We start from the raw sequence: 72,089 nt of genomic DNA on the forward strand, positions 1-72,089 counted from the left end.
ATAAGTTTCTGTATAAAGGTAAAAACAAAAAAAGTCGCCTTAGGCAAAACTCGAACTTGCGACCTATCGGAACACCGATCCGATCGCTATTGACAGTATTGACCAACAGAGCTTGACGTATCTGCTTGATGACCACTGTATCTACCTACCTATCATACACAAGCAGTCTGTACTAAAATAGTTTCATTAATGTAAATTAAAATCTATTCAGAAATCAGGGAAATTTAAAAATATTTATCAGTACGGTATTTACTCACTATTATTTTTAGTCGCTTTAGGCGACATGTTTCGGATTCTTTGGGAATCCTTCCTCAGGCACGAGTGTCCGCGGCGGTTGTACGTCGTGCACTGCCCGCGCCGCCCGCCTCGTCGCTCGTTGCGCACGCGCTGATGGAAATTTAGTGAATACTCTAATAAGTGTAATATATCTTAAAGTTTAATGAACCATATGTGACGTTTTCAACTAAAAGGTACCACATTGTCGCTTACCATAAGGACGAAATTTGCTAGTATCTTAATACGAATAACCTGTCAGAGCGTCCTTATAGCAAGCGACAAAGTGGTTTTGTAACCTTTTGCTTGAAAACGACACATATTTTCTAGATCACTACCAGTGTCCGCGGGTTTAAATGAGATATTGAGTGATGAACGCCTCAACCTTCTCTTTATTCGGGTCACCCTTGAACCAAATATATTGCGAGCAATTTTCAGAATCGTTTACTACGCTGCGGGATGCCAATGATACGCTTCTCAAACTTTCCGTGCGTTCTGCCCTTTACATAAGGCCAGGATTACACTTGTAAGTTTTACTTACGTAAGTAGGGACACAGCAGCTATACTACAGAATGAGAGATAAATATCGTTATCTCATTCTAACAAATAGCTATGTCCCTACTTACGGAAGTAAAACTTACAAGTGTAATCCAGGGGCCCTATTCGAGATGCACAACTGTCAGTTTCGGCTTCAACATCAGTTCAACAGTGGAATGAATCATTTGTTCATCAACCGTGAAAAGTATCATTTGGTACAACCAAAACTCATTCATTGAAAAAATTATTCAACAAAAATCAACTTTGTTTTCTTACTACTATACGGTTTAAAATGGCTCTGAACTCGTCGTGGTTCGATTTGGTTTCGTTGTCACCTAACTGTGGATTGCTAATGTCAAATTTACCTATTTGACAACACACGATTTCTTCCATTCAACTGAAGTTCAACACGTAACGTCACTTAACGCATGTCGAATACCGCTCCTGGCCTAAGTAGTTAACGTCAACATAGTTACGATGGCGTAGTAGCACGGCCGCATTTTTACCGCTGTCACGTTTTAACAAGTACGTAAGTGCGAAAGTGACAGGCATAGTGACAGGCGATAAAAATGGAACCATGCTGACACCGCTGGAAATTGCTTTAAGGGCAGGATTACACTTGTAAGTTTTACTTACGTAAGTAGGGACTTATCTCATTCTAGCAAATAGCTTTGTCCCTACTTACGTAAGTAAAACTTACAAGTGTAATCCTGGCCTAATATCTATTTATGACGCTGATTAACTTTTGAGTCCGTTATCGTCTGTTTAATATTAGAATGCAAATTAAAAAACTAAATCGAATTACCTACTGTTCGTATTTCAGTTTGCTTGAAATACGAGTCTTGTGACAGTATTTTTGTCAACAACAACATTAAGATGCTTGATCATGAACAAAACGTTTACGTATTCAGAAAGCTCACCCCCGCTAAAGACGAGATAAATTAACAAACGTCGTCGTCCTGAATTCTCTACGGTGTTCAGTCCTTGATTGTCCGGGATTAGAGATTAACATAACAGGAAAGTTCCATGTTCTGCTGCTTTAGATAAGATAAGATACGGTAAGGAACGATGTAAATGTTTGTTTGAATAGCGGATTGAGCTCTGAAGTTCCGCGCCAGCCTCATAAACAACGGGTGCCTTGTCTCGCCCCACCATTTCTTGTGTGCGCTGCGCCTATACTCCGAGACACGCTTTGCATAAAGGGGCCCACTGATTACCAGTCCGCCGGAGGATATCGGCCTGTCAGTTGTTCAGAATTGTCAAAATTTTGTTTTAACTGACAGGCTGATATCGTCCGGCGGACTGATAATCAGTGGGCCCTTTAAGGATGGCTTCTATTCCAGCGACGTGCGGCACGGCACAATCAGCATTATTAACAAATGTGATTAGTCTGTTTGTATGTAAATTCTATAAGAGAATCTTCAGATGAATATATATATTCTGCGCTACGCTGCGGCTGTTATTGCAAAAATACAATTGTTTGTTGATCTTTACCAATTTGTTCATGTTCCAAAAAGTTTTCACCAAGTCATTTTGCGAAAACGGCGAAAGCAAGTTTCGACTGAAAAGTCCCAGACGTCCCAGTTAAAACTAGTTTTCACCGAGGCCTTACAAAAACTACATTAGTCTGATCCGATTCGCCCTGTGCTCCGATTCGCCTCGGTCTACCTTACTAGTCGCTGACTCTAAAACTTAACTGATCATACCCACATAGTTTTCATTAAACCTTTTGTACATACGCAAACAGGGCCATTTTATTTAGTTTATTCGTGTTTTTTGTTATTTCTATTCAGAATCACGCACAAGCTTTTAATAGTAGAAAACAACAGTCTCAAAGTTTCCCATACCGTTTTTATTCTTTCTATTTCGTTACCGGAATGGAAATATAAATCTTGAGACACTTTTCTTACAAGCTTTTATTTAGTTTTACCTGTCCCGTTGTCTGTGCGTCCGTGCGAGATTTGATTACAATCTCGCAGGTTACTTTCCGGTTTCCGATTGAGCGGAAATTTTGCGACTTACATATTTAAATTTTGAAATATGTAAGTCGGGTGAACTGTAGTACCATCGTGCTGATCTGATGATGGAGACAGGAGGTGACCATAAGAACTCTGTGTTTGGAGTTTTTAGAATTATCTCGATGAGTATTTGTTGCCTGTGGAAAGAAAAGATCAGTCAGCGTTAAAAGCTTGTATAAAGCTTATTCTTACATTAAAGCTTATTCTCCTATTAGGATCGAGAGAGCTCGTGATTTTAAGTAGAAAAAATATAAAAGTCTAGTGTATAACAGAACTTAAAATAGCCCAATCGCAAAAGCATTAGTAACAATACTCGTCTCGCGGTATACGAACCGTGAAGCCTGCTGACGATAATCTGAAGGAACTCGTCAATAGGAACGATCACGCCTGAATATTAACATGGCCGTAAGTTTCAGGGAAACTCAGACAAAACCTAGGTGCGCCGCGAGCGTGAAATTGCTTTACAGAATTGTCGACGAGAATTTGTGAATTTTACAATTGTAACTGTTATCAAAGCGTGTGTATTCGAGTGATCGAACATTCTTCTTCTTCACGTGCCATCTCCGTCGGAGAACATTGAACATTGTATGTGGGTTATTTAGGCTCGGTTTGAGTTAAGAACAATGGAAAACGTATACTTATTTACATTTAGCATATAAATTATATTGGTTACTCATGTAGTAAAAGTGGAACTTAATTATATTTTTTGTGCTAGTGGATAAATCCTTGTCCCACAAAGTTCTAGCTAGTTACACTGTAGTAATTTTCTAGCTCAACCGCCCCCTCTTTAGGATAGCTAACAACTATACGCTAACTACCTAATTAATTAGAGACATAGTTACTGAAAATGTGTCTCATAAAAAGGCTGAATGTTAGTTAACGAATGTTAGCTTGAGAAATCGGATTTGAAATAAGATTCACCAAAAAAATAAAGTCAGGCAGGTTATTTTTTTTAATATTATAATACTTTCTCGTTCTCGAAAAGTGATGATTATTTTAATAACAAAACTTCCGTGAGACACAGACATATTAAATATATTAATGACGGGTCACTCACGTGTTTTAAGTCGAAAACGCTCGACATGTTTCACTCCGTACCGAGCAGCGTCATCAGGAGCTTGCGTCGACGGTGACGGACCGGCGCAGACTGCGGGCCGCAGCCCTCCGCGCGTCCTCGGCGGTGGTGGTGGTGGTGGTGGTGATGATTATAGTGATATATTTATAGGTTATTATTATTTGGAGCCTTACGTGTCCCACTGCTGGGCAAAGGGTTCCCCCCAATTTCTCCACAGATCTCTGTCCAGTGCTGTGTCTGGCCACTCCTTCAAAAAGGAGTCTAGTTCATCCCGCCATCGCCGGCGGGGTCTGCCATGTCCCCGATTTGAGTTTTCGGGCTCCCACTCTGTGGCGATTTTGCCCCACAGCTCATTCGGCATTCGACATTCACAAAAACGTTTTGATATTAAATATTAAGTTTGGATTGAATATGCTTAGTTCATATTTAATAATAACGATACCCAACGGCTTCCAAGTGCGGTTCATGCTTCTAGTGTGCACTCACGACTGCTTTTAGAACTTTGTGCAAGGCGCATCATAAAATCTCATCGTATAAAGTACATAACATACGAGCAAACCTTTCCCAGGTAGCAAAGTGACGTCAGTGACGTCATAATGACGTCATTTATACGTCATAATGACGTAACGGACGTCATAATGACGTATAAATGCTACCTGGGTTTAAGCCACAGCTCTGCTCGAGAGTGCATCTAGGCGTTAAGCTACCGAATACGTACTTTAGGGTAGAATCTTTAATAGCTTGCGTTACTAAATAATATATGAGTTTATCGAGAACTTTCAAGGGATTGCCAGAATCTAAACTAGAAACCTAAAACCGGCCAAGTGCGAATCGCGCACGAAGGGTTCCGTACTATTACGGAAAAAAACAGCAAAAAAATCACGTTTGTTGTATGGGAGCCCCATTTAAATATTTATGTTATTCTGTGTTTAGTATTTGTTGTTATAGCGGAAACAGAAATACATCATCTGTGAAAATTTCAACTGTCTAGCTATCACGGTTCATGAGATACAGCCTGGTGACAGACAGACGGACAGACGGACGGACAGACGGACAGCGGAGTCTTAGTAATAGGGTCCTGTTTTTACCCTTTGGGTACGGAACCCTAAAAAGTAAATACAAGATGTGTCTTATACCAGCTTTTTAAAGTAACTGTCTGTGTGTAATGTTTGCAGTACATTGATGCTCAGTTTTTCGAAAAATAACTACGGGGTCATAATTAAGTGTAACTTGAAAAACTTCTTAATTCATGATTACACGGGTAAATTCTATGCCTTGTTTGATTTATTGCCCGTATTGGATTTACGCACTGTATTTATGTTCAATATTTAATGTCTGACTAACTTGTTTCATTGTATAAAGGTGGTGGTACATTTCGATGCTAGAGCGGAAAGTATGTCATCACTTCACGAGTACCGAGATATCTATCTATATCTAGATATCAAGACTCGGGACGAGTAAAGAATGACATTTCCGCACATGTATCGAAAGACGTTTTTTAATACAGTTGCGAAAAAATATGAAAAACAACAAGTAAGGAATTCGAAACTTTTATATTATTAATTCTGCGACATCATTGTCATTGACATTATGAAGAGGTGTTTTTTAGCTGGGTGTTATTATTATTGAACCCACTTCAATGAAAGTTTTTTTTTTAAATGTATGTTCTATAAGACAGAAACAATTGTAAATATAAAACATTGTACTATTATTACCCAAATATCGTTAATTACGATTATTTGTGTATCGTACATTTATAAAAACAATATCGGATGTTGCCTTTGGAAACTTAAAGCAGAAAGAAAAAACGCCTCTTCTTTGACAGGCGTTCCGTTCCATTCAGACAACTTATTAAGAACGGTTTTTCAATATTCAATATAAAAAAATAGACGTGTTATAATGATGAAGAGGTAAGTAATAAAATATAAAACATGTATATTTTTCGTATTCTTACATTAATAGTAGGTTTTTATGTTGATTACGACGTTTAAAGGAAACTAATATTAACACTCATCAATAAGTAGTCATGAATTGGAACAAGAATAAATTAAAAAAAAATGGAAAGGTAGGTCGCGAAAACCAACTTTCCGCACGCTAAACAGCTACGTAAAGTAGCACTTTTTGAGCAACTGTATTAAAAAAATATTTTTAACGCAGTCTGTTAAATTCAAACACACACAGGGGGCCGATTTTTGAATTTCGAGCGCTCGATTTCGTGATTTTCCTTTCAATATAGTTGGTCAAGCAAATCTTGTCAGTAGAAAAAGGCGGAAAATTTAAAAAATGTAGGCGCGAAGGGATATCGTCCCATAGATAATTTGAATATCTCTACTACTGGGCATTTAAATTCTATTAATATAATTGAAAGCAAGTGGTCAATACCACTAGATTCCTAATATCAAATGCTCGTATTTGAAAATTAGGGCAAACTCGCATTATTTGGTGACACGCCTAATTCGGTGATACAAGTTTTGAAGCATGACACCGAGGCAAGCTAGTGAAGCCTTATAAATGGGCCTCACGGCAAAGCCGCCGAAGCCGTGAAGCCGTGAGGTCCCATTTAAAAGGCCCTAATTCACTAGTTTTCCTGGGTGTCATGCTTCAAAACTTGTATCACCGAAATAGGCGTGTCACCAAATAATTCGAGTTTACCCTACCAATTCGCCGTTTTCCACAGATTTTCGAGTGACGAAATCGAGCGCTCGAAATTTAAAAATCGCCCCCCAGCGCTGGTACAAATGTTAAAGTTTCGGACATACGAGTACAGTTCGTAGCACTTTGACTGGATAAAATTATGTTGCCGTTTGTTCTGGCTAACTACAGTTTTATAGTTTATACTGTGGAATAAATTAATGAGAATTATTTCTGTACTGCATAGGTGCATAATTATTCTGCTTTTTAGGGTTGCGTACCCAAAGGGTAAGAACGAGACCATTACTAAGACTCCTCTCTCCGACTGTCTGTCTGTCTGTCACCAGGCTGTATTTCATGAACCGTGATTAGCTAGACAGTTGAAATTTTCACAGATGATGTATTTCTGTTACAACAAACGTGTTTTATTTTGCCGTTTTTTGCGTAATGGCACGGAACCCTTCTTGCGCGAGTCTGACTCGCACTTGACCGGTTTTTCAAGTACAACATTTTCTGACCGATTTTACAAGTGTAGTGTAGTTATGATAAAAGTAAGTTAGTATATAGTATATATATTTAGATATTATAGGTCAATGTGGTGAAGTTGCACTTATTAAATTTATTGCTGGAAAAACCATCATAGGGCAAAAACTCTTGTATTTGTAAGTATACGTACGCTATTTAAACTAAGCTATGGTATTTAATTGTAATTGTGTACTCATTTTTATTGTTTTCTTTTTTTTTCTCATTATTTGTTTGTTGTCTTGGTTTTCTCTCATTGTTTGTTTTAAGTTTAGTTATGAGCTAGGTAGGTCCCTACCGAAAATCAGCGCTGCGGCCAGCCGTGACATTACGTTGAGTGGGGGTCCTTTTTTCGTCCGCTCCTTTTATACACTCTCTACCTACCATCATGTGACGTTAATAAATGTATTCTATTCTATATGACCTTGTGCTCGCACTTAGAAATAAAATATGTGACAAACGCCGATCCTTATTTAGGTTTGACAATATTGACGTTGACTATTATGATGAGATTGAGCATGCAGCAAAAACATGATTCGCCTAATTATCACGTTGTCCTCTGACTATACTATACTGGTAAATACGTTTACGTACCGATTCGTAAGTAATACCACAGTTTAGGTAATAGTATTATCATACAGAACGGCCACGCACCGCCCCGCCCCGACTCGAATTACCTCGCCCCGCGACAGCAGATTGACGACCTTTTGCCGGTACTGATCAACTTACTCACACAATGACGCATGCCGCGTATACAGACGTGCCGTTCACACATAGAAACGCAAGTGATTTTTGATGTATAGCGTGTCCGCCCTGTGGTAATACCTGTACGACAAATACTTAGTAATTAAACAACGATACCTCTTGCTTCTCAAAATTTGAGGTCAACGACGTTTCAATCAAGAGGTTTTAAATAAAAGTTCATCACGAATATATCCAGTAAGGCATAATCTAAATGTTAGGCGCCATTGATTTATGACGTAAGACTATTTTTGCCAGTTTATGACTCCTTCATATGCATGAAAAAATAAGAATAGGCTGACCCCCTCCCACCTATATTATGTAAGAATCTAAAGCAAAAAAAGAATTGGCGTTTGGTTTATTTAGTGTTTATTTTTCATAAAAATCATTGTTGGGACGTTTATTTGGAACCTACAAAACTACTGGAGCCCGTTTAAGCTAACTCTGCACCGTGTTTGATAGGATAGTGTGGAAGCATAATTTTAAACATCATAATTTCATAGAAATTTTAAAAATTTCGCATTATTGTAATCTTACGTACTCAATCAAAAAATAAGATATGTTCGACCCCTCTCCCCTAAATCGTCTTACGTAATAAATTAATGGCGCCTTAGTTTTTTACGAAATGCCCGTCGTCATAGTGTTACCCCGCTGATCTACGGCGAACGTCGAAATCAACATTTTGCTATCTGCCCCTCTACCGCTCGAACTCTCAAGGTTTTTCAAATCGTGGTTGGCCCGCTGATTTCGTTGACCACGATTCTATAAAAATTGGTCCGGAAATACCATGTTTACGCTAGTTGCTCGTTTGAGAACATATTTGGCATTGTAATTGGTTTTCCCGCTATGCGTTGCGTTAATTACTTACGTTTTTTCTGCAAATGTTCCACGTAAATAGATGTTGTATATCGTACAATCCAAGTTACGACAGTGCGAAAAATACGTCTGTACGTACCTACATAATAATAATAAGAATAATGAGATGAGATGTTAATTATAAGATATTGGTTCCTTGGAGCTTGGGACGGATGTTGGTGTGGGATGCTACCTGCGTAGACACACTGGCACCGTCCCACCTCCAACGGACTAATGTAAAAGCGGGCGGAGCGGCGGAAAGCGCCGAAATTTTAAAACGTAATAAATATAAGAGCCTCGGTAGAGAGTATCATTTCGTTCCATTTGGAGTTGAAACTCTAGGTCCATGGGGTCCCAGCGCACATAAGTTGTTTGCAGAAATCGCGAAGCGTCTGGTTGACGTAACTGGTGACCGAAGAGCTGGCGGCTTTCTCGCACAACGTATCAGCATTGCGATACAGCGGGGAAATGCCGCCAGCATCCTTGGTACAATGCCCCAAGGGCCTATTTTAGATTTAAGCTAGTTATTAATTTCGTTTACGTAGTAGCACTGTATATATCTTGTATGTAAATAAATTTGTGATTTATTATAAGATGTAATGTTTTAAAAAGATGTGTCCCGCCGAGTTTGTTGCCGGTCCCAGGGGGGATTTAAATCTTGTCTAGTGGTGTAAGGGTTAAAGCCAGCGTTATCTTATATTTGTCTTATCTTTATGTAAAACTATTTTGGATTTTAACCCTCCGGCAACGCAGTCGCATTCAGAGCCTAGGTTATATAGGAAATTGTAGTCCTCCTACGAGTATTTATATTACTTTTGTTGTTTTTTGAATCTAAATAAGTAGGTATTATTTCTTTTTTTAATGCTTTAGAGTTCTGACAGGAATTGGCGCCACATTCGAAATATTATACTATTAATAATTTCTCTTTGAAGTGGAGAAACTTTATTTTGGAACTTTACTTATTTGCTAAAAAATAAAAAAAAATAAAAAAAAAATTATACAAAGACAATAGAGAGCAGAAGTTTTAATAATAATAATAATAAAATGCTTTATTGTGCACACTACATGAAAAAAAGATACAGACATTGAGAAAAGATATAAATTGGTAGGTAACAACAGGCGGACTTATCGCTAAACAGCGATCTCTTCCAGCCAACCTTTAGATAGAGAGATGGCGAACGAAACGGTAGTTATCGGGTGGTGCAAAATAAAGAAAACAATAAAAATATAATATAATACATATACTACACATATATAGTTAAATTAGACTACATGTATTATTGTATACAAATATATATATATATATATAAATATATAGTATACATATATATATAAATGACAAAGGAAGCCATAATAACGACAAATAAATTAAAGGACAACAGGATCATTATGAAATAGACAAGTAATGATCTTTTAATAGGTTTTTAAAAATGGGGAGTGATTTAGCACGTCTAATATTAATGGGCTGATTATTCCAGAGCCGGACAGCACGAAAACTGAAAGAGTTGATGTAAAATTTTGAACAACAGGGAGGGGGAACAAGTAGCAGATTTTGAGAGCATCTAAGTGAGGAAAGATATTTAAACCGGGCTTTAAGATAGGAAGGAGTATTGGGGTGAAATAGAGTGGCATACAGAAGAGAAAGAATATGTGTGTTGCGTCGGAATCGGATGGGCAGCCACTTAAGCTGCGAACGAAAGCTTGAAATATGGTCGAATTTGCGCAACCCGAAAATGAACCTAATGCAGACGTTTTGAAGTCGTTCGAGTTTGTTTAATTGCTCTTCAGTAAGGTCTAAATAGCAGATATCAGCATAGTCCAAAATGGGTAGGAGGAGAGACTGAGCAAGCGCAATTTTGGTGGGGAGGGGCAGGAAGTTACGCGTATTCACGCCTCAGTTTTGTGTGTACCTAAAACGAGTACCAGATATATCACTGATTGTTATTTGATTATCCTGGCAGAATCGCCATATTATACTATTAAGAGATATTTAAGGTATCTCGAAGGAAGGACGGGCAGCGTCGGGGCGATTGGTAGTATAGAAACACCACGAGCGTAGGTATATAAGTATGTATGAATGCTTTATTAGGTAACCAGCCTATTTTATAGATAATGAAGTTATCGATGAGACAAGCAATATGCGTCTATGTTACGGTAAACGGTACGGTTTTTCGTCTAAGATGGTAATCTGTCGGCCTTTGTGTGTCATTGTGTGTGAGCGCCGCACGCGCCGTGGCACGCGCCAACACACAATCGCACACAAAGGCCAACAGCTCGCACAAAAAAGACCATGGCTTTTGTTTAACAGATTATCGTCTTAGACGAAAAAGTCATTTGAGAAGATGAAGACTATACCGTTAAACACAGAAAGTGGCTAATTGCCGTACTACATGATTTTTAATGTTATTTAAAAATGTCCTTTTAAAATAAGAGCGTAATGGATGACTCACGTTAGACCGGGCCGTGTCCGGGCCGGAGCTTCCGGCGCTTCGTTTTCTATGGAAAGCACCACGGGATCACCTGTCATGTCATAGAAAAGTAAGCGCCGGAAGCTCCGGCCCGGACACGGCTCGGTCTAACGTGAGTCATACTTAATTTGCTACTATCACTGTCACATTTCGCAAGAAAAAAACGGTAAAGACCATGCTCCCCAAATGTTAGTTTTGATCAAATTTTGTCGATTTTTATTTATTTTAAAAACGCGTTGCCTTACAATATTAAAATTCGAAAGCGGTAGAATTACTATTGAAGTTAGGATTGTATTTTTTTTGTTTATACTGTCACATAATAAATAACCGAGTAAAGTTGGATTAATAGTTCTAGTTAGAGGTTACTTTGGGAATTAATTGTATCGAGCGAAGTGTCATAATTCGTATAATGGAAGCTTATAAATTAGATAATAATATAATCAAGAACTACATATATTCTTTCCACGTCTACGAATATCAACGTCTCTTAGAAAAATATGATCATATAAGGAGATTTTTCGCCTTCTGGCTCAGGGAACCGCCTTAAGTGATTAACCAATAAGTAGCACAAATGACTATTGCAATACATATTGTCGTTTCATAACTGATAACTGATAACAAAACAGTCTACATTCAACTTTTGTATACGTACATCTAAATATAATTGCCAATATTATAAAAACAGTAATAAGCGGGCAAATAAAAAATCAATTCGGATCATTTTATTAAATTATTATGTTGCTTCAGGAACAAGGTTACATATGGACGCGGACTGCAGCAGCGTTACTGCTGCTGCCTTGACGCGTGCGATATCACTGTCAAACTCCTTGATAAGATGAGTAAAAGATCAAACTTTCTCATCGCTATAGCAATGCAGCAAATGAGTGACACACTTTCCGTTGCTGATACGTTGCGCCAGCAACGCTGCCGACTGCATTGCGGCAGGAAAAGTCAATTATCCCGGATATCGACTTAAATCTTGACAGTTCCTGCAGCAATACTGCACAGCAATGTAAATAGTCGGTAATGACCTGTTATGATATAGTAGCAATACGAATGTAACCTTAAAAGTATCAAATTAATTGTGAATCTGGGTCATAAGTTTGATTATAAGATAAATAAATCAAATAAATTATTTGTGAAGTCAATCTACATGTTGCATAACGATATTTGACCGATAACCACGTTGCACGTAAATATAACACTTTCGAGAAATAAGTTACGAGCCGGAAATGACGAAACGAATATACAATTATTTAACTACACCAAATGCCGATGTCGGTTTCGGTCCGAAACTTTCGAAGAGCAAATACCAGTGACTGCTGCATTATTGCAGCGCGGCATTAAATTTCGATAGATGGCAGTAAATTTACTGTGACTACAAAATTTACTATGACATTAACCCTCATACACTCTATTCTCTTTGATCTTACGTTGTGCTGACTATAATCATAGAGTAGAGCGGTACTGTCATAGTAAATTTTGTAACCCCAGTAAATTCACTGCCATCTGTCGACACACTTTAAAACTAATAATGAAGATTTATAAAAATACGATAGAATGTATTTAAATATAGATAAATGATTTTTTTTATTTGCATTAATTATTTTTATGATTTTGACCCATGTTCTTTCACTGATATGCGTTAAAATTGTTAAATAACAAACGAAACCGTCAACGCCATCTATACGACTGTAGGCCAAAACTAGTAGCGCCCTCTGAACGAGAATCAAATTTTCTTGATTTTCGAGGCACGTTTTTTCCTTAGACTGTATCCATCTATTACGGAGTTATATCTATCTTTGCTATAATAAAGATCAGTTTTTACCCAAGTTATGCGTTATTTGTCAGTTTCTACATGTATTTAAAAGAACAGTGCAAACTTCCCATTTTATTTAAAGAAAAATACCTATTTTGATTTTAAGTTATGGAAGTGGAGCTAAATAGTTCGCGTTTTCCTTAATGGGCGCGTTGTAAATGTTGTACTCGTAAATCTCGTAATATGGTTGTAATGATAAAAACATTGTCGTGATGGGCAATTTGACTGATTGCGAGATGATTGTCGCCGGTATGGCAGTTTGCACGGCGCCGCGGTCAAACGCGCAGGTGAAAAAAATCCGCGCAAGCGCGAAGCCGGCGGGAAACAGCGGGAACCGCGAATTTTTTATGACGATTATTTGTATAATGTAAAACATGTGAAACAATTTAAAAAAAATATTGTGATGGTTATTTACTTTGTTAAATAGCGTGCAATAAATTTTAAAATTAAGGTTAATTTACACATAGGTGTTTCAATATACTGAGGTAAGTTTAGTATCTTCGAACCTTTTTTGTCATACAGATAAAGATCTTTTAAAAACTTGTATAGGTACCTACATATTTATTTACGGTTGACAAATATCTAATTTTGCTCTTGTTATAATAATGGATATGTAAAATAAGTTTTAAAAGCTGATTATTAAATTATATAATTTTAATACAGGTAAACGCTGATTTATATAAATATGTTTTAATAATACTATAGAAAAACATATTATGATCAATACTACACATTATAGAAAAATACCGATGCAAAAGTACACCCAATACCCTATTTACTATATTAGTCAAAATATGAGCGTCTCACCGGGAAATCGCATTAATTATTATTTAATTTCAGAATTAAATGTTCATTAAATGCATATTATTATTGTTTATAACTAACTTTAAATGTAAATTTAATAAAAAATCTAAGTTTGTCTCATTCTCCAATTTCTCCACCATACATAACAGCCGTATAGCTGACACTAGGATGGGATTAATGGGAACTGCAGGTGCAGTAATATTGCGGCATTACTGCTGCGGCCTTAATGCAGCGGCTGTTGATTTCCTTAATAAAATGAGTAACGGATTAAACGTCCTAATCGAGGCAGTAATGCGGCTGTGAACGTCACTTTATTAAGGAAATTGACAGTGCCAGCGCCCGCTTCCACGCAGCAGTAATGCCGTAACGGTAATGCGGCTGCAGTTGCGACCCCAATGTGACCTACACAGTATAAGAAAACTAGTTTAAATTTGGAATATTATTACGCAAGAATGTAAACAAATGAATGAGTTTTCAATGGCTGTTACGTCTGTAAAGGTGACTGTCCATTTTCAACCGCAGCTGCGTTACTGCTCCGACACTACTGCAGCGGCCTGAACGCGTCGGTGTTATTGTCAATTTCCATAGTAAAATGAATGACGATATCGACTGCACGTAATATGGTGATTTTAACGTTTTCCCAACCGCAGCTGCACTACTGCTCCGACACGTCGGTGTTATTGTCAATTTCTATAGTAAAATAAATGACAAGGCCGACTGCACGTAGCATGGCCATTTTTGCGTATTTAGTGTATTATTGCAACTGCGGCTGCAGACCGCACGTCAAATCTGTCACCTGCACTGAAATGTCTTTGGGTCACAGATATGAGTAGTTCTAAGCAAAGAGGATATAACCACTACGTTCTAAGGAGTTATTATACCCACGGATAAACAACCCCGATGGTACCGTCGCCATATATCGCAGATATATCGGGGCGGCCAAGGAGCTCACAAATATTTGAACACGCCTTTATTGTCAAGGCGCTAGAGTGCATGTTCAGATATATTTAGCACCTCGGTCGCTCCGACATATCCGATGGCGACTGTAGTACTACTGTAAACTTTTTTGCTAATCTATATTGAGCCATACGAGTATCACAAAGCCAGTTAGGAAACTAGAATGATAGGTCCGAAAAAGAGAGTGTCAAATTCGGAAGTTAACTATAGTCTGGCAAACCCTTCGAGCAACACCGGCTTCCGACACGTCGGAAGGGAGGAGCCCAAGCGATATCTTACCGTACAAATCGTTCTGCCATTTTTTGCGGGGGAAAACGTGCACACAGTCGCACTTCTCACTCACTACTTGCAAAATCCAATCTCTAATTAGGATTGTTCATTTTTTTTTAATGTTCTATTTCGAAAACCATTTCGAGATATTAGGTTTTTAAACAGTTTCCGACATTTGCTGCGATATAATTATCGAGGATTGAAGATATTTCAACAAATATACTGATGACCTTAGTTTGACCTTCTCGCGAGGCTGAATATAATAATGTCATCGTATAGTAAAAGTTATCGAACCATAGTAAATAAATCCGTCACTCACGTAATTGTCAAAGATGTCATTGTCATCAATTGTCATAATAAAAAAATTCAGTTAAACCGCTAGTTTCTTACGATTTGATTTATAATTTTTAATACCTAAACAGTAGATTTTGATTGCTTAATATATCAAAAACCTTGTTTCTACTTGTGGGAATGATTTACAAAAATTATAGTCCGCGAAGACCTACGTGAAAGACGGTGTTGTCGTGAAGTAAATGTGGAATGGAATACTTCAAGTGTTACACACAATATTGCTGTGAGGATCACGTCGATGTAAGTATAAAATTAATATTATTTTACTACGAATATTTAAAAGTCCATTTTGGTGGTCGGGTCACTATTACCTATTTATTTTCTGTGATGATGTGGCCAGAATATCTAAAGACAAACCGTTTAACACAGCTTGTCCGCTACTAGCTCCGTTTTACTGATTTGAAGTTAAATTCAACAAACAGACATACATATATGTAACTTATAACCATCTTGCAAGCAATAAATCATATACATACAAAAATACATAGTTATATTCAAAATACAACATGAAACTGAAAAGATAATTTCTAATTTCCAGGTACCTACAAGTTGCAGTTCAAGGCTCAAGCTGCTGATATCACGATCATGGCGGACAAAACTAAAGTTAATAAAGAGTTGTGAAAAATAAAACATGTCTTATTTTTTACTTTTTTATTAATTTACGAAAAACCTGTTTCCCAAAAAAGTGTATACACATTCTGCACGTAAGGTTGACATTGAGGGCTTTGTTTAGTAGCATTCAGTTGAAGTTGATTTAGGTTCTACTCTTGTTGATCCAGAAAATAATTGTATAGTTTATTATTAAATCTATGCTCACGCCCAGGCACTATTCTTGCTATAACTTTACATTCTCCGCCTTCTCTAGAAATTTGTACATTATATACATCCAATAAAACTAAGGTATATAACTTAAGGCAGATTTATTTATTTATTTTTATTACAAGGGGCAAAGATGTTATTTAATACCTCATGGTAACATATTGATATCCAAACATACGAAACGATACAAAATTGAACCACGAGAGAAGCGAATGGTTTAAAATTTAGAATATTGACAGTTGCGGAGGTCTCAAGGCATGAGGGTTAAACAAACTGTGTTACAGTGCAACACGTAATTCTTCACACCAACACGAGGAAACCATTTATTATTCAAATTAATTTATTAAAAGTTCTTTCTATCGGCCAAGGTGAGGGAAATATCTTTCTTCATAAAGGATTTCTTGTCTCGCCCGTCAAGTTTTATATGGATGGTGCGGTCATATCATAGAGTGCCGTCGCCCATTCACACCTGCAACTGGACAATATGAAGTGTAAATTACAAATTATTTTATTCATCATACTTCACTGTTTGGTACCTAAAGAAAGTAAAATTGGCTTAATATGGATACTTAGAAAGATAAATCTGTAATATTTTGCTAACACCGAACGACTGCCTGCCCACCATTGGATAATTTTATTCTTACGTGTCGCATCGTCATCTCCAGAACCCACGAATCACTTTGCAGAAATCAATAAAAGGCCTGCTAAAAGAGCCTACCTGGCATGGTTTTGAGGGGACGTTTATTACAGACTTCTAAATCCAGCCGCACGTTTCTGACGGCCGAGTACCTATACGTGATGCAGGTGGATCAAGTGCGCACTCCCCCCGTATATATCACGAACTCCATGAGTCCCGTTTCCGTCGGATTGCTGTGTGCGGTGGTTACGCATTTAGGCAAGAGGATGGGGAAGAAAATTTCACATTGTGAACTTACCTTAATGTTAAGAATAATTTTTCCTCTGCATTAATTTTATTTGAGTAATTTGATTGTATTTCGTCAATTATTAAGTCTCATTCAATGTTGAATTGCTTTTCATTTAATCGGCAATATTATCTGAATAAAAGATCACCATTAAATATCAGATTTTTTATTAATATTGCGTAGCTGCCTTCGTCGGACTCTGACTATTGTAGAAAGGCAAACTGGTCTTCTTTTTCATGTAGCATGTAGCATTATCGTCACTCGCTTCTTCACGTAAAAAATACAAAAGTAAATTAGTATTTTATTTGTACGGCTGACATTATATGACTTGACATTGACAAGCCATCAACGAACGCTGTCGCGACTGCACGCCGCAACAGCCGCAGTCGTGCTGCTACAGTAATGCGGCACCGCGTAACGTCGCAACTGCAGTGCAGCGGCAGTTACAAACGGACAGTCACCTTAACGCTAACGTGGGGCAGAATAGATGAACGCTTTAATTAAAGTTTAATCATGTCCTGTCGCGCGTGAAAAACGCGATGACCATAATACGCCTGCAGCGGTGTCAGCATGGTTGCATTTTTATCACCTGTCACTATTCCTGTCACTTTCGCACTTACATACTTGTTAGAACGTGATAGGCATGTTGACAGGCGATAAAAATGCTACCGTGCTAAGCCCGCTGTATATTTACGTTGATAGTCGTATTTGTCAGTGTCTGCGTGACAGCGTGACAAAGACAGTGGCTGTTTCAATCGCATAATAAAAATGTAAATTAATACGAATGCAGCCTCAGATTATTGTAGTAAGCAGCGAAACGTTCTAGTTTTCCTGCGGTGTCAGCATGGTTGGATTTTTATGACCTGTCACTATGCCTGTCACTTTCGCACTTACATACTTGTTAGAACGTGACAGGCATGGTGACAGGCGATAAAAATGCTACCGTGCTAAGCCCGAAAACTCTGTTTGGACACAGACGCGCACGGTTACAGTGCAATATTAATCTTCGTGCATTCTGTTAAGGCTTACGATTGCGTGTGTGTGGGATGTGCATATAGGTATATAAATAAGGCGCACAAATTTAACCAACTTATTTGAATATTAATTGAGGAAAATGCGAAAGATGGCCTGAGACTAACTGCAAAATTAGGTACAACTAACACTGCAATAATAAATGAGAAATTAGCATTTCATTTCATTTCATTTATTTATTGCAATCATGTTCATTTCATACAGGTGGTAAATAAAATATAGTCGGTACATGATACCCTGTTAGGGCACAGCAAAATTGTCTTAAAAGCTAAATTAACAAAACATTTTTTTATTTTTATTGGGGAGATAACAGAAAACATACATGGGATGTACGAAAAAACTTAAAATAGCATCGTATCTCACTGACTATATTAGAAGGAACCTCAATAGCACGAATGCCACGAATCTCAAAGAGAATGCCAAAAGTTTGTGTTAAGAGTTCGTCTTGTAAAGGGTATCATACTAGAGAGGTAGTTATAGATTTTTTTCGTCTTAAAGAGGGATCGAGTTACAGAGGTAAAACAAATAAAAAATCATAAGAGACAGGTAATTTGCTGTTTTCTTCGAGTTTCAGAGGTTTATTAGTAAAAACTATGTCTATTTTTTCGAGTTATAGAGGTCTATTATTACTTTCCTAGTTATGGAAGTAAAATTTGTACTGTTATTTTGTCTTAACGAGGTTAAGTACATAATTCGGGTTATGGAGGTTTTGGTCTTTGGAGGGGAGGGAATACTCGTAATATCTATGGTTATATTAATCTTACAAAATTACTGTATTTAGGTACTGTAACTACATTAAGGATATTGAACCCCGAGTCGTCTCATTAAGCATATCGCGCGCGTGAGATGCCTAATGACAGTAATGACATTCAAACCGAAACGAATTTTTGAATCAGAATCGGCCTCTTCGCCTTAATAATTATTAAATATGTTGGGGTCGGCAATGTACCTGTACACAGCATGTAGATTTGTACGTTCCGGACGGGACGGAAAAATCTGTTACGTATAGCGACCTTAAACGAGTTTTATTTGCATCACTATGCGCAGGATCTCCGCTACATCAGCTGATCAATGTCAACTATTGTCCACTGACTTCCGTTCAATGCCGGCTATTGTAATCGCTCAAATTTTTATAGCTCATGCAATGCCATCGCATTTATTACGATATTCGGTAAGCAATAAAATTAAACACAGATATTCCTTAATATTTTTTATAAACTAACGATTAACACACAATATTTTTTTATGAACTAACGATTAACACACAATTTTTTTTATGAACTAACGATTAACACACAATAATTATATTTTTTTATGAACTGACGATTACCTAAATTGATATAAATTTCATGTTAACAATTTTTTTTGTACAATAAAGTGATTTACTACTACTACTACGATTAACAAACAATAATTACATTTTTCCTAGTTTCTACCTGCGAATACTTCCGGGAAGTCATAAAATTTCCGTAGTAACTTTCAATCCTCTTTTTACCTCCTTAAGGGAAATTTCGGGACAAAAAGTTTCTAATGCATTTTTACATGTTTAAATGTAATATTAACTTATAGGTATATACACCTTATTTGCACCTTATAGCTCGTCGACGCAACCGGTGACCAGAGAGCTGGCGGCTTTCTCTCGCAGCGCATAAGTATTGCCATTCAGCGAGGGAATGCTGCCAGCATCTTTGGCACAATGCCGCGGGGGCCTTATTTAGATGTTTTTTAATTAAGAGTAGTTTTGTTTTTTAATTTTTTTTATTTATAAGTTGTTATTCTTAGTTACTTTTAGTTTTTTTTTTTTTTTTTTTAGGTATATTAAGTTCGTATTATTATATATTAATAATGCGAGCGAGCGTGCATGAGGAATGTTATGAAAGTGAAGGAAGCGAAAGAGGTATGTCAGGATCGTAGCAAGTGGAAATCCGTGGTCTCTGCCGGTAGGGGAGGGGTACCTCCGGGAAATAGGCGTGATTATATGTATGTATGTATGTATTTTATATTAGATCATTAGAGATAAAAGAAAAATAAAAATATCTCATTATGGCATAACTTTTAGTGATAAATTAACGTTATGTCAAAACAAAATCAATGAGCGCTTTAATTTCCTTTGGATCCATTATGCAAACCCGGTCCGGACGATAGAAATATTATAGTACTTAGGTACAAGAAAACTTCAATTGATATTTTACACCTTTTGTAATCATTGAATAAACAATATGTTAATGGTCGCAAACCAGTTTTAGCATTAAATAAAAACTTTAATTGAAACCACGTTGTTCTAAGTTTTTATTCGATTTTTTGTCGTATCGCTTATAACAGCGAGGCCGTATAGTTTTTTTCGAAATAAAAAGGAAAACCGGAGGTTATTCTTGAGTTTTGGGCAAGTGTATTTTATGGAACGCGATAAAAATAAATGTTTGTTATGAGTTGACAACATCAGCTTATAAGTAGGTATATCCGTTTGTATCGCCATAACTACTCCGTATGTTGAAGTATCAACAAGAGAAAACTTTTCTAAATAAAATATACGAAAAGTGGTATTAATCGTATCTTTAATTGCCGTGGATAAGACATCTGTTTCAGATAGTCGAACGGTTGAAAAAACCGGACAAGTGCGAGTCGGACTCGCTCACCGAGTGTTCCGTACTTTTTAGTATTTGTTGTTATAGCGGCAACAGAAATACATCATCTGTGAAAATTTCAACTGTCTGGCTATCACGGTTCATGAGATACAGCCTGGTGACAGACAGACAGACAGACGGACAGCGGAGTCTTAGTAATAGGGTCCTGTTTTTACCCTTTGCGTACGGAACCCTAAAAAGGAAGTGTGAATAGACGAGTGTCTCACACAAAACACTGTATTTTTCCTGTATAACGCAGCGTCTTACGTAAGCGAACAACCCACGACCGCGAAGCGAAGCGGTCCGGCGCGGCGCGGCGGACCCACGGCTTTCGCGTTCGCAATGAGATCGCCCACGTACCACGTCGTCGTAGGACATGTCTTTAGGTATCAAAGGATTGATTCACCCCGCGCCGCATCGTTTCGCTTCGCGTTCGCGTGTTGTTCGCCTACGTAGTACGCTGCGACCGCTGCCTAACAAAGACGGTTGGAGAAACAAACATGAGTTACCTAACTAATTTGCATATCGCACCGCGTACATCTACAGTTGAAAACTTGGACTAGGGCAAGGGCATGCGGGATAAGTGGGTCAAAAAATGTTTGTAACATTTAGTTAAGGTTATGCGTCTTTTCTGTGGACATCATAAAATAAAGGGATTTTAAAACGAAATTTTCATTAAAGTCATGTTTAAATCTTTACTTCGTACAAATTGTATCATGAAAGTCCTAAGACTTTCAGCTAATTGTGCTGTGTTTAATAGTCTCCATATTTAGCTCCTTGCACTACCTGTTGACTTTTGTATGAGTTCTACATTTCCTGCTACCCAAAGGTTGTCTGGAAAGGATCGCTTGTTAACGATAAGACCGCCTGTTGTTACCTGGTTATATTTTTCTTTAAAATTTCTTTGTAGTTTTACATGTATGTAAAATGTATAATTATTGGTGCAATAAAGAATATTTACTTACTTACTAATTTCAACCATAATACCATGAAAATTTTAAAAAAATAACCATATCGTTAACTTTTTTAATGTCTACAGAAAAGAGGTCGGTTTTCCCAAACGAACTCTGTGCGATCCTTGACGTGTCTCATCATGTCTCATCACCGCTCGGCTATTGTAATATGGCGATGATGTCAGCGGCGACTTGTACTTAAGTAGGTAGACATAATGGTTAATTTCCTGGTACAATCTAGGCATGACAAAATCGCAGTAGTATTGTAAATACACAGATTTAAAACCAACCGCGGCAGCATGGTCGCATTTTTATCGTCTGTCACCATGCCTGTCACGTTGTAACGAGTATGTAAGTGCGATAGTGACGCACGACGCGACAGGCGTTAATAAACGACCATGCTAACCCCGCAAGTTGTCGCTCCTTTGGATAATAGGCAAGTATTTGCTTCTGTGCATAAAAGTTATGATATTATCACCATACCCCGGTTTGACGGATGCAATTTAGTATGACGTTTAAAAAATGCGAGGATAAGTGAAACTAATATCTTTTGACATGAAATCATTATTTATATGAATTTAAATTAAGAGAAAATGGTAAATTTTTGACATTCTAATTATTATTCTAGTCTATATTATTTTGAATCTGACATATTAATTATTATTGTTGTATTCATTATTTAAATTTATTGGATTTTGATTTTATTGTTAAAAGTTTTGTTTTTATTTTTAATGTATTTACTAACACATAGGTATAACGATGGTACTAACAATATTGTATGGAATTTTATGTTCTGAAATAAAGATATTTTATTTTTTATTTTTTATTTTAATATTATTTTATTAATTAAATAATGGACCAAAATTACTTACAAACTTAATGAACCGTAATCTTAAGGCTATAAACTTTAAGGCTGGTTGTACATGCAAAATCGGTTCATAAGGCTAGTTATACAATACAACTATTTTCAAGTAAAGATATACGCGATAAAGGTACGCCGTCTGACCCTACACCTCTGACTCGAGAAGATTTAATTCCATCCTAAATATGGGAGGGTATCCCAATATGGGACCGGCAAGATACTCGGCGGGACACATCTTTTCAAAACATAATGTACACAGAATGTCCGACATCATCCTATACAAAGGTCTCACAACCTATTATGTGTCCCTTGTTCCTTTATCGGATATTAATGTTTCCTACCATATGATACTCTACATAAAATAAAAGCAGTTTGCAATGACTATTTTTTGTGTCCACTATTATACATAGTGTCACTTAAAGTAGGAAAAATAAACGTGTATTTCTATTTTGGTGTCCGTAGCGAACTTGATTCGCGGTATAATTCGATGTCTGTCCACTTGTATGTGATATTTTTTTATCAAGCAGGTACGCCTGCAAGCTATTATATACTACTATTTTTTTAATTAAAGGAAGTCTCTAAAACCGCTTCGGACAAGACTCAAACTTGCCACCTTTTAGAACACCGGTTCAAAAGCAATGCTATGATGTCCCTATGCGCTTCCTTAAGACATTTAAACAAAAGGAAGGAAAGAAAAGACTCAAACTTGCCACCTTCTGGAACACCGATTCAAAAGCTATGCTATGATGTCCCTATGCGCTTCCTTAAGACATGTAAACAAAAGGAAGGAAAGAAAAGACTCAAACTTGCCACCTTCTGGAACACCGATTCAAAAGCTATGCTATGATGTCCCTATGCGTCTCCTTAAGGCATGTAAACATAAGGAAGGAATGGAGAAAAGACTCAAACTTGCCACCTTTTGGAACACCGATTCAAAAGCTATGCTATGATGTCCCTATGCGCCTCCTTAAGGCATGTAAACAAAAGGTAAGCTTTGAGCTTCGGTAGTTCAATTTGTTAAGAGCGATTGTAATGGTGTCCCAAAAGGTGGCAACTTCGAGTCTTGTTCGAAGCGGTGATTTTTTCTAGTTTTCCTTTAATTAAACCAATCTATAGGTAATGTAGAGACTCCAGTGCCCGACACAACTCCAAGTCATAGCAATAAAGTTAGCAAGAAGGAGTGTTAGTAGCAAGGTGTCGAATATTTTATTGGATAATCCATTATATTCTGTAAAAGAATATATGGAAATGACGTCTAATATTATCAATAGATTTAATTAATTATATGATATGATATTGCTTACCTATTCTTATATTGTAATGCCTGTACTATAATTTGACGACCATTACGAGATACCTAGGTATAACTAGCCATATTGACATCTTTTTCGTAACCATGCTATTATTGACATTGTATATTTATTTCCCAACATTTATTTGACTTTGTGATGAATTTCTATCTGTATTGACATTTGTATATAATAAGTGACGATCATAATATAAATTCGTATAGATTAAGTTAAAATAATTTATAATGTAATTTAATATTATGAAATAAATAAATCTAAATCTAAATGTAAATCTACTGGGCCTTAACATGTCGATTATTGGGGTGTTTACGCTATGGGATTTTTTTCGTGAAAAAAACTATACGCGTTTTTCATGGATCGATGAATGAGTATCTTTTTATTTATTTTATAACAATGTTTTATAATTTTATGTCTTAAAATATACACTATGTTAGGTACGGACCGAAAAACACAAAGTAACCCCTATATACGAAAACTAAGTTGAAAGAAGCTAGTAGCAACTAGCAATTCCACTAAATTACTCGTAGTTAGGCACTTAACGACTTCACTCACACAACTAACTACCTAATCTCATTCGCCACAATAACTAAAACAACTGTTCTTGTGAAGAAAATACTTAATAAGTAGTTACAGATAAACATGTTACTAATAATTAAGTACTAACGTAGAGGGTAAGTACTTATACTCGTAGCTGTAGTAATATTAATTATTTTCCATCGTATTTTCACAATTCAATGGTCACCTGTCATGCGTCATCCTTAAGACTATTAGAGAGCGCTATTTACTATTGGTTCTGACTGGACAATGACCCTATTTACATTTTCTTTTCACCTCCAACCACAATCACTGCAAATACTAAAAATATTTCAAATAAATGTCTTTTTTTCAGGCAATATGAAGCTGCCAGACCCGAAGCGGATGCTCGGCAGCATTTTTCCAATACTCCAGTGGTCGAAAAGTTATGACCTCGGAACGGGCGTCGGCGATCTGATAGCTGGGATCACTGTGGCTCTGACGCTCATACCTCAGTCTATAGCTTATGCGTCGCTCGCCGGATTAGAACCACAGGTAAACTATGACAATACTCCACTGGTCGAAGAGTTATGAACTCGGGACGGGCGTCGGCGATCTGATAGCTGGGATCACTGTGGCTCTGACGCTCATACCTCAGTCTATAGCTTATGCGTCGCTCGCCGGATTAGAACCACAGGTAAACTATGACAATACTCCACTGGTCGAAGAGTTTTGAACTCGGGACGGGCGTCGGCGATCTGATAGCTGTGGCTCTGACGCTCATACCTCAGTCTATAGCTTATACGTCGCTCGCCGGATTAGAACCACAGGTAAACTATGACAATACTCCACTGGTCGAAGAGTTTTGAACTCGGGACGGGCGTCGGCGATCTGATAGCTGGGATCACTGTGGCTCTGACGCTCATACCTCAGTCTATAGCTTATGCGTCGATCGCCGGATTAGAACCACAGGTGAACTCAGAATCAGAATCAGAAATTTATTGGTGAAAGCAATGGTATTTTACTCGTCAGGTACAAAAATATATTATGACTGTGTATAAAAAAAATATTTTAACTAGGTTTAACATGTCACATGAGTCACATCTTTAAAAGAGTATGAATCATTTAACACACAGTTAGTTAATTATTAATTTCAGTTTACATTTAAAATATTTGCACAGTTATTGTCGGTTAAATATTGGCTTAAGTATTACAATATGAGTGGGCCAATGAGATCATTTCAAAGTATTCGTCAAATGTGTAACGACTCAGGTGGCGCCGTGACCCGGGTGACTTATGCGTCAGTCGCAAAATCTGAAAACGATTCCACTGGAGGTCTTGGTTACTTTTTTTCCTTAAATACATATATTTTCAATTTACTGTTATTCAAATATTAATGCTAGACAGGAGGTAACTGGTATAAAAGTAAGTGAGCAACGGAAAACGTTAAGGGACACCACTTGTAATGTGACTGTCCCGTAATTTTTTGCAAGAGAGGAGTCATTTCGAGTCGTCAAATTGGCAGATGACGTGGCACAGAATTGATTTAATCATTTCTACTTTTAGGGAAGATACATCCCACCCAAAAAGAGTAAAGTAAGTATAGTAGGTCCCACCTATCATTTTGATGACATGTATTTCTAAGCCCCTTACCTGCCCGTCACTTACCTAGGACAACGGGGAACATTGTTCTGCTTCTAAGTCTTCTAACGCTAATTGATCTATAGGTGCAATGTTACAATGTACTACAGGAAATTTTATTAACATTTAAAGATATAAAATAATATCAGTTTTGAGAAAAAAATGGGTTTTTCATAATATCCACCTGAACGAAGACATTGTTTCATGAATAGATATTAAGCGTTGTAAAATATCGTGTGAAACTTAAACGTGTATTACCTATATAAAATGTTTTAATTTATATAACATTGCAATACGAGAACAGGTGATACATTTTCAATGTTGTAATGAAGTTCTAAGTTTATTGGATGTCATATCAGTATTTTCCATAATTCCCTTACTAACTATTAGTATTAAATGAAAAATTTAGGAATTAATTTAACCATCGGAAACAGACATAACCTAACCTTTCATGATTTTGAAAGACAAGAACAACATAATGATTGTCTTCGGTTACCGCGACAGTTACTCATGAAATAAAAAAGACGATTGAAATGGATTATATCGGGTATAATAATTAATTTAATATACATTGCGACGTTTATTTAATTTACTTCTTTTAACAAAAATCATTACTTTTAATGTTTACCTTAAATTACATATTTTGAAAATAAATTTGTCTCTTTACTTGCGGGACACCCCAGTAATTTAAAATACATTCCAACGTTTCGAACCCTACGCAGCGTTCAATGAACGGGTGACTAACAACACAACTCACAATAACAACACTTAAACAGACGAAATTTTTTTTGGTACCTACCTATCCGTAATGATGACGTATCCGCTGCCTTTTAATATCAGAATAATGACATCATTGTGTGGGAAACGAAGAAGGTAGCCTAGTAGGTAGTAGCCATGCTGTTGCTGTTTAAAATTTAATATTACAATACGATTCGCCTTGCTTGACTCACGTGTTAAAAATGCATAAATTATCCGGAGGTATGGCTGGGACCGATAGAAAGTTTGAATAGTATGTACAAATCAAATTACCTACTTATATGTGACACCGTAATCTCGCACTTAACCGGTCAAGTGCGAGTTCGTTAAGCTCGAGCACTGAGGTTTCCATACAAACTTTCAGTTATCTCATGCAAAATATAAACAAGAAAGATTTTTGACCAGAATTATAATAAGTATAATTGTGTACAGTGCCATCTTTGTGTTTATTATACTTGAAATTTCTATGAAATTACATTAGACACCTTTTAAATAGGAAAAAATATTGACATCGGTTCATATGATAAAGAATTCACCCTGAAATCCAATAGTAACAAACATTAGTGAGCCGATTTACCGATAGATGGTGCTGTATACAAGTATACTTGGGTAGTATTATACTTCTTGCCAAAAACCCTTAATAGAGTTTGTACGGAATTCTGGGTGCGCCAGTTAAATGGACTCACACTTGGCCGGTTTTTCAAATTTCAAACGCGTCTAATTTAACTAAGTATTTGTAAAGATTTTGATTTCACGAGATGCCAAATGACACAACCTCCAGAACTTCCAGTGCACTTCGCATGCGTGCACAAATTGGTAAATTAGAATTGGATTCGTCGTGCGCGCGACATACAATGCGAATCTTGCCAAACTCGTATCATATCGACACACTTTATGAGTCAACTTAAACACTCAAGTCTTGAGTCAAGACTCTTGACCAACACTTCGTTTCACTCACACCCCGGAGCGTCGAACGAATCCACATTTAACGTGAATACTGCTTAATAATGTTCCATTTAATTTGATTGTCTCATTGTCTTGGTAGTCACGTTCCTTCGACGTTCGTATAAAATAAAACATTTTTACACATTACACCATTTGTAAGGCGCAAAAATAATAAATTTATATTTGTCGTCAACAACTCAGTCGTTTTTTATAAAAATAACACGAAAAGACACGAGGGTAGAAACCCTGTTAATTGTCTTATTCTCCCTTTCCACCCTTCATGGTATCATTTTAATTTTATCGTGCGCCTGTTTTTCCGCATAGCAATGTCAAAAGAACGTTATTAAATTATGGATGGTATAGAAAGGATCGCAATCTCTTATGGCAAAAGTGACCGCGTTAAGCTTTAAATAATAGTTCCTAATCTCTCCGGTGGCGCTAGTTAGGCTCTGGGACATGAGTATAACATGAACCATATAAGGCAACAAATAACCCGACCAAATTACGTAGGTTGTTTTTGGTAGTATTTCGGTGTATGGTGGCGCCGCCTAATTACTGTTTTTTGATGGACACTTTTCATACATAGAGATTTGGCTCCTTTATACAGTCTCCATGGGTAAAATCAGAATGCCTGTTAAAAAAATAATGTGGAAATATCGAGGTAAAAAAGGGTTACGTTTTTAGGAGGAAAATGAAAATAGGAATAAGGAAATTGATGTTAAAATTGCCAAATTGCTTTATGAATGTGTTCGAAATCAAGTAATCGTGAAGGTTTATTTACTTTGAAGCAAACTTCAGCCCTTATAATACGACGTTTCTAAGGTCAACGTTTCGAGGTACTAAGGTACCTATTCGTAGCAACTCCCAAAATATGTGAAGTAGGTACTTAATAATTTTAATATACCGTAAAATGCGGTGAGTAGGAGCAAAACTGACATTCAAACCTCGATAACATTTTATTTTTACATATGCAAACTGAATGGTGTATATAGGTATAATAACTGGTCCGGACGTTTGAATTTTAGTTTTTATTTTATTTTGGGTAGTTCCATTTCATAACTTTGACGATAAACAGGAAAACCACCTCACCCCGTAGTCCCTCGTAATTGGGGTGAGGTGGGTTTTCATAGAAGGGTGATTTTGGAAGATTGTTGGATCGATTTTTTTTATTATGCGTATTACTATAGCTCCATTTTAAATTGGAATACATTATTTTTGTAGCAGTAGTCCTAAAAACCCATCTCACCCCCCTTTCATACCTTCTCTCCTCATTCATAACCCAACTCTCTCCGCGAACCCTACTCACCCCATTTTACGGTACGGTATTCTTTTGTATTTGTACCTACCTCATTAACCTTGTGACGCATCTAAAAAAATTATAGTAAAAATCGCAATTCATAACGAAAAAACAACTAAGTACCTGTTGTAAGTTACCTCGGTATTTAGGAGAGTTGAAACAGTGGATTGAGGCACAAAATAAATGTTTTTAAATAGTTTTAAGAACACTATGGTATTTCTGTTCTAGGTGGTAAATGGTTATGAAATTTGCTATCAAATGATACAGATTTCATAAATCTAGCTTTTAATACAACAGATTTATGACCGAAAAAGTAAAATTTATGTCAACTCCTTGGTCTCCCCTACCCATGATACAATTTATAGCGGAATTTTATTATGATATCTAGTTTAATGCTAGTTAAGGCGAACGTTAGTATTTTTGGCTATCCTGTTTTTCAATAAACTGCAATATAGACAACGGGGTTTACAGATGACGTATACGCCACAATACGTTTGACGACAGTGAAGAATACATATTTTTTTCCTATTCCAGTACGGTTTATACGCATCACTGATCGGCGGCTTCGTGTACGGGATCACGGGCACGTGTCCACAGATAAACATCGGGCCCACGGCGCTGCTGTCTTTGCTGACGTTCACGTACACGAACGGCACGAGTCCGGACTTCGCTGTGCTCTTGTGTCTGACGTCGGGGCTCGTGCAGCTGGTCGCTGGCACGTTGCAGCTTGGTAAGATAATAAGATAATACGCATTGCTAAAAGCGAGTGCGTGTACGGGATCACGGGCACGTGCCCGCAGATCAACATCGGGCCCACGGCGCTGCTGTCGCTGCTAACGTTCACGATCACGAACGGCACGAGTCCGGACTTCGCTGTGCTCTTATGTCTGACGTCGGGGCTCGTCCAGCTGGTCGCTGGCACGTTGCACCTTGGTATGATGTTTTATTTTTACATTGGATAAAGGTAAGCATTGGACCACAGTTACACCTAATGAAAAGTACCGATGTGGTCTGGGATGAAGCATGCTTGCAAGATATGTCTATTCACTCTCGATTTGAAACATCGAAGTTATAGTGCAATAGACTGGGAATAAATTGGAAGTGAGTTCCACTCCTTAGCCGTTCGCATAACAAAGCTGGAAGCAAAGCATTTAGTCCGAATCAGTGACAGAGTAACAACGTAAGTTCCTACGTTGTCAGGTGCACGTGCTTGTCAAGCATGCTTGATCATATACGCAACAATTAAAGCTTACCTAACTACTTACATTCGGGTTCGGATAACATTACTGCGGTGCATTGTAGGATGCTGTGTGTATGTATGCTAGTCAAAAATTTACCTTTCTACGATGAAAGAAAACCATATATAATTACAAAAATTGCTATATGAATAACTACACTTTTCAACTCAGCAGCAAGAGCCATTTGCATATTGAGGTCACTGCTCTGGCTGCTTTCTTCAATTGAAATGAAATCTAATTTTTTGTGAAACGTTACTTACATTATATTTTTAAAGCAAAAATTCTCGTTCTTCGTATTTATTCATTTAATTAAAATACAAACTAAAGATTTGATTTACATAATTTTCTTCAACAGAAACAATTCCAGAAAATTTTTACTATTACTTATTAGATGTGGCAAAATAAATTTAGGATTAGAATAAATTTAAAAGTGGAAAAATTACTGCCTTGGCATCGTTCGCAGACCTTTCTACTTGTTAAAAATTAATTTAAATGTAGGATGTAATTGTGATTTTGAAACGTATGACTTGATATTTTTTTACAAGCTTTTATTTAACTTGCAATGTATCTATTATGTGTGGAACTATGTGTTTGTACGGGTCAAATCGTGCAATTTAAATTTGACCCACTTCCCGACTTCCAATGAAGCTGAAAATTTGCATACATATGTAAGTCGGGTGACAATGTAATATTATGGTACCATCGAGCTGATTTGATGGTAGAGACAGGAGGTGGCCATAGGATCTCTGTGACAAAACAACTAAACCTAATTGTGTTTGGGATTTTAGAATTATCTCGATAAGTATTAGTTGCCTATGGAAAGAAAATTACAGTCGGCGATAAAAGCTTGTGGCAAAAATTAATTTTTTGCCAAAAACCTATTATCTACAGCCCTAAGTACTAAATTAAAATGGTTTTCTCCTTCTAGGTTTCCTCGTAGAGTTCGTCTCGCTGCCAGTCGTCTCTGGTTTTACCTCAGCAGCCGCAGTCACAATCGCTTCATCACAAGTCAAGGGCTTATTAGGCCTCAAGTTTAGCGCTGAGACATTCATAGCTACTTGGAAGGAACTGTACCGTCATATAGGAGACACGAGATTACCTGATACACTGCTCAGTTTAGCGTGCTGTATCCTGCTGTTGGGTATGAAGGTGGGTTATCTATTAAATAAGTTAAAGGCCTGTAAGGTTTTAAGTTTAACACACAACCTTCATAGCTATATATGGAGAGATGTTCCATCATTTAGGGAACACAAGATTGCCTGATATACTTCTTATAGTTGGTCAAACCAATTTGTCAGTCAGTAACAACCAAGAAAATCATATTCATCCCTTTCTTTTGGGCGCTAGTACTAGTGTAAGACAAAGATGGTATGACTCTCTCTGTCTACGTTTGAAATTTGACAGTCCTTTGACAAACTATAGTTAAGCCACAGGGCGGACACGCTATACATTAAAAATCACTTGCGTTTCTATGTGTGAACGGCATGTCTGTACACGCGGCATGCGTCATTGTGTGAGTATGTTGCTTAAAAACAGTACTGAGCGGTCAGCAAAAGCTCGTCAATCTGCTGTCGCGGGGCGAGGTAATTCGAATCGGGGCGGGGCGGTGCGTGACCGTTCTGCATGATATACTATTTCTGTGGTTAAGCGTATCTACTGCGATTTGCTGTTGGGTACGAAGGTGGGTTACCTATCAAACTCATAAAAACTTATATTCTTGAACCCGACGGTTTGATCGTGTATTTCTTGGCAAGAAAACTCGAACTTATAATAATTTTGAATTTTTTGTGAAATTAATGTTAAAAAAAAAAATCACGTAGTATTGCAAACATTCTATGAGATTAGTTAATGTTGCTTTCTGCAAATATGCACGGTTTACACGGTTGCGAGAGCGCTACTTGACGGGGTAATTGCTGGATTTTACAAAGTGTACTCTCACTTCAGTGAGTACCATCCATTGTTTGCATTTGTGGGCTCTTGGTGTTTAATTAAATTTAATATTTGAGAGCGGAAACTAGCTAAACTATTAAGTAGTGACGTATAAATGATATCTTTTCTTATGTAGTGTTATTTTTGTTTTGTTTTGTTGTTTTTTTTTCTTATTAATGGACAGTGATCAAATTAAATCTACTTAGTCAGTCTAGGCTAACTCTGACCCGACTTATACAGAACAAAGTGAGGCAGTGTCATTATAAACGACATATTTTCAGAAATTTTACATACCTAAATAAAATTGCCACACTTTGTCATAGCAAACTCATGCAGATTTAGCTTGGCCCGACTCTATTTATTTACTTTGTTTTTTGTTTTGTTTTCAGGCGCTAAAGGAAATTCACATCGGAGCAAAAGACAATGAAAAAAGTCAAAAAGGGGTGGCTTTCATACAGAAGAGCTTGTGGTTCGCTGGTGTATCGAGAAACGCGGTTGTGGTCATCCTAGCGGCCGCTGTAGCCTTCTTTGTTTATTTGGATGTTGGTGACCCATTGATATTGACAGGTAGGCCGTTTCAGGAATGACTAACTATAACTAATCTGTTGGCTTGGTTTATAGCGCTTAAAATTTATAGCACCGTAAGATCTATTTTCCTTGATATTCTGAATTATACAATGCAATACAAATCCACTATATACTATATTGCACAACCTCAAAGTAAATTTACAATTAAACGCACATTAGCGATTTCCAAAAAAACATTACATTTCAATCATGTCTCCAAAATATTAACTTCTTGGGCTCATTTTACTCAGAATCATTTGTACATTCACGCAACACGCCTCATACATGAAAAAATGTGTCCCAAAATTGTGTATAATTTTTTTTCCAATGCGTCACGTTCATACAAATAAATAAATTATTCATACAAAATTGTGACGATCTGGAAAGGAAATCTTTGGACACATTTTTTCATATATGAGGCGTGAATGTACAAATGATTCTGAATAAAATGAGCCCAAGAAGTCAATATTTTGAAGACATGAATGAAGTGTACATTTTTTTGGAAAACGCTCACATAATACATAAAGACAGGTGGCCTTATCGGTAAAGAGCGATTACTTCCAGATAAACTTTAGGTAGTGGAGAAATTATTATTTGGTTTCTAATTTTTTTTCCAATGCGTCACGTTCATACAAATAAATAAATTATTCATACAAAAATGTGACGATCTGGAAAGGAAATCTTGGGACACATTTTTTCATATATGAGGCGTGAATGTACAAATGATTCTGAATAAAATGAGCCCAAGAAGTCAATATTTTGAAGACATGAATGAAATGTACATCTTTTTTGGAAAACGCTCACATAATACATAAAGACAGATGTAAACAGCAGGTGGCCTTATCGCTAAAGAGCGATTCCTTCCAGATAAACTTTAGGTAGCGGAGAAATTAGTATTTGGTTTCTTTTAAAAACAGATCACCTTGGGCCTAACCGTTTATGGTCGACAAGTGTTTTAGCAAGCACGTCCACGTCTCACAGATTGGCAGCAAGGTTTTAAATTTCATTTTTCGATATATAAAATGGTAACTACCATTTGCTGCTTTTCGATCTAAATGCAGAAGGTAACCAGTTTTATAGAAATAGTGTTCTGTTATTGAGTTTCGTTATTGGATTTTAGGTGTGGGAAAAATCTGCTTTTAGCATAGTCTATTTTTACGTAAAACGATAATATTTATGAGAATTGAGGCATAAATTAACCTTCGCTTTGACCTTTTTATATTTAACTCTTTCAATAAGATTATAAAGAACATTTTTAATCAACAGAACAGTTACTTATTATCGGGTATAAAATGACGGGAGTTAAAGGCTTTATTGATAAAGGATGACTAACGTTAGACCGGCTCGTGTCCGGGCCGGAGCTTCCGGCGCTTACTTTTCTATGACATGACAGGTGATCACGTGATGCTTTCCATAGAAAACGAAGCGCCGGAAGCTCCGGCCCGGACACGGCCCAGTCTAACGTGAGTCATCCTTTAACGTGATTACCTAATTAAAATGCTATCTTTGCTATCAAGTATACGAGTAAATAAAGTGAAGCAGCTGTTAACTATAATCAGAGATCAGAATTTTGACGCCATCACTACAGTAGGGTTTACGTGGCGTAGCATTGATCAAATAAATGCCAGTCAATATCTGATAGTCAGACCTCGGCCCGATTCGAACTTTAAGATACGTTAAATATTCGATCTAGAAACGATATAGATTATATAGATATGTTAGTGTCAAAAGCGACGTTTTTTGTAGACATAGTTTTGCAGCCAGCAATGTTTAAAATATCAATGTTTCAGGTAAAATAACGCCAGGCCTGCCAACACCACAAGCGCCCCCGTTCCACACGACGGTCGGGAACGTTACCATATCCGCGGGTGGCATGCTGGCGCAGCTCGGCTCTGGGCTGCTGGTTGTGCCTCTAGTGGGGATCATCTCTAATGTTGCCATCGCTAAGGCATTTTGTAAGTTTTTAGTTTTATTAGCGGTCAGGAACGTCACCATCTCTGCGGGCAAGGTATGGCAAATTAAATGCCACATAACTAAGTAATTATTTCTCAAAATAAATGTCGAATTACGGTCTGTTGAAATTTAATTTCGATGTTCGATATAAACGGGCTTCAGAGATTTTTAATACGATTCAAAAATATAGTACTTACTTTCATTATGCAATTTCTTGTACATTTTTATATAATGTATTTATATTATATTGTTTTCTTCGGAACAGATGAAGCATAGATTTAACTTTGCCAACCAAACCCTAAGGATCTGCAGATTACTTAGCTTTTAAACGTGTAGTCTAGTTATGTAGTGTTTTGCCTTGATGGTCGTGAAAATATTACCTACAGAGAGAATTATGTATCTTACTGGTGTTTTTTTTAAATGTTTTTACCGAAAATGTATCTAAGTACAGCTTTTCTCTTAAAGTAGGTGGTAATGTAGGTCGCAATATGAATATATAAACTATATGTTATAATGATGAAGTCTTTTTACCCAACTGCATGACACAAATGGGATTATTCGATGTTTATGCCATTATTTTTTCTTCCTATTCGCGATATATATATATCTCTGGTGTTGCAGGCGTCCATAGGCTACGGTGACTGCTTACCATCAGGCGGGCCGTATGCTTGTTTGCCACCGTCGTGGTATAAAAAAAATATAGTTATTTTCTCTCGTTATCTTGAATGTTATCATTTAAGCAGTGTCTCTTTCGAGGATTACAAATTATTGACTGTGAAGCATAACGCATGTGATAAAATTTAGCTGCGTGGAATTCATATTGTGCAGAATCATGAATAGGAAGAAACAAGATTGTGAAGAAAAAATAACTGTGAACAATAACGCATGTGATAAAATTCAGCTGCGTGGAATTCATTTTGTGCAGAATCGCGAATAGGAAGAAAAAATAATGGCATAAACATCGAATAATCCCACAAATGAGGGTTTATTGTGTGTGTGTATTTGATGAGTGAATCACGGAAAATGTTGAATTGAGAATGAACTTTTAACGCGTCTCATTCTGAAAATATTTCTCTATTCTCTCAAGTCTAAGTTTTAATGGCCGAGATATAAACTAATCTTATTCCAATAATTTCAGCAAACGGCAAAACACTGGACGCAACACAAGAGATCATAGCGCTCGGCATTTGCAATGTGGTGGGTGCTTTCTTCCGCTCCTTTCCAGTCAACGGTTCTTTTACTAGGAGTGCCGTGAGCGACGCTTCGGGCGTACGCACCCCCGCCGCTGGATTCGTTACCGGTGCGTAAAAACCATAAATAACTACGGACCAGGGAGCCGATTTTCGACTTTCGAGCGGTTGATTTCGTCATTAGAAAGTCTGTGGGAAACGGCGAATTGATAATTTAGAAATACGAGCAATAGATATTGGGAATCTAGTGGTATTGACCACTAGTTTTCTATTCTATTAGTAGAATTTAAGTGCCTAGTAGTGGAAATATATTGAAGGGAAAATCACGAAATCGCGCGCTCGAAATTCAAAAATCGGCCCCCAGGCGATCAAAATAGTGTAAGCATGACATCGCAATTTCTTTGCCTCCTTTCTCGTGAATGGTTATTTTATTTGGAGTGCCGGTTTCGTCATAGGTGTATTAAAACTGCAAGCGGACACACGGACCATGCGTAAAATAATGTAAACACATCATAGTGGGCGCTCCATGAACTTCAAATATTATACCGTAACGAATAAGAAACATCATGACGTAACATAGGTTAACAGACAGAGAGACAGACAAACAGACAAACAGACAAACACACAAACAGACAAACAGACAAACAAACAGACAAACAGACAGACGTACCATTTTTAGGATGTTTAGAGCAAATAAACTTCATACAAGAAGACAGTAAAATTTTGTTACTTCGAAATTTTCGTATGCTGTGAACAAATTGCAGCACAGATAAACTTTGCATTGGATTCTCGTTGCTACAATTCGTAAATGTTAAATTCGATAACAATAAATTGGCTGAATCCAGATGCGAATTTTACTGAACATTTCGTACGTAATGTTTTACAGTGATGAATTAGATGAATAAAATGCTATTTAAGTGTATGATATTGTTGTATTTAAATAGGCTAGATGACAAATTTTTATTAATGATATCAATCGATCAGGTTTATTTTTAGGATCAAATGTCTTTATGGGACCCATTGCATTAAAGCAATACAAAAGTCAGAAATGATAGTCAAAGTCCGACAGTTGTACTTCACTCGCGAAACGCTCCGAACAAAACTATAAGTGAACGTGACGTCAAGGTCACTAAGAGCCATTTTGAATGTATGGACAAAACAAGAAAATTGCGTTTTTGTCGGTGAAATATTGCGTTTATGTATATAGTTGCAATACAATCTTGACAGGCCGATATCGTCCGGCGGACTGATAGTCAGTGGGCCCCTTTACTGTTTTCCTTTTCGAGTTCTGTATTTTTGTATTATTTCCATATATTATTTTAATATCTACATTATTGTGATAATTTGCTCATTTGCTATCTATGTTACTAGATTTTGTTATAAAATTCAACATGTGTCATCATCCCTATTGTAGTACGCGAGACATCGTAAACACGCCAATAACAAATTATAATTTATAATTTATGGAACACACGCCAAAAATACAGAAATAAAATATCTTAAAATACAATGGAGCCCGTCTTAGCTAACTTTGCACCGGCTTAAATAGAATAAAGTGAGTTAGTTCCTGAGTTATAGCTGCTCTAGGTACCTATCTAAGAAAGTAGGTATGTACCTATTAATTTATGTATGTTTATCGCCACCAAGTACCTATAGTACAAGCTTTGCTTAGTTTGAGGCTAGGTCGATCTGTGTAAGATTTCCCATATATTTATCTTTTATCTATATATATAAATGCACGTGTCCTGACTGACTCATCAACGCAGAGGCGAAACTACAAAAGCTAGAAAGTTGAAATTTGCATACGGTTACATTTATAATGTGTACATGAGATAAGAAGCGATTTTGAGAAATTCAACCCCTAAGGGGGTTAAAAAGGGGATGAAAGTTTGTATGGGGTTCAAGTTTTATTTTAAGCTATGAATTCGAACCTTGGGTAAAGAAAACTAATTTAGAATACAAGAAAAGTAATTTAAGCTTTTTTAAATATTCATCCCCTAAAGGGGTTAAAAAGGGGTTGAAAGTTTGAATCCATTACAGATGCTTTGAAACTTCTTAGAAAGGCATTGTATAATATTACAAAAAAAGTTATTTCAACGTTCTTAATAATTCAACCCAAATTCAAAGAGGTTTAAGAAGGGGATGTAAGTTTATATGTGATTCAAGTTTTCGTTTAAGCTATGAACATAAAACTTGGTAAAAGGGCATTATATTAAAATAGACGAAAACTGATTGATAAAATTTGCATCGGGACGAACATTTTTTTTTAAATAGTCGACTTGAAAATCTAAGTGTTGAGAGGGATTATATCGAGAACATTTATTTTCAGTTAGGGGCTTGAAACATCGTAGTTTATGAAAGACAAATTTCATGCGTTGTTTTTTTTTTTTATACCACGTCGGTGGCAATCAAGCATACGGCCCCCCTGATGGTAAGCAGTTACCGTAGCCTATGTCGTATAATTATTAACAAATGATTAACCGTCCCTACTGATATCTTTTGCTGCATAATGTTCATGTATAATATATATAACCACCAACATACAAATCTACGTATATAGTTTAAAGGAATTTTTCGAAACGATGGAAACGGCAAGTGATATGTATTAGATGCTAAGACCAGTTGTTACATGTATATAGTTGTTAATTATTTTTAAGGCTATAAATTGTACGCTCGAAACGAGCAACTGTTGATACCATTTGATATAATGAACATCTTTATGTACCTACACAGTTTACAATAAATGAATTACTTACTTACTTACGCGTACGAAGTCGCGGGCAACAGCTAGTTTATTTATGAAACATACTAACGGTTTAAAAAACGGAAGCTAAAACGTAGTTCACATTTTTACATAGGTATGCAACGCTGAACCAGAGATGGGCATTAATCGATTAATCTTTTAGTTAACTAATCAATCGATTAAAAATATCAATCGTCATTTTTTAATCGCGATTAATTTAGTTGCGATTAAATTAGTTGTGAGAATGTTCGACTAACAACTAAATTAGTTTTAGTTTCAATCGACTAAATTTCACGATTAAATCTATATTAAAACTACGTAGTCGCCCGTTTTTGCATTTTTTATCTTGCAATATGTAACTACAAGTACGTATGTATGTAACATACGGAGGTACTCGTATGTTGTAACTATGTTAGTTTGGGTTCCCCAGTTCTTATTTACCCTTAGATAAGAGAAATTTAATCCAATTTCAGAGAGATGCACTTTAGTAGCAAAATAATAGTGAGAACAGATCTCACTCCTTAGAAACGGTCAAAATATCGTAAGTAATACATGACTATTTTATTTTTAAACATCCGTTAAGATGTCCTAATCAGTCTGTCAACATAGCCATACCGAGGTATTCTATTCAATTTGCTTCTAACATTAGTCGCGAGAAAATAGTCTAACTAATTAGTCGATTACAAAATTTAGTTGTTCGAAATCAATCGGCAACTAAATTAGTTGCACTCTATACAACTAAGATTGATTAATCGTCGTTTTCAATCGTCAGTCGCAATTAATTCTTGTAATCTTAATCGTTAATCGTTAGTCCATTACATTTTGCCCATCTCTGCGCTGAACGCGACGACTTGGACTCGGAACTTTATAAATCATAAATACCGCATCATACTTTACGTCCCGGCGCCCCATGTGGTTTTAAAATGCTCAGATATTCTAATAATTTATTTGTTCTGCATACGTTTATTACAAGAAGATTAATAATATTTTTTGCAAAAAATATCGCGCTTGGAATATCTACAGGTTTCAAAAATGTTATTTATGGTGGTGAACATAAGCTTAAAACTACATTTAAAATTTAGCAGCTACGAAAGATTAATTAAATTATTAAACAGGCCAAAACAAACAGGCAAAAACAACACACACACTAAATCAGATAACACATTCACAAGCCACACACTACAGTTTCCACTAATGAACAATAACAATTACGTGGCTAAGAAACTAAAATTAAATCAGTTAGCCGCCTTAGATTCCATAGACAAACGCGCTAGGAAGCTTATTGGAGAAGCGGGATTGGTAGAGGCTCTAGACTGCAGAGCCTTGAATACAGTAGAAAGGTAGCCTGTTTATCGGTATTCTACAGGATACATTTCGGGGAGTGTGCGATAGGATTACATAATCTAATCCCCCCATCTCCATTCTGCCACCGTGGGACTAGACGCGGACTTGCGTTTCACCCTTACGTCGTTACTCTGCCACTGATTCGTACTAAGCGCTATGCATCCAGCTTTATCATGCGAACGGCCAAGGAGTGGAATTCACTTCCTGCAAATCTATTCCCAGTCCACTATAACTTGGATCTTTTTAAATCGAGAGTGAATAGACATCTTTTAGGTAAGCATGGTCCACCCTAGACTGCATCGGCACTTACCATCAGGTGAGATTGCGGTCAAATGCTTGCGTTTTTATTAATAAAAAATAAAATACCGGCTAATAAAGACAGCATTGTACGGCTTTGTACATTGTACATGTTGCGGTCACTCTGGTTCTCAAAAGTTGCATAAAGGATCTCACCCTAGACCGGGCCGGCACCACGTGATCACCAATCAGCCGTCATAGAAAATGACATGTTGGACGCCTCGGCACGGGCCCGAACCGGTCTAGCGTGAGTCATCTTTAAAACATGGGTGCTGTTAGCGCCATCTCCTTTAGCTCTTAAACCCTGGGAACAATTCTTAGACTTTACATATCTCAGCAATCAATGCATTTTTGGTAGCTACCAAATAGCTATTACATACAACTGAATAATATGTTTTCTTTTTTCAGGAATAATAGTGATATTGACTCTAGCACTACTAACCCCGTACTTCTTCTTCATCCCTCGAGCAGCCCTATCTGCCGTAATCGTATGTGCCGTTCTACATATGGTCGATATCGACATCATTAAGAAACTGTGGAGGTCGAGCCGTGAGTATCCAGCTATCAGGGGGGGTTACAGAAAACGCCAATAAATTTAATAATGTATGGAAATGATGACGTGACGTTTCATCGCATCCGTCGTTTGTCGATAAACGATCATTATCTTGGCTAAAGCCTCATATTGTCTATAAAGTTGCTACCTTTCTGAACTTTGTATCATTCTTCACTGAAAATCCAATCCAACAGATAGTCTACACCGGTTCAACTGACTTATTTAGTTTATAACAAAACTTTTTGTTTACAAAACAAAAAGCCAATATTATTCGTATCCCAAACAAAGAGGTAAACCCTGGGACTATCGCGATGAAAATCGGTGATAACAAGGGCTGTCCTAACTAAACACTAGCCCGAAACAAACAAAACACTGTCAATCTCAAAACCTGGGTTTCAACCCTGTTTCTATATATATAGTCCTCCTTTACAATTTCCTCTGATTAGCATGTATATGGCTCGCAAAACCGAACTTTGTCTTAAATGTCCGGTCGCACTCTACACAATGCACTTGGTCGTTATAAGTGTATGCGTAGGACGGCTTAGGTCGAGACATCCGTTGAAGGCGCCTTTACTCCAGGTGTTCAAGTCGAGCTTCTTCGAAAGTAGCTACACCTTCTCTTACCTTATTATGCCATTCCGATCTCTTAGCTCCTCCCAACGCTTAGATGGGGTGACGCAAGCTTTGAGATGGCGCTTCAGAACGTCTTTGTATCTATCGCAGAAACTGTCCCCCGTGGCTGCGTTACCCATCCTTGAGTTTCGAATAGAAAACGGATTTAGGGAGTCTACAGACATCCATGCGACAGACGTGGGGAGTAGCCACATCTGTCGCCTGGATGATGATGGATGATCTAAGTTGGATTTTCATTAGTGTGCCCTCCATACCGCCAAGCCAATAGGTATATTGGCTCGACGTAATACCTGTGTGTTAGTCAAATAGTCACACGATCTTGCCACTTAATTCTAAGTATGCTGCGTAAACAACGCATGTAAAAAGTGTCAAACTTTCTGATGTCTCCCTTGTACAGGCACCAAGACTAAACCGTGGGTAAGTATTGGAAGCACCATGCCCTTGTATACAGAAAGCTTGGTTTGGAGTTTTAGATCGTGCGACTTCCAAAAACGTTGCTTTAATTTTCCAAATATGGCTGCAGCTTTGGCTATGCGTGATGGAATTTCTGAGGCAAGGCGATTATCGCTTCGGATTTGGCTACCCAGGTATTTGAAGATTGTGACGTCTTTCAATGCTGAATTACCCAAGACAATTGGAGTATTATCAGCGCTTCAATTGGCTTCTGTTTTAATCGGGCCCCTCACTATGGTTACTTATACAGGAGTTAAGACAAAGATTGCTCCTTCTCAAAAACTTACATTTTCCATTTGTCAACAGGATTAGATATAATCCCACTGCTGGGTACATTTTTGTGCTGCCTTGCGCTCGGTATAGAGATCGGTCTGATCTGCGGAGTGGGCATCGATGTGATTTTGCTCTTGTACTACAACTCGCGACCACCTCTCGACGTGAAATATGTTGAGGTATGAATTGATTATCCATAATCCTTTATAGGGCACACTTAAATATTAATATTTTTGTATTTTTTTTCTTATGCTGAATTTTTAGGATTTTAAAGAGGCGATGAGGCATAAAATCATATTTTTTTTTAAATCTCATCCGTTAAATGGTTTATAAGAAAAGACTGTCTGCAAGTTTTTCAAAACTCATGGGAATCTAGGACATTTTTTTAAACGTAGCGACGTTTTTCCGTCTCCTTTTGTTGAAAACCTGTTTAATTTCGGGTCACGCAGTTAATCAAACATTCTCATCTAATTAACACATTAAATAAATATTATGCAAACCACATTACTACCTTATATTTCAGGAAGAAAATATCCCACCACATTATTCTATCCACCCAGTGGGCAACCTCCATTTTGCTGGAGCAGAAAAAGTGAGATTAAAGCTCTCTTCGCTGAAAAATGATAATAAAGCAACATTAAAGCAACTAACGATCCTACCTGGAGCTAATGACAGTGTTTTATCAAACGGAGCTGGGAGCCAGTGCAATGGCGGTGCATCTAATGCGACAGGAAGAGAAATTGCTGGCCGGAGGTCGAATGTACTTGTGATACATTGTGACTGTTTGTACAGATTAGACTACACGTTTTTACAGGTTTGTAATGTTTGCATCTAAATATTTTGATATTTATTTTAGGTACTAGATTCCGACCAAGCTAATAACTGTCCGCGCGCCAATTCCGTGCATTCGGAGGTCGAGGAAGTGGGGCGATGTGCGCCGCGCCCGTACGTACAAAATGACATCACTGTCATGACGCCCAATATTCCTAACATTCCTCAGCCGTGCACGGAATTCGCGCGCGGACAGTACGTATGACATTTGCAATTACAAAGTGTGGAATTTCATCATTAATCATCATCATTAATGTCGTCGACGCTGCTGTGTGTCCCGTCTACATTAGCTTATGAAGTTCGATGACATCGTAAAATATGTGAAAACAAAGACCGAATTCGTCCTGAAGGTCGCGAAGTTGGAATCTCGACACAATGCGAATTTTAATTTTGCACCGCTCAATGCGCTCGTAGTTCAATTTTGGAATCTTTCGCTTGCTCGGGTACTTATCAATATTCAAACGAGGACTAAAACAACACATTTGCAAATATGTAAAACAAATATGCTATGCATTTGATGCTATAATTGAATATGCAGGGCACTTACTGCAAAGTCAAATCCCGATGCTGCTATGTTGACGCACACACCGCAAACTTGGTTAAAATACCTGCTCTATTAGATTGGTATTCCGTACATTATTATTTACAATGTGTAGTGTATTATGTAATTAAAGACATATTATGTCCACGGGTTCGTTATTTTTTTATATGATGAAATAGTACTGAAATTAAATTACCGTACTTTCGCCATTAGATATATCGGAGCGGCCGAGGTGCTCACAAATATCTGAACAAGCCTCTATTGTCAAGGCGTTAGAGTGAGTGTTCAGATATTGTGAACACCTTGGCCGCTCCAATGTATCTGATGGCGACTGTACAATCTAAATAAGAATTCACATTATTTCGTATTCAAAATCCTAGAAAAACGAATAAATTAAAGCGCCTGTCATCTGACAAATGGAAATTCGCATGAAAGTAGTGTAATACCGAACACAATGTTTTGGTTGTTGATTTAATTTATTTATGGCTTCAGCGTGATCACTTCATTCATCAAACATAATTAACGTTGGTATACAAGTTGTGCTTTGTTTTTAAACGCGGGTCGGTTTTAAAATAAATTTAATTAAGGGAACTGGATTAGTACACAATATTAGTAACTACAATTTTATTGTACCTAATGTTACATATACGAGACTATTTGTTTCTTAATAAATAAAATAAAAACAACAACAAAAACAAACAGTGCAAAATCATTATGACATGCGAAAAATATGTATGTATTGGAACTTATTTAATCCATAATTTTCCAGAGTATAAAGATGTTAGTGACAGAGTGGTCACGCAGTGGATGCGTGTTGTGGTGCGACGCGCGTCCTCTAGTTAGAGATCAACTAAGAACTGTTCTACCTGACTCCGTGTTCTGTGCTACCCAGCAGTTACCAGTAGTTCTTGCAGGTAATTGACGTATAAAAATTTAGTGAGAGAGTGGTCACGCAGCGGACGCGTGGTGTGGTACGCTGCGTGGCCGCTCGTGAGAGAACAGCTAACAGCTGTTTTACCTGACGCCGTGTTCTGTGATACACAGCAGTTACCAGCAGTTCTTGTACCTAATTGACTTACCTATATTTAACGCTTTTTAGAGTCACACGAACTTCGGTTTATTTATCTATTGATGGTACCAACTAGTTTGCAGCAGTAATGCTATCGATAGCAATGTCGCGCCGTAATACTGCAGCATTAACGCTGGTGCAGTCTGATTTCGAATAGTACCTTTAGCTTTCTGTCTAAATGAAATATATAAAATGATTGCCAAACAAATTAATATAAAAGCATTCTAGTTGTTACAGTTCAATAAATAAATCAACACTGTTTCATTTTGATTTTAAATTGAATGTTGAATTTCGCCACTCTAAATACAATATAACGTTCATCCTTTGTTCTTTCACAATATTGGAATTTCAAAACATTCGCGTAGTTGATGGAAGTACCTACAGTTTTTGCGGAGGGTCCATTTTCACATGATGTTGTTGAAATATAAAAAAAACAGGCAAGTAAGAGGCGAACTCGCGCACGATGGGTTCCGTACCATTATGCAAAATTGTTATATGGGAGCCCCAGTAAAATATATATTCTATTCTGTTTTTAGTATTTGTTATAGCGGCAACAGAAATATATCATCTGTGAAAATTTCAACTGTCTAGCTATCACGGTTCATGAGATACAGCCTGGTGACAGACAGACATACGGACGTAATAAGACCGTACTATTATTTTCCTCAAATTTGTCCTCTACATGGAGATTAAAGCTCTTTGATAATACAGGGTGAAATTTTAACCACCAGCCATACTCTGCGTATTGACTTTCTAGGTCATACTGAACAACTTTTATTATGGGACCAATGCAGAAATTACAACAAAAAATTGGCTGTCACAAATAAGTCATCGGCATCACATCAGTCGGAATGTATGAAACAGCAAATTTTTTTTTCGCGATTTCGGCATTGGTCCCATGATAAAAGTTGTTCAGTATGACCTATAAAGTCACTACGCAGAGTAAGGCCACCCTGTAGGGGGTAAGACAAAAAATCATCCGTATGCCGAAGCATTACGGGCGACTTTTTATCTTACCCCGCATGAAAAACCCGTTCAATCTCACCCCAACGCACCCTATAATAATGCTAATTAAGTAATTAAATTATGTACAATTTGTTCCAGACGCTAGCTCATCAGGCGACCACTCAGGCGTTAGTGATACTCAACTTTAGTGCTTAGTCTAGCTTAGTTTCAACGTAGATCATAAATAACATTGTTAGGTACTAGTGCTGTGTTATACAATTTTATCGTGTACATTTCGGCGGCCGATCGTAAAATTAGGCCGATCGCAAAGTTCCCGTGTAATATTTTGACGGCAGTCACATTAAACCAATAGATAGGTAGGATAGGTTCGTTAGGTTGCTTAAGATGCCTGAAGTGCCCTTCACTCTGTCCAGAAAAAGAGCCGCCGGGGCTCCGTCGACTCGGGTAATTTCATGATCTGCCTGATTTTACGATCGGCCGCCGACATATATAAATTGACTAGAATTTTAACCAGTGACCATTAGCGTTAGGAAACATTATGTTCTGCTGGGCTAGCACATGATTGGCGCGAGAGTATCTACCCGTCCCCCTTTAATTCATACAGTTAGTAAAAGACGGGTAGTCTATCTCGCGGCGAGATACTGTCGCGCCTATCATGCTCAGCCTACAGAATGTTATTGTTTTAGAAAAATGAAAGGTTCGGCCACGACTTTGGACGATTCGCGACGGCGGCGGTGACAACCATAGGTCGGAACGAAAGGTCCGATCGCTGTGTTCCGCTCCAACCTATGGTTATCGCCGCCGCCGTCGCCGGTCGCGCAAAGCCGTGGCCGAGCCGTTAGGATGTCAGCTGCATTGCTGTTACGATATTATTGCAGCGGCGTTGACATCGACTCTGTATCTGTCAATTTCCTTTATAAAATGTGTGAAGTTCGCCGTCGCATCAATTATGATGTTCGGACACGTATTTTACTAACTCAGCGTCTTACGTAAGCGAACGCGAAGCGAAGCGGCGCGGTCCGGCGTGGCGGGCACACGGCGTTCGCGTTCGCAACGAGATCGCCCATGTAGGACACTTCTATAGGTATCAAAGGATTGATTCACCCCGCGCCACATCGCTTCGATTCGCGTTCGCGTGTTGTTCGCCTACGTAGTACGCTGCGTAAGGAAATTGACAGGTACGGCGCCCGCGTCGTTGACATCTGAATGTCATTTTTACAGTATCCAAACGTTAAGGATTTTGAAGTCTAATTTGTGGTTGTGAATTATAAGCATTTACACCGATCAGTGATTGATATACATATTATTTAGTTACCATAGTATTATACCAGCCATTATCACCGAGTAGCGCACGTGAACATTTTCGGGAACGTGATTTTATTGACAGTGGTGTATCTGTTGTAGTGTGATGCAATCTGTGACCTGATGATTCATTAGGTGTGTTTTATTATGAAAAATGTTAATGAATAGTTTTATTACATATATTGAGTTTGATGTATTTAATAAATATAAGATATCTCTAGGTATAAATATTTTATAAAAGTCCATGAAATATATGATAAATTAGATACCAATCAAATTATAGCTTGATAATTTGATACGAAATATGATAAAATGATACTGTTTTTTTTTTCTCGTAAGGTAGCTGTAGTTTATAGTAGTAGTTGTTGATATGCATAGCCCGGTTTTTCAGGGGCAAAAATGTACCAGTGCTAGTGATTAATTAAATATGTATTTACTAAAAAAAACTGCGATTCCTTGAAGTAAATATTACTAAGAGCGTTAGCACTTCTATTGCCTATTTTGCTATCCACTTTAATTTATATTTATCGCAACAATTTAAATCCGACTTCTGATATTCGCTCATTATGACGTTTTTTTTTAGTAAATTTCATTGTAAGCATGATTCTAATAATTTAGAATTACACTGATTTAAACTTTCAATAATCTTACACACCCGAGACCACGGGGACAACGCCGTCCTCGAAACGTCAGAGGCAAATCCTTAAACTTAATGATACGCGATTAAGTCCCGTTTTATAACTTAGAATTACACATGATTTATGTAGGTGATGTGATACGTTTTATCGACATCGACTACTAAAGTAAGTTTTACTTGTCCTCGCACTATTTAAACGTCAAACTGAATTGCCCCGTCAGACCGGGTTATGTTCGTAACCACTTCGTAACCTAGTGTTTCAGGTGGTTTCAGTCCAGTTGTTATCAAACGAGCGAGCGAAGCGAAGTGAAGTTCTTACATTCAACTTGGAATACACGGCCGGCTAGGGGCACGTGCCGGCATTTCGATGTTTTTAAGCTGAACTATCATAGGATAGTTTGATGGACAATAACCTAAGTAAATCTGTTCTAATATAAACGAAATTGGCTAGACGTGTAGATGAAGGCATATTATTTTAGTCATTAAATTATGAGCAGGCTCGATCAAGGGGTTATGGAGCTAAAAGAGCGTAGAAGGCCAAAAAGCTATTTGTGAGGGGTCTTCCTATTCTGGTCATCTTATATGCAAGAAAGTATCATGCTCGAGTTTGGTATCAAATGAAAATACTCTGTTTACACATTTAGAATATTGTTTTTTAAATTACTGGCAAGATTTATAAAAACGAAATAAAATATAGGTACTTAGGTATTTGACATTTGACAAGAAAGATAACTGGTAACCACAGATACAGTTTATTTTAATCTCTATGGGGATATAAATCTATCAGTTAAGGGCTCCACAGATCTTGCAATAAATCGCACGCGATTTTAGATCCTTTGCCGAGTGGGCTTTTTTTGGCGAACCGCGAGTTCTCAGTTCGGGGCGAACGTAAGTCGTCAGCATCAATGCCTAAATAATTATAACTTTGTATCAACTTTACATAATTGCTCAATTGCTAATAATTGTATATAATTTGCTAACCAATCCGAACGATTGTTTGGTTAGTTCCTCATATTTCACAAAGCAAACTGTGATCCCACTAATAAATCCTTTCTTATTTTAAATCTTTTCATGCGAAATAAATACAAGAATGTGATATGTACATGTATTAAGTTGTTTATTTTTAGTAAATAATTTAAAAATTTACCCTATTGTTTCTTTCCATCCATTTCAGACTTAATTTGGGCAACTAAAGTCAATTTTTTTATTCCGTAGACTAAAATGACATTTCATGTGTTAAATATAAATATAAGACGTAAAAAACTAGCAACACATGAAATGTCATTTTAGTCTACGGAATAAAAAAAATGACTATACGTGATCCCGAGTTACCCGATAAAAAAAAAAGTACAGACTGCGACCAAAAAATTTCATTTTCGACAAAAAATATTTTTTAAGCCAATGATGCCAATCTATCTATTCAATTTCTATCCAGGATCAAAAACTGACACCGCTATGCTGGCACCATTCTTGGTGCCCGTAAGGCCCGTCCTTACGAAGTAATATCAAAGAGAATTAAGAAGACATAGTGCTCACTCCGTACATCGGTTTTGTTATCAAAAATATTTTCGTAGTCTGCATCTAGGGTCAATTAGCGGAACTATCAGTACTGCTACTCGACACTAGATGTCACATGTGTCGCGACTGACGAAAAGTGTATTGCTCAACAATTTAAAACTAATATTATAAGCAGAAGGAGTTGAAAATAGAGTTCCGGTTATAATATTAGCTGAAAATCGTTGAGAATTAGACTTTCCATTTGCCGCGACATCTACTGTCGAGTTGCAGTACTGAGAGTTCCGCTATTTGACGCTAGATGTAGACTACGCAAATAATAGTCGTTTTAGTAACAAACTGATGTAGTGATGTATGTAGTGAACACTCTATGTCTTCTTAATTCTCTTTGCTAATATTTATAAGGCAATGATTTTATACTAGTTTGTAGTATTTTAAATTTCTCTATGCATAAGGAATAATTATTGCTTACGCCCGATAGAGCACATTTGATAAGTAAGTAAATACATTCCAGTATGTACATGGGACATAAAAAAGAAATATAATTTCACAGGTATTTCGATTTTTAATTAAGTATACAATTACCTACCTCATTCAATCATAATATTTTATATCACTTAATAAAAACCCAACCAAGTACAAGTACCAGTTCCGAGATTACAAATTAGCTTATATTTATAACTAAACTATGGACAGGCGAAGTATTATATTGTTATTGGCACTAGTCGCCATAGCTCAAGCGGACCCAAAGCGTCATTACGACTTAAACCAAACAAGACCTTTATTCGAGCAATTCATAAAGGATTACAACCGTCAGTATAAGGATGCCACCGATAAAGAAATACATTTCATCGCATTCAAGATGAACGTGCAGTCTATAAATAAGTTAAATGCAAGGTCGAAAAACGTCACGTTTGGGATAAACAATTCCTCTGATTATACGGTCGGTGAAATAAGACGCAAGTTGGGACTGAAAATACCTTTTTAGCTAATTTAACTTCGTCATAATTGTTTTGTCAATTTCAGATGTGTAATAAATAATTTTAACATATCATAGTTTCAATATTTAACACGTAAAATATAGACAAATATGGGTAAATGGTTACTGAGTGTGACCCACGGAACACCATAGATAGAAGGTGTAGGCCGTTCAGGCAGACAGAAAAGGAGATGGCGGGACGATTTGGTCACATTTTACCCCAAATGGTTGGAAAATGCCGATAGGCAGGGTCGTGTGGAGAAAACGAGGGAAGGCCTTTGCCAAGCAGTGGGACACCAAAGTAACCTAATAAAAAAAATTGGGTACGGATCCCTAAAAACTAACTCATTCTGCTTACATTAGTCATGCAGTGTTTAGTACTAGGTAGGTACCTAGTAGAAGTTTTGCAAAACTGAAATATATAACAATATGGGCTATATACTAGGAGGTTTTTCATTTAAAAAGACTGAAGAAGTTTTTAGTGTCCTAAAGACAGTTAAATATTACACGATAAGGGAACCGTATTTTCATTTGAATTATTTTATTTATCGGTTAAGTTTCTTCAAACAAGATTACGGATCGGCAGTAATCACTCAATATTCCATCGGCCAGAGCTGAAGTCCCATCAAATCAATTTTCACCGTTCTAAAGCGCTCATGAATGCCACGTCATCATTCCATAAGCAGGATTTTCGAGAAAAGAAAACGTCTCAGGGCTCGCTCCGCTAAGGAACTCTTTACGAGGGACCGACAAATCCCTCGAACGTTTCCGCGTATCGTCAAACTTGTCAATTCATGTCGCCAACACGCGTTTCAATTTACCCCATACGTCGTTTCGCCTTTTTCTCGAAGTAACATTTTGTTTCGCGAGAGGCTAGTTATTTTTATGAGCGTTGTCAATCAATCAATCTTTAAGTAGTATGGCTCCATCGGTACTGTCGATGATTTCGCCAACGTCAAAGTGGGATCCACGTGGGATCGAATTAATATTTCTAGATTTTCTTCAGCCAGTGTACGGTAAATAAAATTATGGGCCTCTAGCCAGACACGGTTAGAGGTAGAAATACAAAATGCTCTTAGAGCACGACGTTGTTCGGTAGTTCGTTGTTGTTGTCTCGTAAAACCGATAGCTGGATTTTACGAGAAGCACCAAATTAGATTACTGTATAATAAAGCTATCGATATTACACTTTAAACAATATTAATGAACAAAAAATAAAGGAATTAATCACGAGGCTACTATCAAGATGGCGTTCGAACCGGAAGTCCCATGAGCGTTGTCATTCGCATTTTTATCACCTGTCATGCCATGCGTCACTTTCGCACTTACATATTTGTTAGAACGTGACAGGCATGGTGACAAATGATAAAGAGCCGACCATCTTAGCCCTACAGATTAAGTTGGATCCCTGTTAACCATTGTCTAACCGTGAACAGAAACAATGATTTCGCGACGAACTGAGTTAAATGGCAAATAGTCCATTGACACTGCGGCACATTTTAATTGACCGTACCCACTTAAATTTTAGTTGAAATTAGCGAAGATAAATAGACTTATTGCTGTTTTTCGGGCGAGGTTAGATAAACACTAACCGGATGTATTTGCAATACTTAGCCATACTCTCCGAGGTCAGTATAAAGTTTAAACAGTATAAAGTATAATGCTTAAAATTCACTGTCGCATTAAAATTGCATTGTTTGGCAATTTCGGATTTGGTCCCAAAGTAATTGAAAATGACCTACCCTAAAACCCTATAAAATATGGCAGTTTTTAAAAATACTGTATGTTTCAGGAATACGCATGTAAGCAACAAACAAACAATAATAATTTCTCTATTTTTCCATATAATATATATGTATGTATGTGTATTAGATAGCAAATAATATATATAGCTACTTACATAATTATAGAACCCAATATACGTATATTAAATACGTACATAAAAATAAAAAATACCAGTAATGCATGTTTATTTAAGTAAGCTTTTTTAATTGACTAAGTAAACTTTATATTATAAGAAAATTGTTTATCCAAAATCCGATCGCTCTCTAAAATTGTGTCACATAATATTGTAACTAGCCCTAGCACAGGCCCCGGCCTTTTTGGGCTGTTACTGCACACTATGTCTTTAAACGCTGGCTTAAATTAAAATGTATAATTAGAAATAGTGAAAAGTTTGTTGTATATATTTAATGAATAAAAATATAAAAAAAAATACAGTGATTAATTGTGTAATATCATCATAAAAAGCAGTTAATATAAAAAACACAAATTATATGCGATCACAATAAACATAGCCACTAGTTTCTCTTGAAGCCCCTCATCGCCTGTTTTTCCTCTTCAGTATAGTCCGCAAACTTGTTAATAGCGTACGTCGCAGAAGATTGCTTGCTGTTATGTTCGTTGATCTTCGCAACATTCTGCTTAAACGCATTAAAATGCAGTTCTCTATCCGCCGCGTCCTTGTATTCCCGTTTGTGTTCTTCTATGAATTTATCGAACAAAGAATCGACTTGGTTGAGGTCGTAAAGCGTAGGTGCGCCGGCGGCAGCCATGGCGGCGAGTGCGAATAGTACGACGACACTGAGCGTGCGCATGTTGATGACGAACTAATTAGATAGTCGCGGTCAACCGGTTTATATCGCGTTCAGTGCAGACATTATGGAAATAAACATGTTTTGTTTACTGATAGCCTGATAGGTTATGTTAGCGTATGTATTTTGTCAACCGGACTAACATACTATGTAGGTACGAACAGCACTAGCGCTGGGCTTACACGCATAAGTAAGTAAATATTTTAGGAAACAGATGGCAGATTTCTATGAGTTTTGTTTGAATCATTTGAAAATATGCGTTTTAAAAGGTTTTCAACCTTCAAACGACAAAAAGATTATAAAGATGAAATTTTATAAAACCAGGTAATTATTTTTATGTACGAAATACTCTGCTGCTGCCACAGATTATTGCATAGGTAGTTTTCAGAAGAATCTCCACTCTGCGAATAGAATAGTAAAGATTCTCTTGGACCGTTACCAATTCGTCCCTACCAAAAAAGTCAAGGCCCAAATCTGAGTACTTAGGTATTTCTATGTGAGTTTTTTGTATATTTTGTACATTTAATTTTAACTAGGTAAAACGCGTTTTCACTAAAAGCGGATTTTCATGGTAACATAAAAACATGCAGGCAATAAGTTAATAACATAATCTTGTATTTTGTTTTCTATTTGAAGGAGGTAAAGAAAATGCGACTTATTCGATAATACCTGTTACCTACCTAAAGTTCCAAACCTTACGAGTATAAGAGCATTTTCACATCGTCCAATCCGATATCGGATGTCGAATACGACCATACAGAAGCACAATTAAAACAATGTCGTTTATTATTTATTTAAATTTTAAAGTACGTATTGAAGATTATGCCTTATAAAACTTAATTGTAAACACAGCTTTACACTCCTTTAATTAGTTGTCTATACCTACTCCTGTCTATGCCCAGCTGTCACATCCTAACATGGCTGTACTCGTTCATTCCGATCTATTCCGATATTTGCTCTGCTCTCAAACCCATCTTATTCTTAAGTTTTGTGTTGTCCCCGTGTATATAAATTAATCATATTTTATCACGGTAATCTTAATTTATTTTTAATCCTATGACGAAGGATTTGTATGTACTTTATATATGGTATATGAAGATACATAAATCACGAAGACTCGACTTTTTATTTCTCTGCCTCCATCAACGCATCCTGCCTAGATGGTAAGAATCCTCGGCATCCTCTGCAGCACCTAGAGTGCAATAGTACGGAATATACTTAATTTTAATAGTAGTTTACAATTTTGTTATTGTGTTTTATAACTAAACACAATAACAAAATTGTAAACTACTATTAAAATTAAGTATACAGTTATACACTAAATAAATTAAAACTAATAATATGAATCAATAAAACTTACGTACCTATCTTAAGTCCCCTATCATTTGTCCCCTGCGGAAGGGTGCCCATAAGCCTGGCTACATTCCCATGCTGAATAGCTATGCCTATTCTTTGGCCTATGTCGTTTTATATTTTTTTATCAATTTCATTAATAATTATTGTTCAAAATAAAGCGTCGATACAAAAATAAAATTTCGTAAGGCTGTTTATTTTCACAGTTCATCCGACATCCGATATCGGATAAGACAGTGTGAAAACGCTCTAGCTTCGTTCGGGGAGATAAGAGGGTTGCGACTTTAACCGCCGTTATGAATCATGTTTATATGTTGATAGCAGCTACAGGCCTTTGCGATAAATATACTTATCATAACTGAACTCAAACCACAGAATAAATAATAGTATACCTACTAGGTACAGAAGATTCGCTCTCTAACGAAACGCGTCTATTACGACAGATGGCCGCTAGGTGGCGCAAGCGCGAATAGGCGTCTGTTCCGTAGCGGTGCGCGGCAACTACTATGGCTAGACACCAAAATTGGTGTGGGCCGCATGTATTTGTAGCGACGCGACGAAATCGCGGAGTGAGCCATGCCTGCTCAAACTCAAAGCATTCTTTGTTCATGTAATGCCTCCTCTACACTATCGGCGATGATTCTTGATAGTATCATCGGCTAGATCATCGTGCAAGCATCCACACGATCGCCTGTAGTAGTTTGTCAACGCAACCACCCGGCGATTCCCTTTGATGCGTGCCCAAAAAACCGACAACACGCAGGCGATGATAGACGATGACTGGCGGGAACTGCCGAGCATGCCCTCTACACTATCGTGCCCGCCAGTCATCATCTATCATCGCCGATAGTGTAGAGGAGTCATAAGCCTAACAATAAGCACATAAATCGAATCGTCAGTTACAAATGGTTTATCTGTTCGAATTTTGAATCCGCTGGGGCAGCCGCGGAGTATACGGCTTATGCCTACTCTACACTATCGGCGATGATCGTTGATAGTATCATCGTCTATCATCGGCAAGATCATCGTGCAAGCATCCACATGAATGATCGCCTGTACAACGCAACCACCCGGCTATTCCCTTGATTCCCTTTGATGCGTGCCCAAAAAACCGACAACTCACGGGTCTCAGGCGATGATAGACGATGACTGGCGGGGACTGCCGAGTATGCCCTCTACACTATCGAGCCCACCAGTCATCGTCTATCATCGCCGATAGTGTAGAGGAGCCATAAAATGAAGCACGCCAAGAAAGAGTACTGTGCCCTGTATGTAGCCACGACTGCCATAGCAGTGTCAAACTGACATATTCGCTGACTTCTGCGTCTGCGACTTATATATCTCGCTCGCTAATATGCGACTACGACCCAGTTTAAAACTGCTTACTCAATTAGAATAAACTTTAATCATTGAACTCAGTCAAAGTGTTAAAGGTGCATGTGCATATTGCGGGCGCCTGCAGACAAACTCGACAACTTGGCTCGAAGTAAACTGACGAGCACTTCTGTTGACTCGGGAGTAGTTCTGTAGTGAGCTAACGCAGCGTAGGTACTACGTAGGTGAACAACACGCGAACGCGAAGCGGCGCGGCGCGGCGTGGCGCGGAGCGGGGTGAATCAATCCTTTGATACCTAATATAGTAGTGTCCTACGTGGGCGATCTCGATGCGAACGCGAACGCCTTGGGCCCTCCGCGCCACTTCGCTTCGCGTTCGCGAGTGTTCGCCTACGTAAGACGAGTACCTATATTAGATGTAGGTTAAAACATTAGGTATATCCTTACTATTTGACTAAAACCCGTAGTTGAGTTATATACTAAGAAATAAATCAAATTATTTTATTAAATATTTTTTGGATCCTGTTTTTAAGTCACACTACTTAATATAAAATATAAGGAAATTCCCTTCAAAAGATAAAATGCAATTAACTATTCTATACTAAAACTAAATTAATATACCCTTTAGGTATGGAATTTAATATCGTCCAGCCAATGTAGCGTTTGGGTTTCACCAATAACGGTGACACGGTGAATGTGAAAGATTTGTATTAAAAATTCCTAGTTGACTACGAGTTAATATGTCCGAGGCGCAGGGCATTTTGAAATTCATCTGTTTTAGTTTTCCCGGAACTTCTTTCATATTGATTACGTTACAGGACACGGAACAAAACAATACGAGGAACTTAGCTTCGTTCCCTCAAAACTCTGATACCTATTTGTTGGAAATATTTACTTTTTTGTATGTACCAATTATAAATACATTAGGTATATAATGGCAATGGCAGAATACTTAAAACATCTCATGTCCCTCTAGTGTCTATATAATGTGTTTTACACTACTAATTTATTGTTTGATAGACTTTATATCCATATAAATTCTAAGATTCCTTGTCTGTGACATTAGATATTATGTCCGAAGTTCTAAGAACTCATAACTTACACAAAGGAATAGTTCTAACCGACCACAAAGAGATAGCGAACGGTTTCTTTGGCACAACAAAGGCTTTTGCGACCGCATATACGTATGCTTTGTTCGTATAAGATGGCCAATAAATAAAACCTATTTATGAAGACGACTGGCCATCACCAAAGTACCCAAAATCCTACTAGGAAGCAGAACGGCTTGTCACTGCAGAGGAAATACTGGTGACGCCTCAACAGAATCCGTACAGCGGGGCTAAGATGGACGGCTGTCTATCATTTGTCACCATACCTGTCACGCTCTAACAAGTACGTAAGTGCGATAGTGACGCATGATGTGACAGGTGACAAATACGCGACCATGATACCGGTGCTGGTCATGGTCAGTGAGAGAAAAACCTTACGGCGCCTTAATTCTTTCTTATACAAAACTCTAGGGGTTTGTATGAAATATTTGCCTTCAGGCGCTTTACCTAACATGACCTAATTCGAATCATAACGCTCCTTTTGCTTTGCCGTAGTCGGGTAAGAATTATTAATAAAGCTGCCGTCAAATATTACTCCCTCGTTGTAATCGCTAAGTAATGACTTCCGGTAGAGGGAGAATGTATGACGCTACGAGAACGTTGTTGATGCGAGAATATTAGCCGCCATTGCTCAATTAATGCGTCACATTTTGGAATCTTTATTTAACGTTTCCAAAAACATGCATTTTTAGGGTTCCGTACCCGAAGGGTAAAAACGGGACCCTATTACTAAGACTGCGCTGTCCTTCTGTCCGTCTGTCTATCACCAGGTTGTATCTCATGAACCGTGATAGCTATAGACAGCTGAAATTTTCACAGATCATGTAAGTATTTCCGTTGACGCTACAACAACAAATACTAAGAAGTACGGAAGCTGTCATCGGAATTACAGATGAACTCTAAATTTTAACTGAATCAGACACCGAGAAGTGATGGTTAAAATTTAAGTCACAAGATTTGAAGCACACATATAAAGAAATATAGTTTGGATATCCGTGGTCAAGCTAAATAAAAATGTGTAATAAGGGACAATTTTATAGTTAAAAAAGTGTAATTTTGTATGCAATAAGCCCTGACAGTAAATTTTACCAGTAAATAACGTTAAAATTCGTAATGTTTTTCATCTCTGCGCCCTATAAGCCAACAATGTTTACCCAACCATTTCTGTAACGGTATTAAATATGGACATAATTACATTTCTCGATATCTCTGGTGCCTTCACTAATATTAAAAGGGCAAAATAAAACAGATACAACGCGTATCCAAAAATAGTTTGCAATATATCGACAAAACGCGTTTATCAAATCAATTTAATATACGATGATAAAATTCCATCGATATTCGAAATCTTCGAAATAAATATCCCTCTATATTCGAAATGCTCTCACAAATTGTGCACATTTTACAATACGATGGCTTTGCTTTAAGTGGAGCATTAGTTTTAAAGGCGGTGTTCGTATACTAGCTTTTGTCCGCGACTTCGTCTGTGTGGACTCAGTAACCGCAGCTAAGGTCAAATAATAGAATAGCGCCTGGATAAAGTCTTAATAGCAATCATTCAATTTGAGCATATGCTTAATTGTTTACACAAATTAGTAAAAAGGTGTACAAGTTTTGCGAAGGTTTTGCTTACAATGTGAACCGCTTTTATTGTTCTGAAGTCTATATTCTTGAGCCTTCTGATGTTTGGTATTATCACATTATTTTGGAAAACATTATGCTCAAAATTATTTATTAGTTTTTATTTGTGAAGTACAATTCGAATAATATCGTTTTTTTACTGTTTTCACTTGACTGATTTATTTGTGATCAATTCCAAAAATATAAATAAGATATTTCTTTCATACATTTCGTAAAAGTGTTTTTTTTTTCATATCGAGGAAGCTACAACGCGGCATTGTTATTTTTCCTGCTTAGTATTAAACCAAGTGTAGGATGTTCTATTATACTACTTAAAAACGAATATACTTATTCCAGCTTATTTAGGGCATTATCATGAAGTGGCAAACGCACTTTTCCCCTCACACGATCATTAGCCCTCTCAATAGGTTAGGTAGGCAAGTACATAAAATTTCACAACGTCCTCGCGATAAGCTCCATTCTTGTGCGTGCTTGCATTTATGGCAATCCATTTTGTTGAGGACCTCATAACGTTTTCTTTGAAGAAACGCGTGTTCATAACCATTAAGAGCTTGAATTAAGTGGTTATTTGCACAAAAATCTTTTGTGTGTACCTAATATAGTACTCGGGCGACTGCGGAAGGCCGCATAAAATATTTATTTTTCTTAGAACCTTACGTTTTAAGACACAAGTTTGCTTTTTCGTGTTTTCTGTTAAATAAGCTAAGACGTTTAGGAAGTTAGTCGCAGATTTTCCTACGTACCTCTACATATGTGTCGGTGCAAAGGTACATTTTTTTCATACGGTGGCTACAAGCCGTTTCGTAGTTAAAATAATACTAACCTACTAAATGGAAAGGGGAGTAACGTTCACCGTCTGCTGCAGTATGTGGGCTATTCACACAATATGCGGCAGGCAGTTGCAATTCAGTTTAACGAACTGAAAAGCTGTGAACAAAAATGTTGACCGAATAATAGAACAATGCGTTCGCGTTCGCAACGACATCGCCCAGGTAGGACACTTCTATAGGTATCAAAGGATTGATTCACCCCGATCCTGGCCTCGCCTCGCCGCGCCGCGCCGCTTCGCGTTCGCGTGTTGTTCGCCTACGTAATACGCTGCGTTAGTAGATAGTAGTTAGACTTCAAACGTATCAGTTTGCTAGCGCATGTAAAACGAAATAATATTTTATTTTTTCCCGTTTGAAGTCGGTTTTTCTTTTTTTAAAGATTAATTTTATTTTTCCATTTTTAGTGTTTCTTCATCGGTCTGGCCAAACTGTCACTAAACATTTTTGCACTTCGCGTAAGTTTCAAGGTCTGGATCTAAGCTATCAAGATTTGAGGAGTTGGACCTCATGGAACCCATCATCAGAACTAGACCTTAACACAAATGTTCCTTCAGAACTTACTTGTCTTTAACAAATATAACGAAGAGGACTTAAATCGCCAAGATTGAAATATGCGTTGTTAAAGAGTCCCGTTCTGGTCATCATCAGTAGTTCCACTTCATCAAATGGTACTGTTTTAGATGAAAGTACTTGGTTTGTTGATGAAAATACTAAAACCGGTATATGTATGGCTATAAGATTTGAAGAGTTCCCTGGATTCCTTCATCAAAACTGGGTTTTTACAAAAACGGGACTATATACATTCAAACAAAAAAAAAAATTTTTTAAATCGGCTCAGAAATGACGGAGACAACATACATGCAAAAAAAAATTTATGTTAGGTTATGTGTCAAACGCTAACAAAATCTGTCATATTTGTTTACATTATTTGCTAGTTCTATTGACGACGACTTTATACTACTAGTAGTAAGTATGTAGTACTTTTGATATTTGACAGGCAATCTTAAGGGGCCCACTGACTATCAGTCCGCCGGACGACATCGGCCTGTCAGTTAAATAAAAATTGACAGTTTCGAACAACTGACAGGCCAATATCGTCCGGCGGACTGATAGTCAGTGGGCCCCTTTATACATTGTAGTACAGTCAGCAACAATAGTTGCGTTGTGGATGAAACAACGCGCCAAAAATATCTACCACCCTGGAAAACTTTACCGAATAGATATTTACAGCTTGCGTTCAAAAGTATCTGAACCGTCACAATCGAATTATTCTACATAAAAAGACATATCCCTTTTTGTTATGCTATTATAGAATGTTAGATACTGATCTGCGACTTTTGATGCTGACGGTAGATCGGTGCTATTGACTTAGCGTCAATCCGATGAAAGGCGCGGCAAGTGGCTCATGTGAGGCACCGTGGAGCGACAATTTGCTCGCTGCGCTGGCGACCTGCCAGACACACATTCTTTGAGCTTTACACCAGTATTCCATTATACTAATAGCCGATATCCTGGAACGGATCTGCAGCGAGTGGGTTAATGACTCTGCATTCTCTTTGTCATAATTTATTTCCTAATCTTGCCAATTTTGTGACGTAAAAGCTTACTGTACAGTACTTAGGCCAAATAATTCAACGTTAGTATGTCAAAAAATACCAATCTAGTGAAGACTTCTTTCAGTATCAAACTATAGTCCAAATAAACTCAAAATTAATTCGAATATAACTAGGCAACAAATACATTATTATTATTGAATATTTTGATTTGAGTTTTTAAATAGCCACACTACTATTCATACACGGCGTTGCCGGCCGCGTATCCCTAACGACCTCGCTACGCTCGGCCGTCTATATCTACTTAGCCGACAACCCTTCGTTTCCCGGCCTCTATAATAATGGTCTATGGTAATGGTAGGTAGGCCCGCAAACATACTGTTTCCGGGAAGATCTGGGATTTCCTGAGATAACCAACGTCGTCACGCGCTTATAACCGAAACAATATTCCAGTTAAAATGTGTTTTTAGCCTCATAGTTGTCTGGACCGATTTGGAAACACATTTTATTGTTTAAATGTATATGTTTCCAGATTGGTTCCATATTTGTCAAAATCCAATTCTTACGATGGAATTCATGAGGACTTGAGGAAACTTCTCAAACCTTAAAGGCAAACCTACCACCTACCTATAGCGATTTTTGTATTTTCCACGGGGTAATTGTTTTTGGGGTATAAACAAATGAAAACAGAACATTCAGTACATAGCATTCATAGTTTATATGAAAGCGATGTACAAAATGTTGTTTTTGTTTTGTTTTTAAATACCTTTTAGAGTCTGTGCCGAAAGAGAAGTTAGTCGTTAAATGTATGGGTTCCCTTACATTCCACGACTCTTCTCTCCCGCACACTAGTAGGTAGCATGGATCTGTTGGTACATATACCTAATTGACGTGGTATATAAGCGTCATGTTACGCCAGAGCGAAGTTCGCAATACACTTACGAATTACGAAGTAGGCTAAGTTCGCATCGTTTGGCCTCGAGTAGACGCGCTTCGCCAAATGTGACGGTATCGGCAGAAGGTATTATTACAATTGCATACCGAGCACAAAATGGTAGGAATCTCGGGCATTGGCACCTACACGGCGGACACGGAAATCGTTTTGTGTCTGTAGTGTGACGTCTGTATACGCATCTACGTGTGCGAAAAAAAAATTGGCATAATCGTGGACTAACAATTTTTTCTTGTACCACGGTTCGTACAAGAAAAAATCGTTATGTGCTTAAACTGATGTGACGATTATCCATACAAGACACTGCCAATGCATTGTCATTGTGAACGTTCCATTAATACGTTGCTAATCGACCTAAAAGGCCGTTTCGTATGATCTGCCGTTGTGGGGTAACGTTATTCCATTCGGGGCGGGGTGTACTATGGCCACTATGGGCATTCTCTATAAAATACTATTAGTTATTTTGTGGCATAGTTAAAAAGGAAAAGGGCGCTCCACTGCTACAAATAGATTGTTTATTTGGCAAGCTGTTTTATTTAAGTAAGGAAAACATACAGTCACACATCATTGCAATAAAATTGAAGTAAACTGTCGAGGGTGCACGGAGCGGGGAAACGCCTATTGGATGGATAAGTAGAATAGATACCGTAAACTGGGGTTACTTTGATTCGTGGGGTAACCTTGATCATCGATTTTTGAGGAATAAGCAGTTTATTTTTGAAAGCTACTTCAAGAATTTATGATAAAAGTTTTCAGAAACCAACTCCTCATAGTTTGTAAATCGATAATCAAGGTTACCCCACGAATCAAAGTTTAAGGTAGATAAATCATTTATTGGACTATTGAAAAATACTTAGTATGAGCAACGCTAATTGCTTGTATTAATAACACTCTATGGATGCATTTGTTTGTCCGAAATAAAGAAATTGTATTTAATTTTTTATTTATTTTAATTGGGGCGGACGACCGGACGCGTGCGACGGATTCTAGCCGCGGGCGAGCACTAAACGTTCTGTAAGCAATGTTAATTTGGGGCATTTTCGATGAGAAGAGACCTTATTGTCGATGGCGCTTACGCCGCGCAGCGTCGCGCAGCATTGTATTTATACCGGAGCATCGTTAATAATGGCGTAAGCGCCATCGACAATTAAGGTCCCTATTTATAGAAAATACCACATTTATACACTGCCTGAGCTTACTGCCTAGTCTCCCTCCTCCCCAAAGAGGAGCAAGTTTGCGCCTAGCTTTAAAGTTAATTAAGTGTCTCCTCTTGACTTTTCCATTAGTTCCTGTTTCCACACGACATGTGGCGCTCAGATTGACTTAATATGCAATTTTGAAGTTCTTGTTTCGCCCGTTACCTTACCTAAAATATCCACCTACAAGCTGCACAACTAGGGGACAATTTAAATTATTATTATTTGTATTTTTAAATAGTCACACTACTGTTGTTTAACCTCTTATTTTGTATGTTATTTGTATCGTTTTCTGTAATGAGGTTTGCAATAAAGAGTATTTGTATTGTATTGTATGTATTAAATTATAAACTGAAATAGATGTCATATAATAAACAAAGTGACTAAGCCCTCCTGTAGCCGAGGCCGGAATTGAATCAATAGCTTCAGCTTACGCCGCTAACGTCTTAGGCCGCTTCCCCACTTGGTGGCGCGGTATCGGTGCAGTGCTCCGCCAGGTGGGGAAGCGGCCTTAAACACTAACCCCCTTATTCATAAACGTCTACTAAAGTTGACAAGTCGCTAATAACCCGTACCCGGTACCCGTTCCAAATGAAGTACTAAGATGCCGGTTCGATTCCGACCTCAGCCACCGGAGGGCTTAGTCACATTTTATGTAGTATATAATAATGCTGCAGTCTGCGATTGTAATTTTTCAAAAAAAAACATCTCTCTAAATGTCTGGCTCTGGAATAATCTGGGAATAATTAATACACGGCCATGACGGCCAAAATAAGCCCAAGGGGTGAAAGTGAAAGAGCGGACAGGGTAAATAATGTGTTAAGGGTCGCGCAAAGGTGTAAACTCCCGGGCAAGCCGCAGATATCATTCAAGTTAATAGCATACAGCGATTTGCACTCTAGCTGCCTATAGCCTGCCAATTATCTGGCCGGAAATGGGCTCGTCTAAAAACAAACTGAAATCTAATTTAAGGGGATCCCATGCCCCAATGACCTTCGATTTGAATCCCGTAGTTTTCTAATGTTTTTTGTAGCTTATCATATTAACAGCAACGGATTTTAGCAATATCCCATATTTACTTCAAAGTTCATTGTTTTCGAAATATTTGGCATCAAAGTTGAACAATTTTAGGCCAAAAAACTGGTTTTCTGGCCATAACTTTTGTGTTAATTAGTTTAAAATTAAAACCTTAGACAAATTTTTAGAGACGTCTAAGACGAACCCAAATATGTAGATTTCGTATAAGTAAGATCTTTCACTGCAATCGTGATATGAAAAAAGTGTTTTTTAGACAATGTTTAAAACATAACATTTAAAATTTTCGCGGTTTGAACACATATTAAATCACATTTAGAAACGGGTCTATCGCGAATTTATTTTGTTACCTTTATTTACCGACGTTTCGACACAGGTTTCACTGGTCGTGGTCGCGGCTAACTGACGCTGGGACGTCAGTTAGTCGAAACGTCGGTAAATAAAGGTAACAAAATAAATTCGCGATAGACCCGTTTCTAAATGTGATTTAATAAATGTTTAAAACAATCATAAATAAATAAGTATAAATTTTTTTCAAAATCCGGTTGACAAAAATGGAGATAAAAGATTGAAGAACCGATAGCCGCTTGTCTTATAATTCTATATGTAGTGCAAAAGTAGGAGATACTATTCAAAACTTGTCAAAAATCGATGAAAACCTCAGGTAGCCCCTTAATCAAGGAACCCACACTCCTCCTCTAAGCGCCATTTGCACCATCCCACTAACCCGGGGTCAAATTGTACTGGTAACCATGGTAACTCCAAAAGAAGTACCTACTTAGGGCGGCACGTACTGCAACCCTATGAGGTACAGACATTACGGCCCAAAGAATCTGGAATTTTCTGGATTCAACGGGCATTAGTAATGAACTTTGAAGGGCCGTCACAATACTCACAATAGATCACTGTTTGGTCGACGTGACACTCAAAGGCCCACAACGCCCTAATAATAATATAATAATGGTAACTCCAGGTTTAACTGGTAAACCCCGGGTTATTGGAATGGTGCAAGTGGCGCTAAGAAACTCACCTCTATCTTAGTTAAAATAAAACTTAAAATTTTGATGTAATAAAAACAAAGCAGTTGAGTCGAGTTACCGAGATGCTCTCAAGGGGAAACATTTGCGTTATTTTTATTATTGTCTTGCACTGAAATTCCCGGCTTGAACAAGAACAAAGAATGTGTCATCCTGAATTATTATCTGCATACATTGAAATAATTCTCTCAGCAGTGGATTATGCGGCAGAGATAAATGTTTTAAATACGATTATGCTTATAGTCTGCATCTTCTTAAATGATTTTTACACTTAAGACGGTAATCTGTTAAACAAAAGCCATTGTCTCTTTTGTGTGAGCGGTCGGCCATTGTGTGTGAGCGCCGCACGCGCCATGGCACGCGCCAACACACAAAGGCCGACCGCTCGCACATAAGAAACAATGGCTTTTGTTTAACAGATTACCGTCTTAAGCGTAAAAATCATTTGAGAAGATGCAGACTATGTTATACGTGCTTATTCCTGTGATTAGTCTTATATTTGAGCACGGTTGAAAATTCTGAAACGGTATTAGAATACATACTATTGATATTGTATTATCATTGGAACCGTTTTGACATTTCTCATATATTTACAATATACTTACCGACCAATTTAAAACGTTATGCGTCGTAATAAATAGTTATCGTTTTTGATCTGTTGTGTAATAGTTATTTGTGCAACAAGGCGAGTGATTCTAAGTTAGAATCTTGAGCGTAGCGAAGGACTCAAAACACGAGATGTAAAATAACATTGCTCTAGCTCGAGTGTTGCACACATAATGAGAACCTCAGTAGTGAGAACATATTAAAGGGTAAAATGTATTTCGAATTACACAGAATAATATAGAAACAAAAAAAATTTTTTTTTGATAAAAGTATGAAGTGACAGTTCATGGCCTTCACTAAATTAAAAAGCTACTTCGTTTCACTCCCTGGAGTGAGGAAAGTCGCAGTTTCTTCACTCCCTGGAGTGAGGAAAGTCGCACGTTCCTCACTCCAGGGAGTGACGAAAATAGGTTAGTTCGAGCTGTTGAGGTGAAAAATGATTTAAAATTTGTAATTTTTTTGCTGCAGATCCCCTACAACAAATCACATGTATTGTGGCCAGCAGGGTCATAATTTAACCCAGTGCTTAAAATTATATTTGCCAGTTGTTCGTGTGGAAAAGCATGTTAATATTTAATTTGTACGAGTAATACTGCTAACTAGCTTCTCACTTAAAAATGTTTACTTAAACTTGTCTGCCGCAATCCACAATGATAATATATTTTTTCCGAAATCCCACTTCCTATTTCTGACTCAAATAACAAACAGTAATTTTGGTCCATTTTCTATTTCGCCTGCAAGTTCAGGCCAAATCCAAATGCACACTAAAAACCCAAAAAGCCCCTTTAAGGATGACTCACGTTAGACCGGGCCGTGACCGGGCCGGAGCTTCCGGCGCTTACTTTTCTATGACATGACAGGTGATCACGTGATGCTTTCCATAGAAAAAGAAGCGCCGGAAGATCCGGCCCGGTCACGGCCCGGTCTAACGTGAGTCATCCTTTAAACTGCGGAATAACAAACAGACTCGTATTTCAACTGTTTCTTTTATCAACATCCCTTCGTAAACTCGTCACATTTAAAAAGGAAAAACTGAGCGTAATTCCATTGCCCAGAAATGAAACTTGAAGAAATGAAAAGCACGATGATTTTTAAAATGTATTCTGTTAGGATCTAAAATAATAAGTAGCGGAGTAGGTCAGTACATTGTGTGATGCATGAAAATTGTTAGACTTGCGCTTTGAGATGTATGTAGTTCAATTCTCAAAAGTTATAGTGCTCATTGACAGGTTTGTTCCATCTAGCAGCACTTAAGGGGCCCACTGACTATCAGTTCGCCGGACGATATCGGCCTGTCAGTTAGAACAAAAATTTGACAGTTCCGAACAACTGACTGGCCGATATCGTCCGGCGGACTGATAGTCAGTGGGCCCCTTATATACCGGGTGTTTCCTGTAACAGGAGCAATAAATTAAACTAGCCAGCAAACTGACCAACATTTGTTCAGCAACTTTTTAAAATTATGAAATTTTTAGATTTCACCTTTTTCATACTAATTAAATATTATTTTTAATGTACGCTGCCATCTGTGTGTTTGACGTTGCTTGTCACCCTTTAAACATAACAAATTTTGCAATACATTGCGTCTTAGAATAAACTTTAAAGTGTAATAAAAATCAAAACACAAGTTATTTTTAAAAGTTGCTGAACTAATGTTGGTCAGTTTTAGGAGTACAACCTCCAGCTTAATTTATTGCTCCTGTTACAGGAAACACCGGGTATACATAATCTGTAGGTAAGTTTTATAATTACCTTTCATTCCCACATACGTTATTTAAACGCAGAGAGCATCTAAACGCCCTCATAGCGCGGAAGCATAGGATATGTAAGTCCTTGACCTTATAAATATTTTATGGAGCTTAAGAAGGCTCTATTCAAACACGCTTAAGCAGGTATATCAAGCTTTCTAGCAAAAGCTAATCACAGTACATATTGCCAATTACACAATAATTGTCCAGTAATATTCTTTTGAGTATCAATTATTCACGACATAATTGTGTCATGAGTAATCCATTTGGCTCCTTGTTAATGAGTTTTAATCTCCTTCTGATAGTGGACAGACACGGTGCAAAAAAGCCATTGGCTCCAGACAAGGATTTACGTGGCAATAAACCCGCCGGGTTGGATCGGGTCCAGGCGTCTATTTTCCCGCACACGCTCAAATGCAAAATTGCTCGCTTTACTTCACGCTGTGGTGTAATTTTCGATGCGATTTCCACCTGCGAGGGAATCGGAGCTTGTAATTAGATATGGTCCAACGATTTAAGGCGTCCCTGAAGTTAATAATTGTTGACCGGGTTTTGAGATGGATATAAACTTTAAAATAAATAGAAAGGTAAGTTTTCAGACGTACGTACGTAGAGTGGGTTAGTACTTTTTATAAATTTTCGCTAAAAGTAGGCTCGCTTAGGCAAATTATTTAACAAGTCAGTTTAAACGAAGAAATTAATAAGAATGCTAATATAATAAAATACTATCTCTGACCAGTTGAATCCTCAGTTTTAGATGTTACATGTAAAGACTTAAAATATAATAAAAAAAACCGGCCAAGTGCGAGTCGGACTCGCGCACGAAGGGTTCCGTACCATTACGCAGAAAACGGCAAAAAAATCACGTTTGTTGTATGGGAGCCCCCCTTAAATATTCATTTTATTCTGTTTTTAGTATTTGTTGTTATAGCGGCAACAGAAATACACCATCTGTGAAAATTTCAACTGTCTAGCTATCACGGTTCATGAGATAGAGCCTGGTGACAAACGGACAGACGGACAGCGGAGTCTTAGTAATAGGGTCCCGTTTTTACCCTTTTGGTACGGAACCCTAAAAACTATAAAAAAACTTAAATACCAAACTCATAACTTAAAGTAACTCCAGGTGTAAATAGCCTCACTCCGCCGTTTAAGAGTGTTTTAATATAAATGCTGTATAAAATAATCCTTTAAAACATTGCAGTGGGTCGTTTCCTTAATCGTTGTATCCATTACCTGCACTCGCCAAGCAATGGGCTTTTATCCTCGAAATATTTATTCAACAATGCTCTTTAATGTTTTGGTAAGATATATTTCATGTTTAAATTATCCTTCAGATAACGGAAATCTTTCCACAATATAATATAAAATTGTTAAAGATTCGGTTACATTTTATTAATGCTTCATCGTATATTCAATATTCATATTCAATATTTCTCAATGAAATACATTTTATCTTATCTTATCTTATCTTATCATACCACTTACCTATACGAAGTCGATGATTTGAATGTGCATTTAAAGGTTTAACAAGAAAATAAGGCTGCAAAATCCTTTTATTGTATGATTTTCTTAGGAAAGACGCATAATTGTATTTAAATAGGGTAGGGTAGGACACAGTGGCTCAGCTCGAACAGTGGCTCAGTCGCCTAAATATCGCCTCTATCATCTTGGAATTAGGTTGAGTGAGCCACTGTAACCGGCTATTTTTTTCTGAGCCACTGTTTCCTACCCTACCCTATCTGATATTTTTTGTTGTATGTTTAAAAAACGGTTACTTATAAGAAATTGACAGTAGCATCGCCCATCTCCCGCTGCTGTAAAACTGCTCCAGCAACGCTGCTGCAGTCATCATCCGAAGGTCACCTTTATGACTGTTCTACTAGAAGCCAAACGCACGAATACTTTGGGGAAGACGTGAAAAAAAATGTATCGCGCTTAAAAGTAGTGTGTTCAGTTAACAATTATTCTTTATTGTACGGTTCCTGCTGAAGACACTGCTGAGTAGGTGATTCTGTAACTTGAGTGGGACAAAGATAACTCTGCATGGCAATGGCAAAGTTTATTTAATCGTATGGCGATATAGTCACATAGGCAAAAATTATGTACAGTATATTATTTTATAAGGCAACATCCAAATCTTGCAACCACTGCACAGCATCGGCCGTCAGGTCTAATAGGTCATCCGGGCTACCCGAGTATGCGCGGAGTGGGCACAATGGCAAAGTGTGGCAATCTCATGATTAATGTTAAATTTATATGAAAATATGTCGTTTATAATGGCACCTCCTCACTTTGTTCTATTCAAATCGGCGCTAAGTTTAGGCGAACTCCGTTTATACCGAGTCGCATAAAATCCAAAATGACAAAATCAACCAAGTAGACCAACACTCGAAAAGTTCTTAATGTGATTAAATTTTATCCAGTCAAACAACTGACTGTTTTATCAGTCTCAATGCGTAGTTTCCAACTAAAACTAAGTTTTGAATAGCATCATTTGCAAGCGGTTTACGAGTATTAAAATTTTATGAAAGTTTGCAGGAAAATATGGGAAAATCTCGCAGAGGCGTTCACTGACTGAATGCAGTGGGAATAGTTGGACTTTACTCAGTCTTAAAGTTGTTGACGATTTTTGAAGCTACAGTGACATTGTACCTATACTCGTAGATTTCCATTGTGTAGTCTGCTGCGTTAGCACGGGAAATGTCAATGTACCTATTTGTCAAAGTCCTTGACAATTTTAATGATAGTAGCTATTGCAACCGCATTGCCGTCGGGATTTAAGATGACATTCGGATATCAACTGCAGCTGAATTATTGATGCGACATTTCTGCGGCGGCGTTGATGCCGTTGCTGAATCTGTCACTAGTGGTGGCGCTACTGCGTCAAATTCCTTTTCGGCGTCCTCTTTTACATAAAAACTCTATGGTGACTGGCCACCGAGACAGAACACTGACATATTGAAAGACTGACAATGTGACTTCACTTGAAAATTAATAATCGCAAAAACTACACGTGCATTATTTGATTTTTCATATATTATCGCTCCCGCCGCGTATAAGCTGATATATGTTATCGCTCCCGCCTCATACCGCAAGAAATTGAAATAGCCGCTCAAGAAGATTTAGTTTGGAAAATATAGACGAGGACTACGGACTTACGGGTAAGTCACCTGCGAGTACAAATTTATTTTTAGACTAAATTGAAACACCGCAGTATCGACTCCAGCTCCTGTTATTATCCAATTTTTTAGTTCCTCAAAATTCTAAGTCTTTTACGACAATCTTCAACAATTTGATCAGCTTATACGCGGCGGGAGCGATAATATATGAAAAATTAAATAATGCTTTTGCGATAATTAATTTTCGAGTAATGTCGCAGCAGTAATGTCGCAGCAGTAATGCCGCAGCAGTAATGTCGCAGCAGTAAAGTTCTCTCCATCTGTAGATCATACAAATAAAACGTCATTACAGTATTCAACTTCAGCGTTAAGAAATCCGCAAACCAAAATTGCTAAGCTAACCGAACTGCAAATTCTCCAATAAGCAGTTTAACTTCAACGTGATTAGCTCGTTTCCTATTCAGCTAAAGCTAGCAAAGTCTCGCCTTTTTTAGTCTTCTAAAGTCTGCTTCGATTTACGTTAGTAATTGGTTCTTTTTCACATTATGCGCTTCTACTTTTTATTGTAAATAAGTTTATTTCTGGAGCGACGACTTTGTAAATAGCGCTACTTATCCTTATTAACTAATAAATATATTTGTTATGAGATTTAAGTGTGTAGCTAAGTGAGTGAACGATAAAAGTCATCTACACCATCTAAACATTAAAGTTAAAATGCAGACGCTTTGCTCGCCCTTCGCGATCGCTTGATCAGAAAATAGGTTTCCGAAATGTTTTAATTTCAGAGAAAAAATCATCATAGATTTATTGGTATCAAAATATTTAAGTAATCAATGAACCGTTTTAAATTATATGTATTCACATCAAGTTACATGCAACAAAAGTTCATTACCAAATGCACAAGTACCTACGTACCTATAGTATAGTTAGTGACATTCCCATACGCTACTCTTACGTAGAAAAGTTGAACGACACACGTGACGGCTCCCCGAAACTAAAGAGTATCGTCTGTCACTGGGACGGTGGTGGTAATGGCGAACAGCACTCCGCTCTATGTCATAATGACTGCCATTCCACTTTAAATGAAAACAAGTGGGCAGCCCTGCAGAAGGTGGTTATATTACAGCATTTGCGTGAAATACGCACGCCGCGCGCCGGCACGGCGTCATAAACGGCGTAGTGTGGATAGCTATATACATATATATATATATATATCTTACTAGGGCTCGATATGGTTTTATTTTTTAAACAGACGGATATGGCGGAACTATAGGCCAATATGTAGCATGTTTGCTGAAGATTGCGTGCAACTTTGATAACAGAAACATAGTCAGTTTACCACACCAAGAAAGAGCGACACTGACTTTTTGTTAAGGAGCGACGAACCCAGACATTTTCGTGGGCAATGGGTATATCATTTGAAAACTTTGTTAATATACTTACCCAAAACAAGGTAACTACATAAAAAGATACTTGCGCTCAGAATGTGTGTACACTAGTACACATTCCGGTACAACACGAACCTTCATAAATTATCCCTAGCGCCATCGATGTAAACATACTGATACAAAGGGCAGGAGTCGATACCATCACACATAAATTTCAATTTGCTTCATCATATGACACAATTTGCTCCTGGGCCGCTCGGCGATGGTGTATAGAGGGATTAGATTTATGTTTGTTCTCGTGTGAATACTCGATAGATAGTATTGAAATAGGTCGTTTGAACTACTTTTCGAACAACCCATAGGTTTAATAGTTTATGTACGATGTATTTGCGATAAATGGGCAGGGATGGGTTGGTTAAATTTAAATATGGTTATGGTGGTTTAAAAAATGTTACAACCTTCCAGTAAAATAAGTAAGAAGTTGAATTAAATAAAAAAATCTTCTTCTTTTCCTAGCCTTAATCCCATCATTTGGGGTCGGCTCTCCTAGTAATTCTTCGCCAGGACTGTCTGTCCCGGGT

General features: G+C 37.5%; 2 protein-coding genes across 3 annotated transcripts; one reads left to right on the forward strand and one right to left on the reverse strand.

Moving 5' to 3' along the window:
- The first annotated feature begins 24,732 nt into the window (after positions 1 to 24,732).
- On the forward strand, positions 24,733 to 48,611 carry LOC134744089 (sodium-independent sulfate anion transporter-like). Of its 2 annotated transcripts, none has more exons than XM_063677767.1 (11): positions 24,733 to 25,054; positions 29,531 to 29,726; positions 31,163 to 31,383; positions 32,553 to 32,730; positions 34,521 to 34,685; positions 35,822 to 35,983; positions 40,666 to 40,806; positions 42,203 to 42,348; positions 42,693 to 42,983; positions 44,311 to 44,455; positions 45,715 to 48,611. In XM_063677767.1, the coding sequence occupies exons 1-11, from the start codon at positions 24,920 to 24,922 to the stop codon at positions 45,762 to 45,764; spliced, it is 1,830 nt and encodes a 609-aa protein (XP_063533837.1). In that variant the 5' UTR covers positions 24,733 to 24,919; the 3' UTR covers positions 45,765 to 48,611. The 2 variants fall into 2 exon arrangements, with proteins under 2 accessions (XP_063533837.1, XP_063533838.1); XM_063677768.1 differs by having other exon boundaries at positions 24,733 to 24,912.
- A 3,613-nt stretch (positions 48,612 to 52,224) lies between these two features.
- Positions 52,225 to 52,641, reverse strand: LOC134744069 (cathepsin L-like proteinase). Its single transcript, XM_063677733.1, has one exon. The coding sequence runs from the start codon at positions 52,604 to 52,606 to the stop codon at positions 52,310 to 52,312; it is 297 nt and encodes a 98-aa protein (XP_063533803.1). The 5' UTR covers positions 52,607 to 52,641; the 3' UTR covers positions 52,225 to 52,309.
- Positions 52,642 to 72,089: the final 19,448 nt, after the last annotated feature.

The sequence above is a fragment of the Cydia strobilella genome, chromosome 9 (genome assembly GCF_947568885.1).
Source record: "Cydia strobilella chromosome 9, ilCydStro3.1, whole genome shotgun sequence".
Lineage (NCBI taxonomy): Eukaryota > Metazoa > Arthropoda > Insecta > Lepidoptera > Tortricidae > Cydia > Cydia strobilella.

Coding starts and splice junctions, on each gene's coding strand:
- LOC134744089 (XM_063677768.1), top strand. CDS start 24,739: ATGAAGCTGCCAGACCCGAAGCGGATGCTCGGCAGCATTTTTCCAATA. Junction 35,984..40,665: donor CGCCGCTGGATTCGTTACCG/GTGCGTAAAAAC, acceptor TTCTTTTTTCAG/GAATAATAGTGATATTGACT. Junction 44,456..45,714: donor GTTACCAGTAGTTCTTGCAG/GTAATTGACGTA, acceptor AATTTGTTCCAG/ACGCTAGCTCATCAGGCGAC.
- LOC134744069 (XM_063677733.1), bottom strand. CDS start 52,606: ATGCGCACGCTCAGTGTCGTCGTACTATTCGCACTCGCCGCCATGGCT.